This window comes from Acomys russatus, chromosome 2 (genome assembly GCF_903995435.1).
Source record: "Acomys russatus chromosome 2, mAcoRus1.1, whole genome shotgun sequence".
In the NCBI taxonomy this organism is placed as follows: domain Eukaryota; kingdom Metazoa; phylum Chordata; class Mammalia; order Rodentia; family Muridae; genus Acomys; species Acomys russatus.
In genome coordinates this window covers 49178465-49250553 of record NC_067138.1, presented here as the reverse complement: position 1 = coordinate 49250553, position 72089 = coordinate 49178465, and the positions used below count along the sequence as shown (strand labels likewise).

The 72089-nt window shown below is 35.2% G+C and overlaps 1 pseudogene; it reads right to left on the bottom strand.

The window, feature by feature from the left end:
* Nucleotides 1-30718: 30718 nt before the first annotated feature.
* On the bottom strand, nucleotides 30719-36463 carry LOC127198216 (60S ribosomal protein L6-like; annotated as a pseudogene).
* Between the last annotated feature and the right edge of the window lie 35626 nt (nucleotides 36464-72089).

Below are 72089 nucleotides of genomic sequence, written 5' to 3'. Positions count from 1 at the left end.
ACAGGAATACTTCATTAGGCCTCTTCCTTGGCCTATATTTGATCTGACGCATTTCTTTCATTAAATGTTGGAGTTTTTCACTCTTAAAAATGACAAATTCATCTCTTAGTGGTTTGATCTGTTGTTTAGAAAGAATACAAGGAAGTATAAATTTATGACTTGGCACAACAAGTTACTCAGAAAATGTACGTGTTTGTATCGAAGGAAAGCCACTGTGACAGATTATGCAGTGAAGCAAGAAAGCAGTATTGCAGATGTCATTATATTTATTCAGAAAACATTCCATTGCTTAAACATTGACTTTAAATTAAATCAGCATTTAAAAGTCTCTTTAAATTAAGATATATAACAACTAATTTGTGAATAGAATGGCTGAGAATGTTAAGTATGAAACAAAAGTGATAAATGATTACATAATTTGGAAGTTTTCAAGATTAGCAATATCTAGAGTCAAAATAACAAATAGGACAGGGAAGTATTTGGAAAATTTAGTTCCCTCTTTAAGATCACAACACAACTTTCCGAGACCATGGCATACTTGTCTTACACAACAACTGTATTACTTGTAATAATAAAACAATAGAACACTCTTTTAAGAATCAAATTGATAAATACAGATAAAATACTCTAATACTATAATAAAGTTTGCAATTGATTAGTTAAAAATGAGTGGAAAGCTACTAGAAATATATCAATTTCTTCTTTCATGGAAAGACATTGATTTTATTTACCTAGAGTGAGTGACTTTACAATCATTATACAATTGTAGTTCAGTTGCTACTAGGCTAACCATCACAACCCTTCCACATATACAATGCTCAGCTAGTAGTTGGTTCAGCTAGTAGTCCAATCATTTTCTTGATATGATACTTGCCAAGAATACAAGGTTGCTTGCTAACTTACCTGGAATCATCTCCTTAATTATTCTCCTGCTTTTTATTTTGAATCTCATTTTATAACAACAGAAGACTATTCAACATGACTGTCTTCCTTGCTCTAGTTTAGGGAGCATGGATGAGCAGCAAACACTGAACACAGCTTGATAGTCACTGTGAAACAAATGGACATTCAAGAAAGGCATTGGCCTGATAATTCAGTTTTATTTCTATAACCATGAAAAGTGTCCATATATAGTATTATATGTATTTTGAAAACTTTAATTAAAGAATTTTGCATTAGGAACATAGTGTTAACTGAAAGGTAAGGGGAGAAATAGCAGTGGGACTTAGAAGATAACAAGATAAAGAGATGAGATAATATTACAGGTATTAAATAGGGCCTTTTAGAATGACACAAAGCTAAAATCTAAATAACTATTCAGAATATTTTTATTTACTTTTCTGAATACAAAAAGGAAAAGAAATAGAAATATATAGATGAATATCAGTAGGGCAATAACTTACTATTTAAATTTTATTTTTTCCTTAAGAGTAGAATATGTGGAATAATGTCATCATCTAGTCAGCTCCTTTCTCTCCCTGTCTACACACATACACAAATACCAGCTATCATTAAAATTGCCTGCTATGCTGCTGACAGCTTATTCTCAGCTGAATTTCTTTGCATTCTGACATGTGCCAATCAGTCCCAGTTTTTTCAAGTGAATAAAAATAATAGCTTCTTCCCTTAGTGTTAGTTCAAATTATAGACAAATTATAGACATGTTTTGATTTTTTTTCCCTAAATGAGCTATGGTGAAAATTTATAATGATGAAAATGCATAAATTTATTAAATTATATATATATATATATATATATATATATATATATATATATATATATAACACAAGTACATCATTACTACATATTTGATTCTTGTGTGTGTGTGTATGTGTGTGTGTGTGTATACAGAGAAATATAAAAGATATATATTTTAGTATTTACAATTAAAACTTTTGTTTTAAATACCCTACTCAGTCTTATTATTTATTTATTTATTGCTATGCTAAAACATCATGACCAAAGTAAGTTGTAACAGAGTGATTTATCTAGAAATTATGGTTTTTAGATGGGTGAGCCTCCATCACCATCAAGAGCGGAACATGACAACATGGGATGAGTGAGGCTCAGGGAGGCATGACATGGATGCAACTGAAAGCTCACATCTAAAGTCAAAAATAGGAAGAACAGAAAGTACATATAAAATGAAACACGTCTTGTGAAAACAAAAAGCTCTTTTAACCTGTTTAGCTACTTATTCTAGGAAATGCACACCTCCTAATCCTCTCCAAACAGCCAACAGCTGAGACCCAAGACTATACATAATACATTTACAAAAGTGATTCTGGAAGAGTTATCAGTGGTGCAGATGTTACAAAAAACAAGGAGTAATCTGAAAATCTTACAACTGCTACCATATGGGGAGATGATCAATTTTGGACAGGAAATGAAATTTCCTACTAAATTATGACTTCACACTGGGAAGCTGATTACAACAAAGTTCCATGTGATAAATTTTGTTGGCTTTGTTGCTCATGACTTCACCGTTCTAGAGGAACTCCATCTCCACCTAAAACAAAACAAAACAAAACAAGACAAAAAATAGCAAGGAAAGAACCACATTTGCCTGATCCAAAGAAATAAGAATACATTTGTAATGAAGTTAAAAGAAGAAGTTACACTTTAAAGAATATAATTTGTACTTATACTTTTAAACTTTATTAAAAGCCTTTAATATCTGTAGTAATATCAAGTATATTTGTTTTTCCAAGTATTGACCAAAATAAATTGTGACAAAATCTTAAACAAAGTGACATGATCTCTGAGTAAGAAGCTATCTGTGTGCATATATTATAAATGAATATCCACTCCATCCAGGGAAGCAGGCAGGCTAACTGCAGATATTTATTAACCCCTCCACTCCTGAAGGTTCAGTCCTCTCCTCATTCCGGACTGTGATGCAGACAACACACTTTAGCCTCTTTTACCTCTCCCTGGCCTATCTCCATTGAATCACACATATCTCCCCCTTCTCCATGCTCATTATTTTATCTCAGCACCTACCTCCAGCAGGATTCACAGATCACTCCAAGTAGAGAAGCAGGTAGGCAAACTTCAGACCCCCCTTTCTCCTACCCCTTCTTTTAACTTCTTTTAAGTCTCATTTCATTATCCTAACTTCTTTTTTTTTATTATTAATTTATTCTTGTTACATCTCAATGTTTATCCCATCCCTTGTATCCTCCCATTCCTCCCCCCCCCCCATTTTCCCATTATTCCCCTCCCCTATGACTGTTCCTGAGGGGGATTACGTCCCCCTATATATTCTCATAGGGTATCAAGTCTCTTCTTGGCTACTTGCTGTCCTTCCTCTGAGTGCCACCAGGTCTCCCCCTCCAGGGGACATGGTCAAATGTGAGGCACCAGAGTATGTGAGAAAGTCGTATCACACTCTCCACTCAACTGTGGAGAATATTCTGACCATTGGCTAGATCTGGGAAGGGGTTTAAAGTTTACCTCCTGTATTGTCCTTGGCTGGTGCCTTAGTTTGAGCGGGACCCCTGGGCCCAAATCTGCCTATCATATTGTTCTACTTGTAGATTTCTAGGACCCTCTGGATCCTTTTATTTTGCTGTTCTCCCATGCGTCTCTCATTTAGAGTCCCAATAGGATGCCTTCCCCTCTGTCCCAGTTTCCTGGTAAGTGAAGGCTTTTGTGGGACATGCCCCTTGGGCTAGTATGCAGATATAAGTGAGTATATACCATTTGATTCTTTCTGCTTCTGGGTTAACTCACTCATTATGATCATTTCTAGCTCAATCCATTTATCCACAAATTTCGGGAATTCCTTGTTTTTAATAGCTGAGTAGTATTCCATAGTGTATATGTACCACAGTTTCTTTATCCACTCTTCTACTGAGGGACACTTAGGCTGTTTCCATGTTCTGGCTATTATGAATAAGGCTGCTATGAACATGGTTGAGCAAATTTTCTTGTTGTGTGCTGGAGCATCTTCTGGGTATATTCCAAGGAGTGGAATAGCTGGGTCTTGAGGAAGCCCTATTCCCATTTTTCTGAGATAGCACCAGATAGATTTCCAAAGTGGCTGTACTAGTTTGCATTCCCACCAGCAATGAAGGAGTGTTCCTCTCTCCCCACATCCTCGCCAGCTTGTGGTGTCGCTTGAATTTTTGATCTTAGCCATTCTGATGGGTGTAAGATGGAATCTCAGAGTTGTTTTGATTTGCATTTCCCTGATGACTAAGGAGGTTGAGCATTTCTTTAAGTGTTTCTCAGCCATTTGATACTCCTCTGTTGAGAATTCTCTGTTTAGTTCCAAGCCCCATTTCTCAATTGGGTTATTCGGTTTGGTGGTGTTTAATTTCTTGAGTTCTTTATATATTTTGGATATTAGACCTTTGTCAGATGTAGGGTTGGTGAAGATTTTTTCCCAGTCTGTAGGCTGTCGCTTTGTTCTCTTGACAGTGTCTCCTGCCTTACAGAAGCTTCTCAGCCTCATGAGGTCCCATTTATTAATGGTTGACATTAAGGCCTGGGCCGTTGGTGTTCTGTTCAGGAAGTTGTCTCCTGTGCCAATATGTTCCAGGCTCTTTCCCACTTTTCCTTCTAAGTGGCTTAGTGTCTCTGGTTTTATGTTGAGGTCTTTAATCCACTTGGATTTGAGTTTTGTGCAAGGTGACAAATATGGGTCCAGTTGCATTTTTTTACACATAGACCTCCAGTTAGACCAGCACCATTTGTTGAAGATGCTATCCTTTTTCCATTGAATGGATTTGGCTTCTTTGTCAAAAATCAAGTGACCATATGTGTGTGGATTCATATCTGGGTCTTCGATTCGATTCCACTGATCAACCAGCCTGTTTCTGTGCCAGTACCATGCTGTTTTAAGTACTATTGCTTTATAGTACAGTTTGAGATCAGGTATGGAGATTCCTCCGGAGCACCTTTTGTTGTACAAGATTGTTTTAGCTATTCTGGGTTTTTTGTTTTTCCATATGAAGTTCAGAATTGAACTTTCAATGTCTTTAAAAAATTGTGTAGTTATTTTGATAGGGATTGCATTGAATCTGTAGATTGCTTTTGGTAGGATGGCCATTTTTACTATGTTAATTCTCCCGATCCATGAGCAAGGAAGATCACGCCATCTTCTCAGGTCATCTTCAATCTCTTTCTTCAGAGTTTTGAAATTTTTTTCATACAAGTCCTTCACTTGCTTAGTTAGGGTAACTCCTAGATATTTTATATTGCTTGTGGCTAATGTGAAGGGTGTGGTTTTCCTAATTTCTTTCTCTGCAAGCTTGTCATTTGTGTATAGGAAGGCTACAGACTTTTTTGAGTTAATTTTGTATCCAGCCAATTTGCTGAAGGTGTTTATCAGCTTTAGGAGTTCTCTGGTGGAGTTTTGAGGGTCACTTATGTACACTATCATATCATCTGCAAAGAGGGATAATTTGACCTCCTCCTTTCCCATTTGGATACCCTTGATCTCCTTTTGTTGTCTTATTGCTCTGGCTAGAACTTCGAGTACTATATTGAAGAGATATGGAGAGAGTGGGCAGCCTTGCCTTGTTCCCGATTTGAGAGGAATTTCCTTGAGTATCTCACCATTTCCTTTGATTTTGGCTATTGGCTTGCTGTATATAGCCTTTATTATGTTGAGGAAAGTGCCTTGTATCCCCGATCTCTCTAAAACTTTAAACATGAATGGGTGTTGAATTTTATCAAATGCTTTCTCTGCATCGAAGGAGATGATCATGTGGTTTTTTATTTTCAGTTTGTTTATATGGTGGATTACATTGATGGATTTCCGTATATTAAACCATCCCTGCATGCCTAGAATGAAGCCTACTTCATTATCCTAACTTCTAACAACTGCAGGAATTCCCTGGGAACCCAGTCCAGTTCTACCAGGGAAGCATGTAACCTAAAGATATTCACTTCTTCCTCCTTTTTCCCAAATCTAAGCTCAAAATCTTACCACCTGCTACAGTCTTATTCTACTCTTTGTCCCTATATCCATCAGATCACACAGATCTCCTCCTCCAATCTGCCTCCTGCCTCATCCTGTTATCCCAGTCCCCAAAGCCAGCAGGTCTTCTCTAGGAACTCACCAGCCAAGCCTTCCAGAGAAGCAAGTATGACAGAGAGGCAAGTAGGCAAGCTTCTCCTCCATATGTGTTTACCAGTCTCATCCCCAGATCTGTAAAAGGTTAACTTGTGTGACTCTATTTCCACTCAGCCCCTATTCCCCAACAACTAGATGATTCTGGCAGAAAATCTTGCTCTCTGTAGACCCCCTTAGGGCCTTTCTGGAATTCTAGCCCATCTCCATCCCTAAGTATCAGCTCCTCATAGCTAGAAATGCATTTTACCTTGTACTTGCATTGGCCACACCTATTAGGATTCCAGAAGGTTTTTCTATGAAGTAACATATCCTCCATTCTTTTCTGAGAATGAAAATGTACAAAAGAAATTAAGAAACAAAATACCCACACAACAAGGACAAGACCAAATATCAGACCCTAGAATTGCAATCATCCCAATCACACACTAGTAGTCATGGTCAGAAAAATGCAATGAACAACAGCAAAAACAATACGTCCAAACTACAGGACAGCAACCTTCCCACAACAGTCTCTGGATATTTCAACATAGCCAAAGTAAAAGCAAAAGACCCTAAAATAGTTTTCACAAATATTATAGAGGTCCTTACAGAGAAAATGAATAAATCCTTTAAAGAAATCTGCGAAAACAAACAAATCATGAAAATAAATTAATAGAAGAGTTCAAGACCTGAAAGTGGAAATAGGATCCATAATGAAAATTCAAACTGAGGGAAACCTGGAAGTAAAAATAACGGAACTTGAAAAGGACCTCAAAGGCAAGTCTCACTAACAGAATATGAGATGGGAAATCAAACCTCAGACATTGAAGACATGACAGAAGAAATAAATATTTCAGTCAAAGAAAATGGTAAATCTAAAAAAAATAAAGAATGAAAAAGAAAAAGCTTGACACAATACCTTCAGAAAATCTGGAACATTATGAAAAAAAAAACATGTATAAGAAAAATAGAAATAGAGAAAGGAGAAGAACCACAGATCAAAGGCATAGAAAACGTTTTCAATAACAACAACAAAATCATAGGAGAAAATTTACTTTAGTTAAAGAAGGAGATTACTATCAACATTCAAGATATGTACAGAACATCAAGTGTACTTGACAGGAAAAAGAAGGAAAAAATCCACAAAGAAGACATTGTGATTCTTAACATATATGCACAGAAGTTCACAAAACAAACATTACTGCAGTTTAAATTATATATAGATTCCCATACACTGATAGTGGGAGACTTCAATATCCGATTCTTGCCAACATACAAGTCATTAAGAGCAGAAAAACAGAGAAATGGTGGAGGTAACTGACATCATAAACCTAATGAACCTACCAACTACAAGGAGAACATTTCTTTTAAACACAAAACAATATTTTTTCCTTGTAGCTGGGATCCAGGCCCAGGACTTTTGGGGGCAGGGATGAGCTGGTGCAGAGTCAGCCATACAGACTCTGGGAGTCAGGCTAGTGGCAAAAGCAGACTCTTTTATTGAGGAAATAGGGAATGCATTTATATTCCCTCCAGGTGTCCCATTTGGTTGACAAATTGCAAGCTGCAGCTGTGTCTCCTCCTTCTTGGTTCTCATCATGAGCAGTCTCTGGGCATGCCCAGGCAAGTCCAGGCAGGTCTCAGGCCACCTCTACTTGAAGGCTCCCTTCTGCACATGCATTTTGCCAAGCAAGCCTTGTTCTTCCTCAAAGCCTACTCAGATCTTGCAAATGGACAGGAAATTCTCCATAGTTGAGTGGAGAGTGGGGATTGACTTTCACACGAAATCTGGTGCCCCATATTTGACCATGTCCCTTGGATGAGGAGGCCTGGTGGCACTCAGAGGAAGGATAACAGGCTACCAAGAAGAGACTTGATACCCTATGAGAATATAGAGGGGGAGCAGGACCTCCTTAGTCACAGTCATGGGGGAGGGGAGTAAGGGGATAATGGGAGGGAGGGAGGAATGGGAGGATACAAGGGATGGGATAACAATTGAGATGTAATATGAATACATTAATAAAATATATATTTTTTAAAAAGCCAGTCTCCTTCTTTCTACATTTCCTGTCAGCACTTCATGAAACTTTCTCCAACACTCACCACATACTCAAACCCAAAGCAACCCTCAACAGATTAAAAACAAAATTAAAGTCACAGCCCAAATCCTGACAGGCCAGCATGGATTAAAGCAGGATGCCAACAACAACAGTAACAACAGAAAGCTTAAAAACTCATGAAAGCTGAACAAATCACTGCTTAATGAAAATATGTCAAGAAAGAAATTAAGAAAGGAAGGGCCGAGTGTGGTGGTACACAGCTTAATCCCGGCACTTGGGAGGCAGAGGCAGGAGGATCGCTGTGAGTTCAAAGCCTGGTCTACAAAGTGAGTTCAGGACAGCCAAGGCTACACAAAGAAACTCTGTCTCAAAAAGAAAAAAAAAAAAAAGAAAATTTCTGGAATTGAATGAAAATGAATATATAATATATACAGATTTATGTGATACAATGAAAGCATAATACTAAAAACTAATATTTTAAAAAATGGAGAAATTTAACAGTTCACCTGGAAACTCTAGAGCAGTGGCTATCAACATTTTTACTGTTGCCACCCCATAATACAGGTCATAGTGATCCACAACTATAAAGTTATTTTTGTTGCTACTTCAGAATTTAATTTTTAACTGTTATAAGTTGCAACATGAATTTAGGTGCCTTTGGTGGTCTTAGGTTACCCTTGTGAAATAAACAGTAGACCACAAAAGGAGTCATGTCCCACAGGCTGAGAAGCACTGCTTTAGAACAAAAAACAAACAAACAAACAAACAATTCACACCCAGACTAAAGACTAAAATCAATAGCATAATAATAAGCAATACAAAGAATCAATGAAGCAAAGAGTTGGTTCTTTGAGAAAATCAGTAAGATTGACAAATAATGAAATGTTCTACAGATAATAATCAGATTAACAAAACTAAAAATGATAAAAGGCAACATAACAATAGACACTGAAGAAGTCCAGAGAATCATACTGACAAAATTTAAAAACTTATACTTTACCAAATTTGAAACTGTAGAAAAATAAAAATAAAATAAAATAAAAATAAACAAATAACAATAATTTCTTGCTATACACTACTTACTAAAGTTAAATCAAGATCAGATAAGCAATTTAAATATATGTATAAACCCAACTGAAATAGAAGCAGTAATTAAAACTCTCTCAACCAATAAAATCCAAGGAACAATGGGCTTTTGCAGAGAATTCTACCAGGTTTTCAAAGACGACTTAATGCCAATACTCTTCACTTATGACACAAAACAGAAACAGAAACAGCAGTGCCCAATTCATTTTACACAATTATCCTCATATCAAAATCACATTAAAAACCAACAAAAAATAAGAGAATTACAGACCATTTTTAACGAACATAGATGAAAAACAACTCTCAAATAATCCTTCCTCTCTAATGCAAGAACACTTAAAAACCGTAATCGAATATAATCAATTAGTTTTTATCTAAGAGATTCAAGGAAGATTCAACATATGTAAATCAAACATATAAACAAACTGAAAGACAAAAAACACATGGTGCTCTTATTAACTGCAGTAAAGGCATTTGAAAACTCTAATATCCCTTCATGGTAAAAGTCCTGGAGCTATCACCTTGCCAGGACAACACAGTGGAGATGTCCCTGATGAGTAAGGCATGATGAGCCTGCCCCCAGGGTCTGAGTGCAGTCCAGCTAACCCTGCCTCATGCATATGATGAATTGGGTAGCCTCACTGGAGCACTGCTAGAGATTTCTCCCTGCATGTGTAGATGAGGAATGCCAGAAGAGTGAGTAGCTCAACTATTATCCAAGGCCCCAATTCAGGACTATGACTTGTCCCACCCCAAAATCTACATCATCTATGAATTGTTAGAGCAAATGAAAAGTTAGGTTCCTACTGACAGAGAGCTGTAGAAGCCACATGACACAGGTCAACAACAGGAAAACAGGGAGGAATCCCAGTGAGTATCCAGTATTGGTGGTATGACAGAAGCCATAGACTTTGAACCAGAACAGTAACTCATTGCAAAGAGTAATTGCAAGTGAAGATGTGTGGACAAAGGGGTACATTGTGGGGCACACTGTGTCACACTATAAGTTCCACAATAAGAAGTTTTCTATACTTTGTTTGGTTTCTTTGTTTATTGTTTTGTAAGGAAGTTGAAGAAAAGGAGGCATATACAAGGTGACAGGAGATGAGTGAAACTAAAGTACATGATATGAAACTCACAAAAATCAATAAAAATGTTAAATAAAAACAAAACAAAAAAGTCTGAGAGAGATTAGATATACAATAGAAATATGTTAGCCTAAAACAGGAAGATTATATCAAGCTCATGGCCAACATTATCTTAAATAAGTTTAACTTCTTAAACTCATAAGAAAACCAATACGAACAAGAACAAGTCTATATTGTCTACCCTCTCAATAAATTCAGTATTGTAATTGAAATGCTAGCTAGAACATTAAAACAACTGAAGCCGATCAAGAGTATATTAATTTGAAAAAAAGAAGTAAATGTATCTTTGTTTGCAAATAATATGATATAATATATAAGTTATTCTAAAAATTCCACTGAAGAGAACTCTTATAGATAATAAACACTTTCAGCAAAGTAGCAGGATATAAAATTAACTCACAAAAATCAGTAGCCTTCTCTTATATAATGAACAAAGAGCCTGAGAGAGAACTTAAGGGACTAACAACATTTATAATAGGATTAGATAGCATAAAATAACTAAGGGTAACTCTCAATAAGTAAATGAAAGACTTTTCTGATAAAATCGTTAAGACTTTGAAGAAATAAATTGAAGAAGAAGGAACAATCTTCTACCTTCATGGATCAGTAAGACTAACATAGTAAAAGTGGTCATCCTTCCAGTATCTACAGATGCAATAAAATCTCCATCAAAATTACAACACAAATCTTGACAGATCTTGGATTTTCAGCTTCATTTTCAAAAAGTCCAGGTTAACAATTTCCATCCTAAATAACACAAGAATTTCAAGAGATATCACTATCCCTGACTTCAAGTTGTATTAAAGAGAGACATAGCAGTAAAGACAGCATGGTATTGACACAACAACAGACACATTAATAAATAAAATAAATTGAAATCCAAGACATATGTCCTCACACCTATAGATGAGCTGATTTTGTCATGAAGCCATAGAGAAACACACCTTGGGAAAAAAAAAGACAGCATTGTCAACAAATACAGTATTTCCAATAAATGGTTCAAGTCAAAGTGGACAGCTTCACGTATAAGAATCCAAACAGATCCATACTATTACTTTTCACAAAAATCAAATGCAATTGCATCAAGGTGCTACATAAAACTAGATACACTGAACCATATGGGCACATTTCATCCTAACACAAAAACTCTTCTAGGCCTGGTTCATTTCTCTTGAGGTTTCCCTGTCCTCTCCTCCTAGCTTAATACTCTCCTTCCTCTTCTTTCTCCTCCCCATCTTACTCTCCATTGTTGCTTAGCATTGGCTAGTTTGTTTTATTAATAAAGTAGAGGACAAATGGTGACATGTTTAAACAAACTTGAAACTGGAGGTACTTAGGATAAACATCACAATGCAATGTCAGATTGATCCAAAGAGTGGGTTAGAGAAGTCAAGATTTGAATGAAGAAGGGGAAACTGTACACAGTCCACAAGAAAATTATACCAACAAGATTGTCAACAGAAAGATGAACTCCTGTGGGTTTTGTGAAGTTGAAAAGGCCATAGAGAACTGGACCTGCTCTCCACCTGTCAGCTCCCAGGCTTTAGGTTTTAGTCTCTTTCTAACCTTCTCACTGACATCTTGGTCTTGAACCACATCCATAGAACACCACAAAGTCAAAACATGTAAACGTGTGATAAAAAGATGTGTAACAAAAAGCTTTACAAATATTTTGATTGATGATAAATGATAATTAAATTTCTTCTTAAAGATTTTATTCTTAATTTATATATTGACTTTACATGCCAATCATAGCCCCCTTCCTCTGCTCCTCCCTCTCCTTCACTCTCATTCTCTTACTCCTGTTCGCCCGCCCTTGTCCTCAGAAAAGGGGAGCTCCTCTCACCAACACACTTCATCACATCAAGTCATGTCAGGACTGAGCTCCTCATCCACTGAGGCTAGACAAGGCGAAGTCATCAAAAGCAGTCATCAGAGTCCATGTCATAGACAGCATTGCCCAACTTAGTAGTTGACCCACATGAAGATTAAACTTCTCATTGGTTAGGAGGGGTCTCATTTACGTAGGGGGTCTAGTTGCAGTCTGTGCATGCTTTTTGGTTGGTGCTTCCATCTGTAAGCCTGCACTGTCTGTGTTAGTTGACTCTGTTGGTCTTCTTGCAATGTTCTTGTCCCCTCTGGGTTCTTCCATCTTTCCCTCTCACTCTTCCACGGGACTCCTTGAGCTCTGCCTAATGCTTGGCTGTGATTCTCAGCATCTAATTCAATCAGCTGCTCAGTAGGGCCTATCTGTAATCATAGCAGAGTATTAATGGTGTCATGCATTGTCTCTATCACATTGAGTAGGTCTCCATTTCGCCCAGGCATTGGTTGGATATTCCCTCAGTCTCTATATTAACTCTGCACATCTAATAGGCAGGGTAAAATATAGTTGAAGATTTTGTAGGTGCACTTCTGAGATCAGTTTGCCAGAACTTTGTTACAACATGCATTTTTGTTCATAAATATATTCCTTCCACTGTCCTACTTTTTAAAAATATTTCTAGAATGTGCTTATATTTATAGAAAACAATTAAAATACCAACAGAAATGTAAAATAGGACTATCATCTGAGTGTTATATATATGCAATAAATATATATATGAAATAAATTCACAAACTTGTGTAAACTTCCAGACTTCTCAGTTCATTTAGTCCCTCAATTGAAACTGTTACTGTCAATAAAGTTTTGCTTCTTTTTGTTTCATTATCAGATTTTAATTAAGAAAGTATTTTAGGAATAGAACATACATTACTATACATATTATAATATTTATAATACCACCACCAATTATGTATATTGGGTATAATTTGATGAATATTCATTGTATAGCCTGTTATGGTAGTTCTGAGGCATGGTTCTCTTATTCTATTATTGAAATAGATGTCTTTCTTTAAAATAGGTTTTTAGGTGTTAAATTATACATATATTTTAAAATTACTAAACAAGTTCAAGTTTTTAACTATTATGCTTAAGGCTTAGACTCCCCATGCATTACACACACACACACACACACACACACACACACACACACACACACACACACGATCAAATTTTCCATTGTCTATAAATAGTCTTTATAATAGTTTTATTTATGTCTGAAAAATAAAGTGGATGTTTTTATCAACTTTAGAATTTCATGTCACATTATTGTTTTTTTCAATATGTATATAAATAGAAGTAATTTAGATTTAAGAGAATATACTAAAAATCTCTTCTATTGATTCAAATGAGTTGTTGAACACTTGCCTGGTAGAAATTTTTCACACACCATAGAATAATAATTTATGTAAAACATTACTTTAAAATTTTTAAATTATTCAGATTACATACAGATTGTTATCCCCTCTCTTGTATCTTTTCATACCCCACTCCCTCCCTCTTTAACTCTGTTCCTTTCCCCTAGACCTGTGGCAAAAGGGAGCCTTATCTCCTACCATATGATCACAGCCTATCAGGTCACTTCCAGATAGCCTAATTCCTCTTCCTCTGAGTGCCACCAGGCCTCCCCACCAAGGGGAAGTGGTCAAAGAAGGGGCACCAGAGTTCATGTCAGAGTCAGTCCCAGTTCTCCACACATAAAGAATCTGTGGTTTATTTACACTATGTAATACTACTTAGCTATTAAAAACAAGAAAATCTTGAAATTTTCAGGCAAATAGATTGGACTAGAAATGGTCATCCTGAGTGAGATAACCCAGACCCAGAAAGATGTGCACAGTATATACGCAGTTATAATTGGACACTAGCGCAACGTGCATGTCCTCTGAGAGTTTTCACTCAGTGGGGCATGGGGACATATGCTGAGACTTGTTATTGGGGCTCCAGGTGAGAGTGCTATGAGAGAATGGGGAGATAGAAGGATCAAGGGAATTCAGGAACCATACAAGAAGACCACCCAGGCTGTTGGATCTGGACCCAGGGAGGCTTGCAGAAACTGCTGTTCTAACCAAAGACAATGCATGTAGTAAACCTAAACCCCTTTTGAGGTCTAGCCAATGGACAGTGAATTCTACTAAAACTTTCTTTAAAAAAGATTTTAAGAGATAACATATATACAAACATTTATTTGAAAATGTATCCTTTGCTATTACCCTATAAAATATAACTATGAAACTTTAGATGTAATATTATTTTTGAAAATATATTTCAAAGTATTGTTATTCACTTTAATGATGGGTAGCAGATATTGTAGTTATGTTATTAATTTTGGTAGGCATTTGTCCTGCTTAAAAAGGCACAGTAATTTGATTACTGTTAGTTTACAGATTGCTTTATATTTCTCTCTACCTGCAACTCTTAACCTAGTCTTTTAAGAGTTCACTGCTTGATTTTATTTTAAATATATTTTATTAATTTATTCATATTATATATAAATTTTTATCCCATCCCTTGTATCCTCCCATTCCTCTCTCCCTCTCATTTCTCCATTTCTCTCCTCCCTTATGACTGTGACTGAAGGGGACCTTCTCCCCCTGTATATGCTCACAGGGTATCAAGTTTCTTCTTGGTAGCTTGCTATCCTTCCTCTGAGAGACACTAAATTAGAAGAAAAAGTGGAGAAGAGCCTGGAACACATTGGCACAGGAGACAACTTCCTGAACAGAACACCAACAGCCAAGGCCTTAAGGTCAACAATTAATAAATAGGACCTCATGAGGCTGAGAAGCTTCTGTAAGGCAGGAGACACTGTCAACAGAACAAAGCGACAGCCTACAGACTGGGAAAAGATCTTCACCAACCCTACATCTGACAAAGGTCTAATATCCAAAATATATAAAGATCTCAAGAAATTAAACACTGCTTGACTTTTAAATCATTATTTTGGGCCGAGCATGGTGGTGCACAGTTTAATTCCAGCACTCGGGAAGCAGAGGCAGGAAGATAGCCATGAGTTCAAGGCCAGCCTGGTCTACTAAGTGAGTCCAGGACAGCCATGGCAACAAAGAGAAATCCTATTTTGAAAAAATAAACAAACAAACAAACAAACAAAAGAATCATCATTTTGACCTATGTAATATAGTGTCCCTTGGCATGTTTATAAAATCTGAGTACTTTTTTTTTATAGTTTTATCTGTATTTTTAAATTTAAAAATCCAATAATTTATTTAGTTCTTGAACAATCAGGTTGATATTAACAATGGAAAGTAATTCCAAATTTTCTCTTTTGAGGGAAAGACATGCTTTCCAAACAAAGTACATCTAGCAAAACAGATGTCAACTGGACCTAACTTCTAGGTTAAGGACAGAAGCCCGAGTCCAGTTCCTCCCCTCAGAGATGGAGCTTTGTCTAACTGTTGTTTGTATAAACAGTATTATAAAACATTTTTTCAAAGAGGAATGTTTCACTTCTTGATATTCTGGGGCTGAAAATAAATAGATAAAGCACTGTTAGCATGACAGCCTGTTATGTAGAGTATATATAATCACACAAGCGTACTGTCTCTCAGCTGTCCTACACAGTGACCTGGAGAGCAACCCTTTGGCTACTATGTTTTATGGTCTAGATTACCACATACAATATAATTCTAACTGGGCATGGTGACACATGGAGCCACATGGTGGCACCCCAGATAAGCTACTTATTTATGACTCATTCTCTGACCTTCTGTGTACATATTTTGTCAGGTTTTTTCCTCTAGCAATCCTACATTGTCAGCATTTAAACATTCCAGATACTTTCTTTAATATTTATTTTATTACTAAGTATGTGTTTACATATTTATATTTATTATATCTGCATGTTATGACTTCGTTTAATCACTCCAGGCACTTCACATTTCTTGCCTAAGAAATCCTATCCGAACCACTCATTTGCTTCTCAGTATTCAGTGAAACAATCTCACTTGTTGGCTCCTTTTTATCTTACCTGGGTGCCATCATCACTTTTTTGTTGCTATGTTAAAAAATGTTACAAAATTTCCAGAACTAAGAGTTCATTTTGGCTCATATTTCCCATTGCAGGCCCTTATGGATGGGATGTCAAGGAGGCAGGAGTTTGGAGCTGCTTGTCACTTTGCACCTGCAGTTTCCAGACAGCAGACATCTGTTTGGATCCGCTGCTGGGTGTAGCCTCTCAGCGGACAGCTACAATTCACAGACCCAAAGCTCATAAGTACCCAAAAGGAACCAAGGGAGAATGAGGAAGTCTCACTCAGAAGGGGAAATAGAATAGACAGCAGAAGTGGTTGATGAGAGGGAACAAGGTAGGAGAGGGAAAGAGAGAAATGAAGGTGGAGATCAGACCTGGGGAAGTGAGGCAGGAGGAGAAAGGGCCTAAAGAGAGAAAAGAAACTGTGGGTAGAGGCATCTCTGGGAGAAGGTGGAGACCTAGCACAGGGTATGCTTTTGGGAGGATATGGGGTGACTCTAGGTGACACTGCTAGTAGCAGGGGTCATGGAAACTGAAGAGAACACCCTATAAATAGACAAGACTCCTAATGGCATTCTATCTTATAATGAAACTTCTATAATTATATAATTCAATGTTAATACATATAAATATCAGCATAAACCAGTGGTTCCAAAGATAATTTCAAAATGAAATGACATCAATGTTAATTTTCAACTTGAGAATCACCTGGAATATGTATGTGCCTTTGGGCATGCCTCTGGGGAGTATCTTTCTTACATTAAAGTAGCAGATCCCTCATCCCAGGAGTGGAACCATTCTTAGACAGCTATTAGGGACTGTAGTGAGAAAGAGGGCATGCTCAGCCCTGATGTAATTTGATGTGCTAGGGGGCGTGGATAGGTGGGGTTCCCCTTTTCTGAGGAATGAGGGGGTAAGAGTGCGGGAGGGTTGAGCTAGGAGGAGAGGAGCGATGGGGCTACCATCGAGATGTAAAATGAAAAAATATGTAAATTGCTTTTTCAAAGTCTTACTAATATGTATTTGTAGAAGAGCTCTGAAAGTGTAAGCATAATCTTCAGTTGTTGAGTGTTAGTGTCTGTTTAGTGTAATTTCTTAATAATCATTTTACTTCGCTAAAAGGTTTTGTGGACCAAAGTAAACCAAGAGGAAATGGAAGCCCAGTAGTGACTATGAATTTAGCATTTTTACTATCCCAGAACTACACAATAGGCTGTCTGTACTACTCCCTTAATATTAATGGAGAATACTACTACATATCAGAAGTGGAAAGCCTAGTTTCCTTAAAATTCTGACTCAGGTACACTGAATTTCAGGCACTGTAGAACATAATATCTCCTTTGAACCAACTCAGATGTTCTAACTTGAAATATACTATGCATAACATATAAAGGATTAAGAATGCTGCTTGTTAATGAACTATGAAAAAAGACAATGGAAAAAGTGACGAACCATAAATCAACTTCTGTCACCCTGATAAATAACATAAGATTAAATAGTATAAGCAAATTTCCTAAAAACAACTCTATAAAAATAATTTCTGCTATCTTGGCTCAATTTAGAATATTCTTATGAATTGTTTAAGAAAAGATGAAAGTTGTCGCATAACTTTTATCTTCCAAATTGTGCAAAAAAGTATTTCATATCTCTAAAGGGACATGTGGTGACCAATATAAGTTAGGGCAAAGAATAATCCAGAATATGTTAAGCTCATGGGCACAATGTTTTTTTTTTTCTATAACAAAGCTTTAAAAGATGAAAAAAACTTCAATTCCACCTTCCCTATCAAGAAAAAAAATCTGAAAAATTAATTTCTGTAGTATAAGTATAAGAATAAAATCTGTAGTATATACATCTTAGTTTGTAAATTTCAGCAACATTATGTGTTTATGCTAGAATTAAGAAATATACTTGTTATATTTGCAAAACATATTTTCTCTTCTTTATGCATTCTTATAAAAACTCACATAATAAAAATAATCTGTTCAGGAAGTTGTCTCCTGTGTCAATATGTTCCAGGCTATTCCCCACTTTTTCTTCTAAGTGATGTAATGTCTCTGGTTTTATGTTGAGGTCTTTAATCCACTTGGATTAGAGTTTTGTGCAAGGTGACAAATATAGGTCCAGTTGCATTTTTTTTACGCATAGACCTCCAGTTAGACCAGCACCATTTGTTAAAGATGCTATCCTTTTTCCATTGAATGGATTTGGCTTCTTTGTCAAAAATCAAGTGACCATATGTGTGTGGATTCATATCTGGGTCTTCGATTCGATTCCACTGATCAACCAGCCTGTTGCTGTGCCAGTACCATGCTGTTTTAATTACTATTGCTTTATAGTACAGTTTGAGATCAGGTATGGAGATTCCCCCGGAGCACCTTTTGTTGTACAAGATTGTTTTAGCTATTCTGGGTTTTTTGTTTTTCCATATGAAGTTCAGAATTGAACTTTCAATGTCTTTAAAAAATTGTGTAGGTATTTTGATAGGGATTGTGTTGAATCTGTAGATTGCTTTTGGTAGGATGGCCATTTTTACTATGTTAATTCTCCCGATCCATGAGCAAGGAAGATCATCCCATCTTCTCATGTCATCTTCAATCTCTTTCTTCAGAGTTTTGAAATTTTTTTCAAACAAGTCCTTCACTTGCTTAGTTAGAGTAACTCCTAAATATTTTATATTGCTTGTGGCTAATGTGAATGGTGTGGTTTTCCTAATTTCTTCCTCTGCAAGCTAGTAGAACATTATGATAGGCAGATTTGGGCCCAGGGGTCCCGCACAAACTAAGGCACCAACCAAGGACAATACAGGCGGTAAACTTTAAACCCCTACCCAGATCTAGCCAATGGTCAGAACATTCTCCACAGTTGAGTGGAGTGTGGGATATTACTTTCTCACGTATGCTGGTGCCTCACATTTGACCATGTCCCCTGGGGGGGGGGGGACCCGGTGGCACTCAGAGGAAAGACAGCAGGTTACCAAGAAGAGACTTGATATCCTATAAGCATATACAGGGGGAGGTAATCCCCCTCAGGAACAGTCATAGGGGAGGGGAATAAGGGGAAAATGGGAGGGAAGGAAGAATGGTAGGATACAAGGGATGGGATAACCATTGAGATGTAACAAGAATAAATTAATAAAAAAAAAAAACAAGAAAAACCACACATAATGCTAGATATTAAAATGGCTACACCAGCTTGCAAAAAAAAAAATCTGGCAGGTTATAGCAATACATGCTTTTAATTCTAGGACTCTGAAACGAGAGGCAGGTATATCTCTACCAGTTTGAGCATATCGCAAGTTCCAGGCCATCCAGGACAATATATTGTAACCCTGTTTCTATACAAACAAAGAATCAAACAAACTCAACCCACTATTGAGTATTTTTGATGTAAGAATATTATTACATGAGATAAGAAGTTCACTAATAGTATTTTTTCCAAGTAACCAAGGAAAACCTTAATAAAATACTAGTAATTCTTACTATATAGAATGTCTCATAAATTCAGGTAGATTAAATTTACTTATTTTATGATATGTTATGCTAACTAAGGATTACCCTGGGGTTCTTTATTTTTTTCTCCCATTTGAATGGACAAATTTTGTTTTATTCATTTCCTCACATAGTTTCTAGGATGCCATAAATTATTTCTTTTGTAAAAAGTTATTACTTGGTATTGAGTCAATCTAGATATCCATCAGGGGATTTTAAAAATTAGTAGTGTGTGTGTGTGTGTGTGTGTGTGTGTGTGTGTGTGTGTGTGTGTGTGTGTGGGTGGGTACAGGTGTGTGTAGCAGTGTATTACCAAGCAATGGGAAGACTAAAAGATGTCATTGTGGGGAAGATATAGAAAATCATCATATTAAATGAACTAGTCCTGACTTAGAAAAAATCAAGAACTTTTTCTATCACATGTGGAATTTAGAACACAAAGTAACAAAAATAAATATGCCTTTTAGGAAGGAGATGTGGGAAAGGTGAAGGGGTGAATATGATCAAAGTATGTTTTACATATATATGTATATATATGAAATGCAATGTGGTACAACAGACACTGATGAAAACATTTGTTAAATAACATACAAATTTACTTTTTATGCCATCTTATACCAACAGATAACTGTAGTCTTTATACCTCCACTTTTCTTTGTAACAGACAGAACCACTACAGAAAACCACAACCAATCAAATTGAGTTTTGGTGCATCGTCTCAATGGATACATACATCTTCAAAACAATCCCACAATTAAGGGTCAGAGAACATTGCAGAAGATGAGGCAAAAATAACGTAAAGCATAGAAGGTCAGAGAATTTCCTGAGATTGTGTGTCTTAGATACACCAAAAGCTGTGCCCATAAAGTTTGAACAGCATGGCTTCCCAAATCTAAGCTTAACAAGGAGAGCACCAATGAACATGCTAAACTAGTTGAAGAAAAGTCCATGAGGCCTCAAGCCTATACAGAGAGTTATATGTACCTGAGGAAAGTAGGGAAAGGAAGAGGCAGCCTTACTCAGGGAAGAGCATACAAATTACTAAGTGTCTGAATACTGCAAACATACATACAGGTAGCATTATATGGAGTGAACGAGTTATGTTTAGGAACACAGCTATATATGCATAGGCACATATGCATACAATAACTATTCGTGAAAAAAATAGGCCATGAATTTGAATAAAAGATGGGAGACGTATATAGGAGGCTTTGGAAGAATAAAGGGGAAGGAAGAATTGGTATAATGAAATTATAATCTCCAAAATTATATATATATATATATATAGTTTTAGTGGGTTAGAAGAATTTATTTATCATCAATGTTGTTGTGTTTATTGTTCTTGAGCACAGAAGGATGCTGTTGAGCTCTCTCTTTGGATGATCTTCTCCTTTGCTATTAAAATTTTCATGGCTTGATGCTCCATGAGCCTCTAGTGGTTACCCCTATGCTCTTGTTGTCCTGTACCCTCTTCCTAAAGCTACATTTGAGTTTTCTTAAAAATATTTATATATTTTAAGTATCTCTGCCTCTTTATTTTTTGCTTTTTTTTTTGCATTTTTATTTTTCTTGAGATTGACATAAGGAAGCATTTATTTCCAAAATGATTTTAGCGGACAGAATAAAAGTATTCATTCAGCTTGCAGGTGACAATCTATCATCAAGGGACCAAAGCACAGGGGACCAAGGCAAGAACCTGAAGGTAGAAACCATAGATGGAACACTGCTTACTGTTTGTTTTCACTGACCTCCTGCCTTATTCATAAATTGCTTTCTAATTTGAATTTTCTCTGCTTCCTTTTTACAATAATAGCCGTATTCTATCCACATATCGACAAAATTAGATTTGTAATTATAAATACAGATATAAGTATAGATAGCCATGGGATATTTAGAGAACTGTTTAGTATAGGCCTAAGAATAATAATTTATGACTAGTGTGCAACTCCAGGCATTATATTTTAGTATTTAATAACCAGTGTTTTTAAATATAGTTCTAGGAAACTCAATGCTTTCATCAAGCTCAAGTTTTACCTGCTTTGCATTGCAGAATGTTAAAATATCTGGTCTTTTTCTTAGTTTGAAATGTTATTCAACATTTAGGAACATTTTATAGTCTAAAATATAATTTATTTAATGTTTATATTTGTCTTGTAAAAACTGAGTATTGGTTTACCTGAAATTCTCCAAATAGCAAACCATGTTTTGTCATAGTTATGAGCAATTCTGATATCACAAGACAATGAATGGCTATCCTCTCAAAGAATAAAAATTGATTTCTCACAAAATAGTAATGAAACTACCACAGCACAAGAATTTTCCTTATTGCACAATGTATGTTGCTTAACTTCTATGTGTTTCCCACTTATCTTTTACTTGTAGTTTTTAGCATCACTTCTTTTACTTTGTTGACTTTTGCTATTTACTTCACTTATTTTGTGAAGTTTTTCTTTAATTTTATTAGTTATTGAAGAATTTCATACAATGTACTTGATCATATTTACCCAATACCTCAGAAACCCACCCCATTCCCTACCCACTCCAATTCTGTGTCTTCTTTTTAAATTTCAGCTCATCAAATATAATTTTCTTTGCCTATATAATCTTAGATGTATGGTCTCCCACTGGAGCCAGAAAATCTGCCAGCACCCATACCTTTAAAGAAAATGGACTGTCCCTATCCCAACAACTATCAGATTCCTGTTGCTAATTGGCCAGAGATGTCCCATCTCCATGCTGAGAATTTGTCTGGCTTTAGTTTATGCAGGTATATTCATGCTGTCAAAACTGCTGTGAATCCATATGGGCAACCACCTTGTTATTCCCAATGAATGCTGTTTCCTTATATTCATCCAACACCTTTGGTTGTGTCAATGCTTTGTACTAACTTCCACAGTGATCTCTGAATCTTATGAGGATGTTCCAGTTGTGGGTCTCTGTGTTAGGTGCTATCAAAAATAAAAAGAAGCTTTTCTAATCAGGGTTGAGAGACTCAATAATCTAAGAATACGAGGTTAAGATTAGACATAGTTTTAACACTTTATGCCCTCAGCAAAGTATTAGCAGGTTCTCATTTAGGGTCTTTGAATTGAGCAGACACAAATTCTTGGCACCTACTGAAGTGCCAGACATGTTTTTCTACGTGTAGAGCAGGCTTTAAACACAAACACAGAGTTACGGGTTATTACTATGATACTTGTGCCACTATTGATCAATGGACCCTCATCTGGATTTCTCTGGTGATTACTCTTCTCCTCTGGTGTCATACACAGCATCTTTCAGCATTATTAAAACTAGCTTGTGTGGATGAAACTTCTCAATTATTATCAGCTTGATTCTCCATGTTCTGTGACTCAAGTATAAGATATCAGTAGTAGAGTCTTTCAAGTTTTGGAGGGTAGCTAAGAGTGCTTGTAAGTAGCTTGCAATGTCTTCTGGTTGGGTTCCATATAAACCTAACTGAAATTTAACCCTAGACATTCTTTTTTTGTTTGTTTCATTGGTCCATTTGCTTAGAATATCTTTTTTTTTTATTAATTAAACTTTTTAAAAATTTTTAACATATACATTTATATTATTATACATATATACAATAGACTACCTATAGAAAGAAGGATCATGACACAATCAGGAATTATATAAATGTTACATTCTTAGTGTTTTGGTTATTTGTATTTGACAGCCTTGAAGGAAACATCTTTCCTATCTTCTTGCATCTAAAATTCTGAAGTAAGTCAATCTCCATCATATCTTGTCATTATCAGTTTAGAACATCTATCTAGACATAAAAACTTCTTAACTTCTTAACAACTAGGTTTCATTGTAAAACTAAGCTACCTGGTCTTTAACTCTATCAGAGACTCGAGGAGGAATAAACTTGATTACGTGAGTATGCCTGGTGTGCAGGTTAGTAGCTTTCCAAATGAAAAGATGGCAGACACAGTTTGCTACTTGAACAGTCACCCAAAACTCTGTATAATGTTGAAGCATTTTCTTCAGCCTTCTGACTAAATATGTCTGACACATATTTGTGAGGCAGAAACTATTGAAGACTTGCTTACACTGTCTAGGCAGAGATTGGCTGTCTACTCTGCCTGCATGCAAGCTTGCCCTTTATTAGGCAGAATTTTGTCTATGGTAGAAATGAGGACATTTTGTCCAGTGGCTTCTTTGCCACATTTGAAGCCATCTCCATAAAGAGGTTGTTTGATGCTCATCATCCTCTGTGAGGTAGGCTGGGTGTTGCCAGGAGTTAACCTGTCTCATTGTCAGTGAATCTTTAAGATAATAAAAGCATTTTAAAATGCCTGATTCTGCATGTCTCTGAGGTTTTTGAACACCTTATCTAACTATTCTACCTTTTCTTCTCATAGAATCATATCTATCTGCTACACCTAAGATGTATATTCTTGTCATAAAAATGATTAGTAATTGACATGACCATGATTTGATCAGCTAACAATTAACTTGTATAACTTATTTATCCTAAACAGCCTTCAATAGCACTTTCCAAGTATTGAAAGTAAACCTTGTATTATAATTGAGTTCTATGGGTACAATACCTCATATTAGAATATATATATATATATGTATATATACATATATATATATATATATAGTGTGTGTGTGATGAATAATCTTACATTTGAATTATATACTGCTGTAACTAGAATTAAGCTGATTTTGCATATATACAAAAATCTATACCAGTGATTAAAAAATAACCTTGTGAGTGACAATTGAGGCATTAAGTTGAGGAGTAGATTTCCTAATCTACTTTTTATTCTATCATCCCTATATATTTCTATATTCCCCCTTCTTTCTTTTCAACCCCTATCTCCAAACCTAAGAATAGAAGATAAAGAAAAAGGGACATCCCTGAGTCCAACCTTGTTTTCTCTCTAAATAAGATCAATAATAACTTGTAAATAACTCTCATTGAAAATAACCCTCTATAGACCAAGAAAGCAACCAAAAACCTACCCAACCCCGCCCCTTAAAGGAAATGAGGCATCATTCTCTTAAGGTTTCTTCTGGCTGATTTTGGATGAATAATATCTTAGTAGGGGCCCAAATAAAATTGGGGGAATGGTTAATCAAGCTAGGAATAGTATTTGTGGTCTAGTTTCTAAATGATGAGGAATTCCAGGCTGAATTGGAGACCTGTGTGGGACAGTCTGAAATGCTGGACCAATTGGGATTCGAAGCTTTCTTCGAAAGTGTCATGGGAGCTGTCTTGTTCCAAATTGAAGCACTTGATGCTGGAACATGAAGGATACAGGATGTCAGTGTCCAGCCTGCTAAGAAGAATGAATGCTGTCAGGTCTGGTCCAAAGTCAGTGTTCAGTTCTTTTGATCTGATAGCATATAATTTCCTACAAGCTTTATACAGTTCTAAAACTATAATTGTATAAGGTGTGCATTCTTAGCTGAGAGCACAAAGAACTATTTTCATCTTCTTGTGTAGAAATTACAACTCCTCCTTAAGGGAAACACTGCAAATATTAATAAGTTATTAAACACAACAATGGAAATGTTTTGTTCTTTTAAATAATTACTAAAATAATTACCTTTTTGAGTACTTTTAACAATGTACAGTCGAGTGAAACTTGAAAACAAATTTTAAAACTATATTTTTGTCCATAATCCTTTATTCACTATTATAAATACATATTTAATTATGAAGAAGAGTGTTAAAGAGGTCATAATATATTGATATATAGACAAAAATCAAAAAAATTACAAACACAGTGAAAGAGGTGCAAAGAGAAGAATTTAAAAGAAAATAATGAAATATCAGAGATGCCATAAAAGAAAAAAAATTCTGAAATCGTTTCTAGCCTTAAATATTTGCTCATATTTTTGTCCAACTACAAAAGATATTTATTCTGGAAATAATTTTCATAATTCAATGACTAAAACAATAACTGTCTAAACAACACAGTTCTTGCTAAGTATCTGTGAAAGTGAATCTTTACTGTTAGGTTGACTAGCTTTTATATGAACTAGGAGATGTTTTACTGGGTGTATCTTTTTTGTTTGTTTGTTTTTCAGGACATGGTTTTTCTGTGTAGCTGTGGTGTCCTGGAACAAGCTTTGTAGGGGGATTCCAAGACTGAAAATGAAATGAGAGAGATCTCATACTGGCAAGTTAACAGCAAATATGAAAACTCTAGAACAAAAAGAAGCTAACACACCCAGGAGGAGTAGAGGACAGGAAATAATCAAATTGAGGGCTGAATTCAATAAAATAGAAACAAAGAACAACACAAAGAATCAATGAAACAGGATTGGTACTTTGAGAAAATCAACAAGATAGACAAAACTTATCTAAATTAACTGAAAGACATAGAGATAACTTCCAAATTTACAAAATTAGAAATGAAACTTGGTAGGTCCAGAAAGACAATCATGATATGTACTCATAAGTGGGCATTGGCTGTTAACTCAGTGATAATCAGGCTACCATCCAGAGACCTGGAAAGGCTAAGTAACAAGGAAAGGTCTAAGGGAGATGCCTGGATCTCCCTTGGAAGGGGATGAAGAATAGAATTTGTGATTGGAATGGGGGTCATTGTGGATGGAAATAGGGTCAGGCATAGAGGGGATGAAGGGTGAGTTCTGGGAGAAACACCTGGAATTGGAAGGCGTTTCGTAGGCCATGTGGAAATCTAGTCCAGTAGACATTTTCAGAACTCTGTGAGAGTGAGCCTAGTAATGGAAGATTGTCAGCCTGAACTGGACATCCTCTGTAGCCAGGCAAGTTTTCCAGAGGTGAAACTAGGACACAAACCCAGGCATGAAACCTTTGACCTATAATCTATCTGCCTGCAATATGCACTTGTACAATGGAGTGCAGAACATGTAGGAATGGCTAATCAATGATGGGTCTAATTTGAGGCCCAAGTCAAAAGAGGGAGCCCATGCCTGACACTGCTTTGATGACCAGCAACTGGAAGCTGAATAGCATGGAGACCTATAATAGATAAAAATCAATAAAATGATTCCTAATGATATCTTTATATACATGTACTTCAGTGCCTAACCCAATCATCAACAAAGAGGCTACCTGTGGCAGCTGATAGGAACAGATGCAGCACCCACAGCCAAATACTAGGGGAAAGAACCCAAATTGAAGATCTGCATTAGCTCCCTCCCCTAGAGCTCAGGGAGCCCCATGGAAGAGGGGAAGAAAGTCATATCAGAGTCAGAGGGTTCAAGGAATCCAGGAGAACACAGCTCACAGACTTCAGCTAACTAAGGCTCATAGGGTTGAGAGAGACTGAGGTGGCAATCATGGAGACTTCATGAGACTACAGTATCCTCTGTATATGTAATGGTTGTTAGCTTGATGTTTTTGTGGGACAATCAGAATGGGGGTGTCTGACTCTTTTGTCTGCTTTTGGGATCCGTTCCCTTCTACAGGGTTGTCTCACCCAGTCTTGATATGAGGGTTTGTGCCTAGTCTTATTGCATCTTGTTCTGCTGAGTTTGTTGTCTATTCCTGGAAGTCTTGCTCTTTTCTGAAGGGAAACAGAGAAGGAGTGGGTCTGAGAACATCGGTAGGTGAGAGGAGTGGAGGAACAGGAAACTCTGGATGTATCGAAAACAAACAAACAAAAAGTAAGTGTGTGGTTGAGGAGAAGATGGCTGAGTGAGTAAAATGCTTTCTGGATAAGCTATGTCCTAATGTTTGATTCTCACTATTCATGTAAAAAACATTTTCACATACCAATGTCACTGTAAAGTGTACTTACTGGTCACTTTGCATGTCTTTAATCTTGCATGTCTTTAATTCTGCAAGCTTTTGCATGACATAATTTTTATTACAAAGCTAAACACATTGCGAGTCACCAATATGATATATAGTGCATTAAGTATACTAAAATCACATTAAAATATTTCCTTGAAAAGTATTCATATAAAAGACAACACAAGTCATTACAAAATAAAGTTTGAGTTTCATAATATTTAAAAATTGTTTTTATCATATTTACCTTCTCCCCCACTCTTGTCCTTTTTCCCCTCTACCTCTTCTTACTTTTCCCTCCTTTCCCTCTCTCTCTGCCTCTCTCTAACTCTGCATCTGTCTCTCTTACGTGTGTGTGTTTGCGGGTGTGTCTTTGGACTCAGACACATGCATGTGTCCACGAATGGTGTATATGTGTGTTGTACTGAACATGTGGAGCTAAGAGACAACTTTCAGGAATTAATTCTCCTCTTCCAGCACATGAGGCCTCATGGATTGAACTCAGGTCTGCACATTGAAAGCAAGTATTCCTATCAACTGAGCTTTGTCTCTGGCCCATCAAGATAATTTTCTAAATACTGAGAAGTATAAAATTTTAAACTAAGCATACAATGTTTTCTTTTAACACAGCTAACTAAGAACAAAAATACCTTTTTATACATAAAATTGCTTAGGTTTATATTAGTGTCTATATTAAAACATTATTACTAGAAGAAATTTTATTTCCAAATAGAATAATCTTATTTAATTAGTTCAAAATTTTTAATTTTTCTACAACTGGACTATATATAAATTACTAATTTCTTTTCTATTCTTCACAGCCCTGGTCTAAAAAAAGACAACAAATTCTCCCCTCCACGAGGAAAGTACACGTGGACAAAGAAGCTCAGAGTAAGACAACTTCGTGACCTAAAGCTAAAAGGTGAAAAATATCCTCAGAGTGCTGATAAAGCAATGGAAAGAACTCACTGTGGTAGAAGTAGAAAGAAGCCAACAGCACAGGGGCAGCCTAGTTCCAATGGTCACAGTGAGACACAATGACTGTTTCTGACACAATAGTCACTAATATGTCATTTTTTAAATTTTGTTACTGCTGCTATTTTTTTTGTTGTTGTTGTTCACAAATGCCCTGATCTTGCACTAGTCACATTTCTGTTGAGAAACAGACTACATTGAATATATTTGATATTTCAAAGGTGGATTTGTTAACCCACTTCCACAATTGACCTGAATAGTCCAATAGGGATTATCAGCCTGTTGCAGAATCAGAGACACCATCAGCTTTTGTCTAGGAAGCTGGAAGACTCAGAACAAGGTAGGGGTCAATGGTACTAGGAGAATCTCATGTCCATGGAAGAAGTTAACAATAATGTGATATGCTCAGGAGAAGTTTGTTTGTGGCCTTAGCCTTCTTCTTACACCTTTGTTCCATTCGTTACCTGAGCCAACAGGATAATACCACCCACATCCAAAGTGAGTCTGTGCCCCGCCCCCATCTTCTAGTATGCATTTCTCAGAACCATCCACATTTTCACTTTCTGATGTGTGTCTTACTAATATTCTGAGCACTTTCAAGTATATTAATCAACAGTCAAGATTAGCAGCAAAAATTTCTCCCATAATGTCTCTGGCTTGAAGATCAAATCTACCTCCTGAACACTCAGTTTCTAACTAGCACCATTTCAGCATTGGATCTCAATACATGAATTTGAAAGAAGGGCCATTAAAACCACAACACCACTTAAAGTCTGTGTAATACTTGGCATGTGATACCTTTAAGGACTGTCATTTAGATAAATTTAAAATAAAATTAGGTAGATATATACACAACACAAACACACTTAAGATTTCTTTATCCTATTTAGAGAAATAGGAGACTGCTCTTTTTTCTCAGCCCAGTAGAAGCCTGGAAAGAATTTCATAAACGTCTAGTGTTGGGCACATGACACAGTGGCAAACAGATTTCAACAAGCTGAGCTCTGAAAGAGCTACTGTGAAGCTTGCAGCATCCTCTGAGAAAGCTAGCACTACAGCCAACCTTCTCCAGGCAGGATGCTGGAAGATTTGTCTGTCCAAATGAATGTCTCACTCACTACAAGCATGAACGACTTCTAGGCTTCTCTGCAGCTCCCATGAGGCAGGCTGTGCAGAGAAAGTGGGCTGATGCAGACTACACTCCTTTATTTCTATTCTTACCTACTCCTCAAATATTAATGGCTCCATAAAAGGAGGAAAATAGTTCCCAGTATGACAATTGTATACTAGATGAAAAAAAGGAACAGATTGGAACAGGTTGAGGAGAGATTTTTATCAAGGACATGAAATTGATATAATGTGTGAATACATTGAAGGGACTTTTACAATTATAGCCAAGAAGCAGTAGCTGTAAAAATAAATTGTAAGCGCATAGAAAACCAGGTAAAAATAATTGCAAAAAATTATTAATTCTGTAACAAAAATAACAGTAGGCAAGCTGTAAAAATAATGACAAACGGCATAGTTTTCTTAAGACACTTCATGCATATTGACAGTATAAATCTAATTAAAAACAAATTATGATACAAATGTGTAGGGTTATGTGAATGCAGGTACTTTGGTTATGTTTGAAATCATTCATTGTGAATAAATGAATAGATAATGATTCCTGCTGAACAATAGGTTCTGCAAAGCACATGCTTCTTACTTAGAGAAATAAAGCGAGAGAGGGGAAAAAAAAACAGAAAAAGCAAACCAGCTGGAAAAGCTATTTTTGGATATCAGCTATAGGTGGGAAAATGAAACATTTCTTGCAGAGCTCTTGATTCCCATTAACATAGAATATACACATAGATTGCTTAGAGTACAAAATATAATTGAAAACATAGCAAAATGTTCTCTTCTCAAATCAATGTATTTGGAAACATTAAGTTAGTATAAATCTTTAATCCAAGTAGGCATTGTTAGTAGGCTGTGTGAATATGTCCAAACATTCTATACTGCACTATTATTCTTATTTGATTTAAGCTAAAAATTAAAAAGCAACATTATTAGTCATATGCAAAAAAATGCTGTTGTCACACTGCAATTAGAAGATCACAAATCTGATTATTTTAACCAGGTAATCCGATTCTAAATAATATTTGAAAATGACAGTCATAAGGAACATAGAAACCAAGTACATTATTGCCTAATGAAATGCAAACATAGGATTGAATAGTAACTTTGTTTTTTAAAGGTACTAAGCCATTTAATTAGGTTGTTAGCAATTTAGAATACCAGGGTGTGAGGATATGTGCTGTTTGTCAGGGAGAACTGAGATCTCAGTAGCCCTGGAGCTGAGGAACAGCTTTGATCTTTGGCAAAATCTGCTAGTCCACAGTTTTCTCATCAGCCTTGCGCGGCTCTGTAATCTCTTATTTCTCCTTCCCAAAGACCTCGCCCTCCCGGTGCCTGGGCTGTGAGCAGCTGCTTCTTCTTGAAATAAGCGTCAGTCAGGTGTTCAGGGATTTTAACTTCGCTGATATCAACTTTTGTAGATGTGGCAATAACAAACTTCTGGTGCATTCTGCTCAGAGGAACTCTCTTGAGGGCAGGAGGTCCAGTCACAAGCAGCAAGCCTCTTCCCAGTTGCTTCCTGCCACTGCGGCACCCAATGATGATGATCAGGAACGTCTCAGGAATGAAGCTGGCACTCAGCTTTCTCACATGCTGACTGAGGGACTTTTGACCATGGATAAGCAATTTCCGAGTCATAGCTTCAGTAGGATAATACTAAGGCATTTTTCGAAGCTTCACCACCTGGGTACCACCGTTCTTTTTTTTTTTTTTTTTTTTTTTTTTTTTTTTTTTTTTTTTCATTAATTTATTCAAATTACATCTCAGTTGTTAGCCCATCCCTTGTATTCTCCCATTCCTTCCTCCCTCCCGCTTCCTCCCCATTCCCCTCCCCTATGTCTGTGACTGAGGAAGACCTCAATCCCCTGTATATTCTCATAGGGTATCTAGTCTCTTCTTGATGACCTATTATCCTTCCTGTGAGTGCCACCAGGCGTCTCCATCCAAGGGACATGGTCAAATATGGGGCACCAGAGTTTGTGTGAAAGTCAGATCTCCTTCTCCACTTAATGGTGGAGAATGTCCTGTCCATCGGCTAATCTGGGTAGGGGTTCGAAGTTTACTGCCTATATTTTCCTTGACTGGTGTCATAGTTTGAGGAGGACCCCAGGGCCCAGACCTGCCTGTAGTTTTCCAGGGCCCTCTGGATCCTTCTATTTCCTCATTCTCTCAGGCTTTTCACACCTAAAGTCTCAATAGGATGTCCTCCCCTCTGACCCACTTTCCTGGTAGGTAAAGTTTTCCATGGGGACGTACCCCTTAACCCTTCGTCTGACAAAGGTCTAATATCCAAAATATATAAAGAACTCAAGAAATTAGGCACCACCAAACCAAATAACTCTATAGAGAAATGGGGCTTGGAACTAAACAGAGAATTCTCAACAGAGGAATATCAAATGGCTGAAAAACACTTAAAGAAATGCTCGACCTCATTAGTCATCAGAGAAATGCAAATCAAAACGACACTGAGATTCCATCTTACACCCATCACAATGGCTAAGATCAATAACTCAACTGACACCACATGCTGCCGAGGATGTGGAGAAAGAGGAACACTCCTTCATTGATGGTGGGAATGCAAACTAGTACAACCACTTTGGAAATCTATCCGGCGCTTTCTCTGAAAAATAGGAATAGGGCTTCCTCAAGACCCAGCTATTCCACTCCTTGGAATATACCCAGAAGATGCACTACCACACAACAGGGACATATGCTCAACCATGTTCATAGCTGCCTTATTCATAATAGCCAGAACATGGAAACAGCCTAAGTGTCCCTCAGTAGAAGAATGGATAAACTGTGGTACATTTACACTATGGAATACTACTCAGCTATTAAAAACAAGGAATTCCCGAAATTTGTGGACAAATGGATTGAACTAGAAATTATCATAATGAGTGAGTTCACCCAGAAGCAAAAAGAGTTAAATGGGATATACTCACTTATATCGAGACACTGGTACCACTGTTCCTATCACCACAGATTACTTTTGTGACCGTAGCAAGCATCTTCTCTTTTTTCTTCTTCTCAACCTTGGATTTTGTTTTCCTTTTGTCCAATGCCTTTCTGAAGTACATTGCAGATTGGTAGTACCTGCCAATCCCTCTACCCAGAACAAAGTTCTCGCTGCATTGGGGCTTTCCCTCCTTTGTATTCTTAACCTTAGTGTCACCCTTCTTGGCTGCATCAGTGGCCGGGGCAGCAGCAGCATCACCAGCCTTTTTGGCAGCAGGCTTCTAGGCGGCTTTTTCACCTGCTGTTTTGCAAGATGGGAAAGATCTGAATAGTAACTTTAAGAGTAACTTGATTGCATTGCTAGTCTAAGAACGTTGGGTTTTACAAAATTTGTTATAGGAAAGTAAAATTACTTTAATAAATATAATATTGATTGATAAACTCCATGACAAAAGTTTATTTATCAATTCTAAGCTTATCATACCTTTAAGTAACTGATACACAGAATCAATAACATCTCTGCTTGAATTACTATGGGCTATCCAAATAATACAATGTAAAAATGAAGAATTTATTTTTTTGATATATATTCCTTTAGTGTAAGGTGAGGCATAATTATTGTTTTAGGTAGAAGTAATATGAAAACTGTTCCTCCTACTCAGTGTTCTGCACAAATCATGTATATCAGAAGTGAAATAAATATTGGATTTGTCACTTTACTCACTGCTGTTACAAAATACCAGAAAAAAAAAAAAAAACAACTTTAAAGAAAAGTTTATTTGAGGTCATGGACTATGATAGTGGAAAGGCATGGTGATAGGGCACGCTGTTAGTATATATTTACTAGTCACTATTCAAGTATCATTTCCTGGTCATCAGTGCCAACAACAGAAGATTTTTTTCACTTTCATCTATATTTAAAGTACTTTCTGGGTACTGGGATACGTCTCAGTGGGTAATATCATTTGATTTACCAGCATAACATCCCAGGCTCAAATCTCCGAAACCCACATAAAAAGACTGGCATGGCTATACCTGCCAGTAGCCCCAGCATGGGAGGGGCATGCAAAGATGAAGCCAGAGAGCTCTGTGGCAGGCATCCAAGCCAAAATGGCGAGCTTCTGTTTATTGAGAAATAGTGTCTCAAAGGAATGAGGCAGAAAAAAACAAAAAACAAAACAAAACAAAACAAAAAAACAGGAAGATACACAATGTCTTGTTTGAGTTTCTTCATCTATGTATACAGGAGCATATACTCACACATTCGCATGCATGTTCCATACACTGCACATACATACACACACAGACATGTATGCGCATGCACGCGCATGCGCACACACACACACACACATACACATATATATATACTCATGCACACATACACAAACACCCCTACATAAACACACTCATACACAAATACACACAAACCCACACATACGCATGTGCAAAATAACACACACATTCTTCTCAGTATAACAATATAGCAGAGTATAAGTACCTGAAGATATTATTCTATATAGTCATCCTGAATGCTGTTAAAATGCATAATTTTATTTTCCTTCACCAGAAATATAACAGATAAAAGTGCTTGATACTTTTGCTGAGAAATTAAGACATCCAATTGATTCATTTCAAATCCATTCAAACCCAAGAAGTATTCTATTATTTAGGGGAATTAGCCAACTAAACAAAGCACAGGCCAGAACTGCTGTTTATAAAGATGTTTATGAGGTTGAAGGTAAAATAATAAAAAGCTGCAATAATATGTATTAATCTGACAAACATACTTAATATTTTGTTACAAAGTTAAAATACCAGAACAGGGCTTTATGATACTACAATTTTATTTTCATTTTTTGAAATCAGAAACAAACAAGATGCTCTGATATTAAAATTAGATTATTTTACATGTACCACAGTCAATTGATAGACACTAGATTTCAGCAGTCAACATTGAGGATCTTCATAAGCTTTATAATGCTTGAAAAATTAAAGACCACATCCATGGTTGTCCCTAAATTATATTTATGTAATTGTGGGAATATGTTTATGTCTATGTGGGAGTGATGAACATGTGAGTAGGGACACCTACAGAACTCAAAAGTGGGCATCCAAGCCACTGAAACTGGAGTTACAGGTAGTTGTGAACTAGCCAATATGAGTGCTGAAAACTGAACTCTAGTCATCTGCAAGAGGTGAAAGAGATGTTTAACTATTAAGCTGGGCCATCTCTCCAGCTCCCTGACTCTTCTATTTTGTGATGTGACATACATCATTAAATTATAAACGGAAAACATATCTACAAATGGCTCTGAGCAAGTCTATACTACTCTGATTTTATATAGAGAAATATATAAGAACACAAGCTACGACTCAGAATGTAAAGAATATGTTGAATTCATTGTGATCTGATTTCAGGATATGATGAACACAATATTGGAGTACAATTTCAGGATAAACTTTATGTCACTTCTGTGATACATTTTATAGTTAAAAAAAGACTCTGTGGTTACAATGTTACAATTTTATGTTGCCATAAATATATGAAAAATAAGCCATCCTGAATACTTTCAGGTGTTAAAATCACCTAAAACTTTAAATGTTGGTAATTTAGTCATTTTCACAGTGTGTGTGGTTTATATTCCATCTAATGAGTATGTCTTTCCTATCACAGAACTAATCATCTTATCTACTATTTCTTTAGCACATCTTGAATTTTAATAAAATGGTGAAAAAGCTCCAATGAATTTCACCCAGAGTAACAGTATTCCTTTTTATCCACTGAAATAAACTCTGTGTTGTTTTGAAATCCAGGACATCAAACACTTGCTGCCAAGCAGCCAGAGGGCTAGTTCATAGCTTTTATACAAATCATCTACAGTACTTTCATGTGATTGATAGATCAAACATCTAGTTGTAAATAAAAATGTATTAATACTTCTTTCAAATGGCTAATGTGGAAGTGTGCCCCACTGCCTGAAAACATACACAATAAAAATAAAATTTTTCCATGCTAAAGTGCAAATGCCTTCCACCAGTACTAGATATTATGTAGTCAAGTTTTGCCCATTTGGGAAAATTGTAGTGGTCAGTACATTTGGAATAAAATGTATCAAATTTTCCATAAGTAAAACCTCTTCATGACTACAGTACCTCCCCCTTGCTGGGTATTGTTATGTAATTTTTAAAAATAAAAATTATTTTATTCTTTACGGTTTCTTTTTGGATTGACATTATTTCACTGAGGACCATACTCTGGCTATTCCTCCAAACTGCTCTGTTTTGAGTCCATCTTTGTTTTGGAAAACGGTGTTTCACAGTAAGGGGTGAGACATTTGTTATACTGTTGAAAAACTTGGTGAATATCCATTTCCATATTGTACAGGTCATTTTTATCCCCCCTTTTTTTTCAACATTTACTGAACAGAACACCATTTTTCCTTTTACACAGCAAAGTTGTTATTGTCATATTAGATGAGCCATTACGACTGTCTATTGCCATGAAATTAAAAGTGATTCTATATGTCAAACTCAAATGCAATATACAAGTCACTGCTAAGCCTCGGTGCAGTCAGCAAGGTTACTATGCTTATTAAGGTCACATAAAAGGCTTGACAAGAGTTCCTAATAGAACAACATTGCTGGCTCATAGTAAACCACAGTGAATTACTAGACTACAACACGTAGCTCCTCTGCAACAAGGACTGCAGGATGGGGTGAGCATTACAAAAGACATGGTCTTGTCAATGGGCATTTTTAAAAAGACGAATATTATTATCCAATTTAAATACAGCATGTATTTTAATCCATCAGTTTATGTTCACTTCACCAATTCTCCATCTTGGCAAGTTGGGTAGCTATAAATTAAATATGGCAATTGAGGAATTTTTCTTTTATGCTGGTCCTGGGGTATGAGCTTACCGTATCAAGTTGTATGTCCATTTTTATTTGAAGTAAACCTGATATTCTTCTCCAAGATGCCTATATATTCTACATAATCTTGAGTCCCTTGCCTCAATAATATGTAGCATTTTTGTTTTAACTACTTCCTAGTAGACATTCTAACTGAAATAAGATGATCTCTCACTGTGCTTTGAATTTTCATTTCCCTTATACTTTCATGGTAAACAAATTTTCATGTACCTGGTGTTAATTTCAGGCTATAAAAAAGTTAAAGAATTATCTATTAGGATGGTTTGCCAGTTTGCATCTGCTTATTTGGGAGTTTTGCTGCTGAGGTAGAACTGTGCGTACAGAGGTCCACATTGTCAGCTGAATCATTTTCTTCCATTTTGCAAGTCATGCTTTTATTCCTGTTTCCATTTCCTTTACTGGACAGAAAATTTTGGTTTAGTGTAATTACATTATTTTCATGATCTTAGGGCCTTTAAAATATAAATATTAATTTAATGGAATTACCATTTATCCATGTTCTTTATATCAAACCTAAGACTTCATTGTTCTTCATCTTACATTTCCCATATTTTGTCCTATTTGTTCAACAGATATCTTAACTTTTGCATTCTGTAGTTGATCTCATACATATTTTCAGAGACAGTATGTAAGTCAAAGGGTTATAAAATTTCTATGCTTTTAAACTAGTGTAATATTTCTTTTTGAGAGTCCTTATGCTTTAGTTCACTTTTGAATCTTTGTCAGTCAAGTCTATTTGTATATCTCATAAGTCATCACACCATTTATCAGTGTTTGTTACTTTGACAGTATCACCTGCTAAGTAATTGAGGTCATTGTGAAGCAGCTTATCTAGATTCTGAAATGATATTCCCTGCCCTTTTAACTTTATCTGCTTATATGTAAAAATTTACAGAAATTGTATGTACCAAATTTAGTTAATTAATTTAATGTCAGGAAATGTTGCATGTCTACTAGGTTAAATGTCCCTCCTCTACACACCCACACACATAGAACGGCTTCTCATTTACTTAGATTCTTCTTTTTTTGGTTAGCTGTTTTGGACATTTTTCAGAATATAGCTCCTATGTATGATTTTTTTTGAAAAATTAACTTATATAAACTATTTTCTTTCAAATTATACATATGCTTTATTCAGTTCTAATGTTTTACGTTTTCCCCTTTTATAGAAAATAGATTTTGTTTTCTTTTTTTTGTTTTGTTTTACACTTTTTTTAATTAATTTATTCTTGTTACATCTCAATGGTTATCCCATCCCTTGTATCCTCCCATTCTTCTCTCCCTCCCATTTTCCCATTATTCCCCTCCCCTATGATGTTCCTGAGGGGGATTACCTCCCCCTGCATATGCTCATAGGGTATCAAGTCTCTTCTTGGCAACCTGCTGTCTTTCTTCTGAGTGCCACCAGGTCTCCCCCTCCAGGGGACATGGTCAAATGTGAGGCACCAGAGTACATGAGAAAGTCATATCCCACTCTCCACTCAACTGTGGAGAATGTTCTGACCATTGGCTAGATCTGGGTAGGGATTTAAAGTTTACCATCGGTATTGTCCTTGGCTGCTGCCTTAGTTTGAGTGGGACCCCTGGGCCCAAATCTGTCTATCATAATGTTCTACTTGTAGGTTTCTAGGACCCTCTGGATCCTTCTACTTTGCTATCCTCCAATGCTTCTCTCATCTAGAGTCCCAATAGGATGTCCTCCCCTCTTTCCCAGTCTCCTGGTAAGTGATAGATTTTGTTTTCTTATACTAAAATTTCTGATTACTATTTCCTCTTCCTCCACTCCTTCCAGGTTCTTTCAATCTCACCTTCCATCTGGATCAATTTCCATTTTATCTCTCATTAGAAACAGAACAGACAAAGGTCTTCACCAACTCTACATCCAAAAGAGGGCTAATAAAAAAAATATATTTAAAAAAACTCAAGAAATAAAACACCAACGAAGTAAATAATCCAATTAAATAATTAAAATAATCCAATTAAAAATTGGGTACAGAGATAAGGCAAGAGAATTTTCAGCAGAGAAATCACTAGTGGTTGAGAAGCAATTACATGTTCAATGTCGTTAGCCATCAGATCAAACTACTCTGGGCGTCAGTCTTACACCAGTCAGAATGGTTAAGATAAAAAAATTCAAGTGATGGTGCATGCTGGCAAGGATGTGGAACAAGGGAAATAAACACTCATCCATTGCTGGTGGGAGTGCAAATTTGGACAACTACTTGGGAAATAAATCTGGAACTTTCTCAGAAAATTGGCAATAGTTTTACATCCACACCCAGCTATACCACTCCTGGGCGTATACTCAAAAGATGCTCCACAATTCCACAACGATACTCACCAACAATGTTCATAACAGCTTAATTTTTAATAGCCAGAACCTAGAAACATCTTTGATATTCACCAACCAAAGAGTGGATAAAGAAAATGTGGTATATTTACACAATGGAATATTACTCTGCTATTAGAAACAATGAAATTATGAAGTTTGCAGGTAAATGGATGGAACTAGAAAAGATCATCCTAAGTGAGGTAGCCCAGACCCAGAAAACCATACATAGTATGTACCCACCTATTAGTGAATATTATCCATATAGTACAAGATAATCATTCTACAATCCTCAAACCTAAAGAAACTAAGTAACAAGGAGGGTCCAAAGAAGATGCTTGAATCTCTCACAGAAGGGGAAATATAATAGAGAGCAAAGTGTGTTGAAGAAAGAGAACTGAGTGGGGGAGGATGTTGGGAGGGGAACGACAGTGGGGATCAGGTAGGGGGTGAGCAGGGTGGGATATTAGAATGGTAGGAGAGAGAAGGAAAGCTAATGGGAGGCACTGTGGGGACAAGCTGGTGACCCAGGATAGGGTAGGCTTCTTTGGGGGATACAAAGATGACTATAGTTGTAGGGGACATGGAGACTGAAGTGGCAAAAGACAACCTCTTGTACCAGGCAGGACTTCCACTGGAGGGAGGGGACATCAATGAACCCTTAACACTTTTGACATAAAATTTACCCTGCCAACAAGGTATACAGAGGAAAAGATGGAGAAGATAGTGAGGGAAGGACCAAACCATAACTGGCCCAACTTGAAACCCATGTCAGGAGAGAAAACAACTGTAACACTACTAATGATACTTTGGCATGAGACTAGCATAACTGTCCTTTGAGAGGCTCCATCTGGCAGCTGAGGAAATAGATACTGAGACCCACAGCCAAACATTAGGCAGAGTTCAGGGTTTCTTGTGGAAGATTTGGTGTAAGGATAGTGGAACACGGAGGGGACAGTAACTCCACAAGAAGACCTACAGAGCCAACTAACTGAGGTCCATGGCCCTCACAAACAAACAAGGAGCATTCCCTCTACACATATGTAACTGATGGGCTCCTTCGTCATTATGAGCAATTGGAGAGGGGCTGTCTCCCACATGGACTCTGTTTCCTGCAGTTAGATCACGTTCCGTTAGTGGGGCTACCTTGTCAGGCTTCAGGGTAAAAGGGTGAGCTTAGTCCTGATAGACTTGATATTATGAACTGGGGGAAGGGGAAAGAATGTGGGAGGGTGGGATCAGGAGGTGAGGAGGGAGGAGCTGCGATAGGAATGTAAAGCAAATGTTTTTAAAATTAATTAAAAATTAAAATATGTAAATTTAAAACTCCATTAGCAAAAATACCATTCTAATGTATATAGAAAAATAAAAACAAAAAGTGTTGAAGACTAGAAAAGAAACTGAACAGGCTTCTAAAAGATAACAACAAAACACAATGAAATAAAATATAAATAAAATAACACAAAACCCATCATATTGAAGTTGGACAAGGCAAACCAACAGGAAAAGAACCCCAAGAGCAGCCATAAAAGACCATTCATTTACCACCTTAAGAGTCCCATGAAAAAACTGAAGTGTAAACTATATGTAAGCAAAGGACCTGGTACAGAGTGCTATAGGTCCTGTGCTTGTCTCTTCAGGCTCTGTGGGTTTATATGAGCTGCTCAGTTGCTTTTCAGGGCCTTGTTCTCCTGGCATTCTTTATTCTCTCTGTCTCTTACACTGTTTCTGCTTTCTCTTACACAGGTGCCCTGAGTTCGGGGGGGGGGGGGGGGGGGGTTCTGAGTAGGTTGGAGATTTCCAAGTATAACATTTGAAATTTAATTACATTTTAAATAATTTGCTACCTGTCTATTCCAATAATCCCAGTAATAAAAGTGTGTAGACAACTAAATTGAAAGGTAGAAATTCCCAGGTAGAAATTCCCAAGTATATAACAGATGTTTGTTTTATTTCGATTTTTAGTTTAGGCTGGCCTTTACATTGCAAAATAGGTTTCTCTGTTTAACACAAGAAATATCTTGCTTCAAAGTAGGCACTCCCTCAATTTGGCACAAATATGAGCATCACATGTTCCTTCACATATTCCTCTTGATTAGAACATTATCTCCAGAAATAAGAAGGGAAATCCACAAGGCTCCGGAAGTGGATAAATCTCACTAGTCTCAGAAAGAGGAAGCACATGATCTACAATGCCTCTTCTGAAAGTGAACTAAGGGAAAAAGGACTGCTGGAAAGAGGACAATCTCTAGTCTGACTTTTTTTCCCCTTTCTGAGCATTTACACAGGCAGGGGAGGCTCTGTTGCTGATATAACTGCCTTTAAGTTATCCAGGCTTCTAAAGGAAACCTTTCAATATTGTGCAAGATGCCAAGAGGGGTGATCAAACATTCCTGTCCACTAGTTAAGCCTGTGAACAACATGCTCTGCTCGCGAAAGTATCCTCAGTGAAATAGGGACAATTATGTCACAGGGTAAGAAACAACTATCTGCTCAGACTTAATATCTGCTCAGAATTCAGAGTGCACTCATGCTTGGTACTACAAACACGGCCAGGCCAAGACCCATAGCTAGAGAGATCATAGACCCTAGAAGAGAACATACTACTGCGAATTTCCTAAAGTAATCAAGCTTCAAATTGTATTCTGAACACAACTTTATACCGATAGATAATGCCAGCTGTCACCCTTCACTGAAGAAGATTTCTTTGTTTCAGATGGAGGCTACATCTGGTCAAATTATAGAGAACAAGTGGCCATGGGGTGTCCAGTCCAAGCAGGGACATCCACAATACATAACTTACAACAGAAGCTATGGGAAGAGGATGGAATTATGAAAGCCAGAGGAAGGAAGTTTCTGTCCTTCAACTCTGATGCAAGTGAGTAGCAAATGCGGAACAGAAGACTGCAAAAAGCTTTTTGATTCTTGCCCTTCTTCCTATCTCCTCAAGAGCAATCTGAATATAGATCTGAGTAATTCTTGAATCAATTGTATTTTTATACATTGATTAATACAAACTGCTTTATTATGTAATATATTCAGAACCCAGATATTAAAAGCACATGGACCACTTTAAGCAATGCCTAGAATTGGTTAGGATAAGCCCTAAATCTAAAGACCCAACTACACTATTCAATTGTTTTCAAGCATTAGTACACATGTAGATATTTGAAACATTTAGTGTAAGACAAAGTTTGATAATTATAAAAACAGTACATTAAAAGAGTTAACATTTACAGAAGACACATGAAGGAAAAAAAATAAAAGAAAAGAGTATAGATTGGGACAAAGAAGAACCAGCAACAAATCTGAGCAAAGCTTCTTCAACACCCAGAAAACAATGGAAGTCCGATATTAAGAGCCAAGCTAGGCTTTGATTAGGAAAGGAGTGATACTTTGGTTCTGTAACATTGTTGGTGAAATGTAGATAACACAGTATGTTATATAATAATTTGAATGCCCAGAACTAATGGCAGTGATAGTATTGTTGATTTTGGTATTCTTCTTTTGTTCGTTTGTTTTATTTTTTAATCTTCTGCAAAAGTGCTAAATGAGAAATTGAATCTTTTTAGTTTAAAAAGTAGTTTTTGATTATGGGTAGTTTAAGAATATATGCATATTGACAGGTCAATTCAATAGTTTTTACAGTTTTTCATTTACTCCTTTTATTTCACATGACATCCTTAAATTATTAATCTTGGGTCTGTTATATGTTTTCCTCAATGTTTCCTGGAAGCACTAGTGTCAAGCCCAGGCCTTCACCTGTGTTATACAGGCTCCCTACCTTCTACCCCTGTAATCACACTTTACAAATTGTTTTTCATTCTGCATCATGTCAAACATTCGAAAGAACTGGCTGTGCCTCCTTGCAAAACATGTGCAAATATTTATATTACACAAAGATTTTGAGTTAAATTTCAAATATGTATGTGGGAAATCTGTATGATTTTATTTTATTTTATTTTATTTTTTTTTTTTTATTTTATTTTTTTTTTTTTATTAATTTATTCTTGTTACATCTCAATGTTTATCCCATCCCTTGTATCCTCCCATTCCTCCCCCCCCCATTTTCCCATTATTCCCCTCCCCTATGACTGTTCCTGAGGGGGATTACGTCCCCCTATATATTCTCATAGGGTATCAAGTCTCTTCTTGGCTACTTGCTGTCCTTCCTCTGAGTGCCACCAGGTCTCCCCCTCCAGGGGACATGGTCAAATGTGAGGCACCAGAGTATGTGAGAAAGTCGTATCACACTCTCCACTCAACTGTGGAGAATATTCTGACCATTGGCTAGATCTGGGAAGGGGTTTAAAGTTTACCTCCTGTATTGTCCTTGGCTGGTGCCTTAGTTTGAGCGGGACCCCTGGGCCCAAATCTGCCTATCATATTGTTCTACTTGTAGATTTCTAGGACCCTCTGGATCCTTTTATTTTGCTGTTCTCCCATGCGTCTCTCATTTAGAGTCCCAGTATGATTTTAAATCATCAGTTTTTTGATCCAGATCAAATAATTCTAAATTCTGTGTATTTTTCCACATACCAAGAAATAAAGATTGTTTACATAATAAACATCTAGCTAAAGATTCTGGTTTTATTTCCTTATCTCTTATTTCTCACTTTGACTATATCTTCAATGTTAATATTGATTTTATTCCTATATGCTTCTATTATACCTTCTACAAAAGCAAACACCTACATGCTATGTCTACAAATGCTTTATAATGTATAATTAGTACAAACAATTTAAAAATTCTGTGTAGCATGATTTATCAACACTGACACTAGATTTACTTTTGTAGATATCATCTGCACAAGGGAATATACTCAGAATTCACACTTAATTTTTGTAATAAAATTTAATAATAGTATAGTAACTTAATATATGTTTTAGTTTCTGTTAACCTAGTCTCTCTTTTGCATATTTAAAGGTATCTTAATTGATGCATAGGACATTAAAATGTATATATATACATATACATATATATGTTATTTAGACATGAAGAAGAGTGGAATCATGATATTTGCAGGACAATAAATTTAACTGGAGATCAGAATAGTAAGTAAAATAAAACAGACTTTTATCAATGACAGTAACAAGCTTGTGTTTTACTGAGAATGTATTCCTTTCCTCGTGTTTTTGATTTTGTATAAATTGATTCAACTATACATATTTTTCAATAATTTGTCCCAGGTGTCTTACATGCTATCACTGACTTTCAGTTGTAGTATTCATACTTCCCACTTTTTCATCTATACTAATACACAATTTTCCATACCTCATAATTTATTCATACAGTCTACTGTTGATAGAGAACTTATAATTTTCCCTTGGGCTGTGATGGTGCTGCCAGTATTACTCCAGTTCATATCTTCACATGTGCATTTTTTCTCTAGGGTGAAGAAAAGGAACATGCTTCCATGGTGCCAACACATCCAACTATTTCTTTATAACACTATGCCATCTTTTAAGAAGATGTTTTATTAATGTAAGCCAACAATGCCACCACATTTAAAGTACTTCATTTCATATTTACTTCATAGTTACAAAGTATTAATTTAAATTGAGGAATTACATGGTTTCAGCCATAAATATTATTTATCTATTTGTTGTGTTGGAATGCCTCCATGTGAATAGATCATTTTCTTATGCTTATGTAGAGGTTTAGACCATTTCTTTCATGACTAGTCCTAATTTTATCTATAAGTATTTTCAACTGTATGCTTCAAATGTATTTTCTGTTTCTTATCTATATTTATTTTTGCATGAACTTGTTTTTAATATCATTGTAAAATTGATGCTATACAGTCTTTTCATTTGATACTAAAATTAGTTTGTTTATAAAGTCTTTGTTATATTAATTTGTGTATGTGTGTATTTGAGGTGTGTGGGAGTGTGTGTGTGTGTGGGAGTGTGTGTGTGCATGCTATACACATGTAGTAGTCAGAGGACAACTTGTGGTAATTATTTCTTCCTTATTAACATATAGATTCACTAATATTTATATAAATATTTTGCTTTTGTTTTCTTTATGTGAATAACTATGCCACCATGCCACAAATAGCCATACTTGCAAAGTTTTCTTTCCATATAAATGAAAGGTCAAATGGAAAACTAAAGCTGTCTCATTTTGAGCACTGGACTTGGCCATGTGTCCTACAACTGTTCTCTTAAAGCAGAAGCATAAAAATTATACAGTCCATATTTAAGACAGAAATTTTGAAGATACAAAACTTCAGGGTCTAAATGATATCATTAGTTCTGAGTAATACCTCTCATGGCAAATGTGGCTTACAAAAAACTTCTTTTGCCAATTTATTATTGAAATATTTTAGAATAGTTATTTATGCTTTATTTTATATTTCAGTATCTTGCAAAGTTCTCATATTAAAATTAAAAAATTAAAAACTAGAAAAAAACTTAAATTTTTGCAATGCATTCTGATTTTTCATATGACCTTTGGTTTGAAATATGACTATGCCAACCTTCACAATAAAGCTGAGTTTAGATATTATCTTGAATTGAAAAAAAAACAGTGATTTATTTTAAAAATAACAATAGGAATGCTGAAGCTTATATTTATTACTTGCAGACGTATGTATTGTCTTACCAGTTAAATTATAACAGTGCTTTTAATACAAAACCAATGACATGGTTAGACATGTATCCACCGAAGCAGAAAGTTGTTTCTGTTATACTTCAACTCATATTTTCTACCAATATCACAGACATAAAGTTGTAAATATTTTTAAATAAATAAATTATATTTGTTATGTTTAGCTGTTAATTAGTCAAGTGAAATGAATAAAATTTCCAAAAATATTTATACATATACATGTATATGTATATATATATTATACGCCACCATCCATTATAGGCAACAGATGTTCTCACCAGGTATTTTGATTAATTAAACAAATCTTTTTTTTGTTTACACCTTACAAGTGTTCACCACTGGTGCCCAATTTTTGGGCAGCAGATATAAGTAAATGTTGCCCATTCACATTTTTTCTCTAATTCTTTCTACAAATACTGATAATGAGAAACCTCAGTATGTATGTAGAAAACTAATCCTAAATGATTCAAAAGGAATACAATCGTATTAGCTCATATTTTAAGATATATTTATTTTAACATTCCTGCCAAGATAACCATTGTTGCTTAGTTACTTTCATTTGACTACTTGTCCAACCCGCATACTATTTCCTACACAATATCATCTTGTAAGTGCTATTGTAAATCCCCAAGCCTGAATGCTGCATGTGGTAGCAACTCCACCAACTCTGACACACAGAGGGAGAAGGGAATTAAGATATTGCATTTAGACGTGTGTATTAACTCACCATCTAACATGGAAAAAGTAATGAGTGTAATCCGCACAATGGTGGAGTATAGGGAGCTTTTAAATAGGGAGTTTAATCTCCTTTAGAGCAAAGCCACACTTTCGGTTTCCCTAGGCTTTTGGCAAGGTTCCCAGAAGCCGCAGTCATTCATGAACCACGCACTCTGTTCTTAGGAAAACTGCACTGGGAATGTCACACAGTGAAACCGATGCTCTCGTTTTGGATGCTTCACCTGTAAAATGTCCACTTACACGTGGTATATACATGTGCATGGTACTTAACTCAGCCACCACCAAAGAATGGGGTCACTGCTGGGATTTGAACCCATAGTTGCAGAAAGCCCAAGGTTTTTAAACCTTATGTGTGGATTATAAAACCAGTCCCTCTGGAAGATTATTCTGCAATTAAAATGAAATTTATGTTAAGCAAGCTTGAAAAATTCCCAAATCAAATCAGATTGTTTACAACAGCTTGCGCTTCTTTCTCTGGAAGTGCTGAAGCTACAGTTTTACTCCTCCTTGCTCTCAGACTTTTCTAATACACCCTACGTTCTCATCCATGCACTCTTTAATTAGACTAAGAATCTTCTGTGAGATAAGCTACAACGGACCACAAAATATAGTGCATGAAAAAAATAAGTTGTTTGTTCCATTATGGAGGCCAGAGAAAAAGCTCTCAGCCCTTGCTGTTTGTTTAACAACAGTAGCTTGAGATGTTGTCTTGCTGGGTAAACTGAAATGGATAGGTAAGTATATGTGTATATGAAATATGTGTATATTTTCTAGCACTACTGACAACATTGGACGCAGGAACAAAGCCTGTTCTGTCTTTGGTCATAATATAAGTGAGAACACACAGGCTGATTTTAAGCACAAACAACACATGCAGTAATGAAACCGTTTTAGTGATTGAGCTTGTATAAAGCCCAAGGTAGCACTGCCTCTCAGTCATGAAGGGGCATGCAGGGCTGCAATGCCGGACGCATAATGCTAGATATGCAACTCGCTTTTCGCGGCACACACAGGGCTGCTCCGGCTTACCTCTCTCATACTTGCAGTTTCTCCTTTAGAAAGATATTTTCTTTTATGTCATCCCACTGTGCTTCCACAGAACATTTTCTCCCCTAGTGCAGAATATGCTTTTGCAAAAGTAATTACATTAATTCCTATGTATTTCTGTGATTTACGAGTAGGAGAGGAACAAAATGTGTATAAGTGGGGCAGCTGACGGAAGAGAGGAAATCCTCCTAACTCAGGCTGGGAGATTTGCACCTGAGGGACTTCTCAGCAGGACCAGGACCAGGGTGGGGCCTAGACACTTGCCTGCTCCATCAGCGTTTGATCTGTTCCCTTACACAGTAATAATCAAAGCCAAAGAAACATAATGTAAGTAAAATAAAAGTAAAAACGGGCAAGCCTGCATCCCTCGGTTTCATTCAATTTAGTTTGGGACATGTTCAGACAAATGTGCTTTAAAAAAAATTTTTTTTTTTTTAGGTTTCTTTCTTTCATTGCATTTTTTCTGACTTAAACCAGAGACTTCTTGCTCTCTCCACATTTAGCATACACAAATTTTTCTTACAAAATGGATACCAGAAACAGTAAAAAGTAAAGAAAATCATGTGTTTCCTGACACATATCCATTGCAGAGTCATTTTAGATTTTCTGTGAATTTCATGATTAGCTATCAAGAATTAAATTAGAATAAACGTGGAGATATAGACAGTTTCTATTAAGACATCCCACTTTTTCTTTACTTTGATAAATTGATATATTGATTCCAAGCATACTGAGTTATATAAAAAATACCTTATTCGCTTAAATATTTGCAAGGAAATAATCATAAACAAGTAAATGGAAAATATATGTGTATGTGCCAAAACGTGTTCCTATTGTCAGATAAAATACTAACATCATTTAAGATCACATATATTGTAATATAATAAATGTAAGTTATATTTAATCATTTACAATTACTCCATCATTGATTTTTTTGTGTTTAATATGATTAGGAAAATTTAAGTAAATTACTAATACTTTTGATCTGATAATTCATCATTTGATACTGTTAAAATATTAAAATTGTACTATATAAGTAAGTATAACTACATGTGAAAATATTTGTATTTTATTTAAAACTAAAGCTAAGAAATAACTATCACCACAGAATATCATTTTTAATTTTTCTTACTGAAATTGTTATAGTTTAAGAATTCCTTATGTCAACTTAAGATAATTAAATAATATTTGATTCTAAATTTTATTTTTTAACTTGTCTCATAAATTTACTTTGTTTTTCATAAATTAGTTTACCATTTTCCTTAAATATCATGAGATGAGCATTTGAAAATATATACTGATTTCATGCATTTTAATGTTTTTATAAATTCAAATGTTTACTTTAAAAACATTAAAGTAAACTGTTAACTTAAATGTAAAATATTACATTATTATTCTATTTTTCTAAATGATGTGATAAAGACATTTAAATTCAGTTTGAACATTGTTTTAAAATAGCATTTATTATCTATAATTATAAATACAACATTTGTTGCTCACAATTTGATAGAAATATTATTACAGGCTGATAGCATAAGAGATATATTTAACAGTTAGTTATTTAAATATACAACATTTCCATAAAACATTACATTTTTGCCATTCCTTTTTTAAAATAATAATATTTAATTTGGGAAAAATATGAAAGCTGGCATAGAATTTATTCTTGTAAAAATATAATTGAATGGTAATAGTCTTCTGATTGTGAAATTAGGAAACAGTGGTCAAAGGGTCCAATAGTGGAAAGGTAGACTGAGATTAAATTTTTGAAAACTTTCTCAAGCATATTATTAGGAGAAACTTTAGAGAATAAATTTATATATAAACCATATGTAATAATTAGAAATAAATAAAGTGAAATATTATGAAATCAAATCTGACTCATATGAGCACTAAACAGCAGTAAATAGAAGGTTTCAGGAATAGAAGCAATGTTCTAAAAGCTGAGATTTCTGCAGACAATGTAGCCTTTGCCTTATACTGATGACCTCATTGTCTCTGTGCTAGGGGCAATAGGGGTAATAAGAGGAATAAAAAAATGAGCATGACTCACTTTAAAATTTAAAGTTACAGTGATGTATTTTTCTTTTTTTCTTGAGAAACAAATACTGTAGTTTAGGACAAACATTTTGTTTACTCATTGCTTCCTTACTACAGAATATTCTGAGCTTTAGATGTGTTTACTAAGATGAAAGAGTCATGCATTTTCCTTTTTTTTTTTTACTTTCTATAACTATTTTTACCTTTGTTCTTGATTTAGACACAGGCTAACAACAACAACAAAATCATTAACAGCTTGAAATGTGGTAATTAGAACCAATTATAACTTAATTGACCTGCCAGGACTCACTGCCACAGCTCACCCAGTTAAAAACGTTCACTTTGTTTTATACCTGTGTTTGATTGGAGATGCTCGTTACTCAACACATGTGCATGAACTGTTCAATTAGCCATCAACCTTAGGACAGCCGGAGCTTATCAGATTCCTCTCCTTTAGGTCTAGTTTATGTCATTATATTTAAAACACAGCTGCATTTCAAAATGGACAGCTTAAGTCATCAAAATTCTAGTTACTTAACTATTATCTAAAGTTGACTCTGTGTCAATAAAAACATCAAAAAATGTTGTGGGTTTTGTGTGTGTGTGTGTGTGTGTGTGTGTGTGTGTGTGTGTGTGTGTGTATGTGTGGTTTGCTCATCATGAAATCATATAGATGACAATCTAGTCCTGTCTGGTGAGGAAACTGTTTTCAGATCAGTTCAGTTCTTGACATAAACAACTCAATCTCAATGTAACCTCCAATAGTTAACAAAGGATCCTCTTTGAGCTTTGGTTAGAAATGTGATACAGTAACCTAGAATTACCTTACATCTAAGTCTAGGGAAGTCAGTATCAAACTGTGAGTTGCTTGGAAGGTTTTCTACTCCCATCTAGTGGTCACATTAAAACATATTCTTTCAAAAGTGAGCCTAGTGAATGGTCTGTCTGTATTAAGGCAAATGCAACTGCTGTTTTATTGCCGGAATTAAATAATTAATGCAGTTAACAACATCTGCATAGATTAAGTAATTCAGGCTCATGGGTTTTGTTGATAGCAGTAATTTTAGAAAGTAGCATAAAATGGTTTTAGTGTGATTTATGGAGCGTAGCCCATGCTGCCAGAGCCACATGGAGCTCATTGACTGAAAAACTCCCAGGATCACTCAAGAGAATTGCCACAATTCTACAGTCAACAATTTCTTATGAATATTTTATAAAAATGTCTATGTATAAAGAGAAAAAAGTTCAAGCAATGAAGTCCTGTGTGTACAGCTGAACTCCAGAATATAAAATAGATGACTGATCTTAGGAAATCCTTGCCAAAAAAAAGTGAGATTATTAGCATTCAATATAAGATACACTTAAATTTTTATAATACCACCTTTTATCTTTCACCAAAACAAAGACTACAAAATACTTGTTATATTGGTGATATCTTCTTTACAAAAACAAAAAAACAAAATATGAACAAGAGATTATGATGGCAGTATGCATTCCAATTAATGTAAGTCTGTGTTTGTACTTGGGAATGTGTGTATGTCTAATACCATGCTAACAGAGTAAGATGCACTGTAATAGATGTCATGCATTCAAACATATCAGGTTAAGTAGGACTCAGTACCATTCAGCTACCTGAAAATTTTGAGACATCAAAAGACAAAGAGACAACCTTGGCAGAAAAATCAGGCTAGGTGACATTCTGGAATGGGGAAATGCTCCATTTTCAATCAAACAGACAGAATCAAACTTCCATTGGATGTTCACAATTTCATCTCAGTAACTACACACACTGTTATTCATGGTGTACAGGGGTAATGACTGTTAACTAACTACGCCCGAGGAGATCTTGTCCTGTTAAACACAGCAAACAACACCTTTATATCACTGCCACATTTGGTTTTTGAAAAAGTGAAAGACACACACACACACACACACACACACACACACACACACACACAGAGAGAAAGAGAGAGAGAGAGAGAGAGGTCTCATATGGAGAGTTTTCTCTCCAAGAGCAGTAGAGATTAAGTCAGAATATATGGCCTGAATTCTGAGCATGGCAGGAAGCCTCAATGACCAGGAAATAGTTCAGAACTTTGAAGGTTTTAATCTTAGTTTTTCAAAGTGAAAATGATTGTGTAAAGGGCTATATTGTGTAATGTATAGAGAAATGAATATGCTAAATTCAGAGAAAATTGTGTGTGTTTGACAAATAGATAGATGATTTTTCTCTGAGATATAGAGACTGATCATACAGCAAAAACATGGGGAAAATGGCAAATTGATGTGTCACACAAGTAAAGGTTATCCTTAAAAAAAAAACAGCAACAACAACAACAACAACAACAAAACAATTCAATTCAATCTGAGACTGAACAAATGTGGTTTTGAAAAACACAGAACTGAAAAAAATCTTGGAAACACTAAAAGGAAAAAATGTCTGAAAACTGTTTACTTACATTAAATCTGTGAGAATTTCAAGCCAATTTTGAATCTATCAGGATTAGTAGAAAAAATATGAGCTTTTAATTCACCAATATTAGAAACAATTATATGTTATAGTCTATGCTGGACATATGAATATCTACGTAAAATTCACAAGTAAAAGCAAATGTGAAAAAAAAGTCATGTGTTAAAAAAATAAATACTAGGTGAAATGTGCAAAGATATTTGAGTTTTGAAACTACCTTGTGTATTGTGGAGCAAATATTTAAATAAGTGTTTTATGCCTTCAGGTTGTGTAGGCAACCTAAATACTTGATTTATATTTTTTTCATTAACCTAAATTGTGTTGTTTATCTTTCATTAGAGCTGCCAAACACAGCAAAGCTGGGGCAAACATTAAAAATTGAGATAATCAAAAGCTCAATGAGTGCAATTCATTTTCAGGACAACTAAATTTGCCTAAATAGTTTCATCACTAACAGCACTAATACATAGAAACACAGCTAAAATGAGCGTGCAATACACTTTTCAACTATGAACAAATATATTCATAACTTTTTCTGTTTCAGAATGCCCTGCTGGTTCATGTAATATTTTCAATGCTGTGTGAATGTCATCTATACATAAAAATTTGCATAGCATATTGATAACAGATAGTTTATAGAGTCATATAGATAAATGACTTAGCTATAGAAAACAGATACATATTAGTGAGCTACATATAATAATAATAATGTTTGTGTATGATATATTTTATACATATTCTATTTAATTCACAATAACACTTTCAGTTACTAAGAATAAAATAAAAGAGCACATAATTTTATCCTGAGCACAGAAATATATACATATTGGTATTGAAATATATTTTGCTGCTATTAAGACAAGTAAATGTTTACATGAATAAACATTTTCACTAGAACTATGGAAACTATTTTTGAAGTCAGGATATGGGCAATATCTTTATTCACATATAATACATTCATGTGTATTTATGTGTGTGCTTGTTATATTTCACATCTCAAAATAATTATTAACTTAGGCAAATATTAAAAATAAGAAGAAATACCATAGAATTTGAAATTAATCACTTTCACAAGCATCTTTTATAATATGAAATACTAAGTGTGTCTCATGAGTGTAACACTTTAATTTTTTTGGCTGAATGATCTTACTAAGCTTGCCAAAAGGCATATTTTCTTTTACTGATCATTCAAAGGATATAAGATGATTCAGTTTCTTTGATGTACTTTTTATCAAGTGACATCAAGCCTAATATTAACTCCAATTATTAAAAATATATTTTATTTTCTTAAGCTAAAAATTATATTAAATTAGATTAAGAAAGGAACAAATCCAAATTAATCCCTGAAACTCTGCCCAGGAAACACTGTAGAGCCAGAGACACTGGGTCCTCCAAGCGGATATTTGAGAGTGGCAATTTATTTAGCTGTTTGATTTTAAGCTTCATGCTTCCCTCCCACCGACCCCCCTTTTAATATCGTAGCAAAGAACAAAGGCGATCAAGAGAAAAAGCAATATAGTCATTAAGTAGTAATTGGTAGGAGAGGCTTTGGGGTTAAAATTAATAAAACCAGCATGATGTACATTAAGACTGTATAAATATTTAAGGAACTGAAGCCAGCTTGGAGATGTAAACCGATTAGCAAACCTACTTACTCCGGAGATGCAAATATTTCAGGTAGATAAAATAAACAGAGCCTTCTCTTTGGAAATCTGATCAGTTTTTATTCTGGAAGTGCTTTGTTTCTTTTATTTTAATTATCAGAATAAAGCACTTTTGATGTTTTATGTAAAAGATTTATATTGCATTTAATGCAAGGCAGGAAATGGAATCACAAATAAAACCATTACAGATGTTATCTGCTCTTGTCAGGTCATGTATAATAAATACAGTTCTGGTCATTCAGGATAAAATTAAAGGGAGACTATGAAACAAGAAAGAGAAAACTCATTCTTCAGGATTTTCTCTGTTGGTTATACTGATATATTAATAACTTGTCTGCAGAAAGAGAAATATTTAAAGGTAAAGTGTGTATTATTTAGAAGATTTTAAACAATAGAAAGTACATTTAATTTGTAATAATTAATAAGAGTTGTTCTGTATGTCTACCCTTTTAAAAATTGTCATGCTAGGAATTTTCATTGAGTCAAGATTTCCATACTTAATATCAAATATCTAGCTATAATTCTGAAAACTACTACCTCAGTGTTTATAAGTATATACATTCTTATGTTTTCATAGGCAAATAACTTAATAGCTTAATAGCTTCCATTCCATAATCTATCTGAATCTTTTTATATCACAGATTTGCATTTGACAATATTTAGATTTGACAGTACCATAATCACATGACATCTGCAGATCCACAAGAATAGGAGCTAATTGATCCAAACTTTGGGGGCAAAACTATTGCTCAAAAGGGGAACCATGAGAGACATTATGACATTATGACATTATGTGCTGGATTATTAAAAAATCAGTCTTGTAGTAGTTTACATTTAAACACACGCAGACTCATATCAAACCCATTCTATTCATATACCTGCTTCTAGTTTTAAATTTGTATTTAAGTGCTATTTATAAGTAAAAAGAAATAAATAAGCTGGTCAGTAATCTGCAATGACTAAGTCAATGCTTCCCCTGCTATTAACAGGCTACTGAGAAGAAAGACTTATGTATGATGACTTACTCAGAAAATTTTATCTCTGATTGATATTAGGTGCCATGTGGGTCATAAAACAAGCTAAGACAATGATCTGTCAAAAATACTTTGTCCCCAACATGTCAAATATTAAGTACTTCTTTCTTGCTCATGGTTTTTGTGTATGTGTCTGTTTTTTCTGTGGCCTACTTTTCTTACTTGAAAATATATTATTATATAACATTAATGTTTAGTTCTTGGCACCACGCAGCATTGCACTATTTTCTGTACTCTCGGTTTTTTAATACTACATTTAAAATACATGTTGTTAAAATATTTCAAGGATTTTGCATTTCTGTTTTCAATAAATCATCATGCTGTTTTTAAACTTCCATAGAGAATTAATAAAATATCTTAGCATCTTTGAGTACAAAATCCTGTTTCAAAGGATTATTATAGGATATATACCCTGATGATGGAGATATAGATACATAAAGATACTGCTTTTGTTTATATTTCAGTTAAGCATTGTATCAATTTATTTATTTTTGATATTTTTTATTTTTTACATATGCATTGTATCAATTTAAAAATAATCACTTTTTTCTTTCGCCTTTTTTCTTATAGTTAAAACATATGTTATGATCATAAAACATCTATTCATTTGCTTTTTATTTTTATGGAAAACACTCATCAGTTCATACAAAGAATCTATATGAACTGTGTGAACAAATGATAAAAAAGAATATTTGTTAATTTAAACTGATTATAAGAAAACAAACCATCTATATTAACAAGTAATAAATTTCAGAGAAAACCACTTAATTATTTATTTTACATGAAAGAAAACATTTAAAAAATTGTGACCCTATTTAGCTAGCTTCCTGGTTAAAAGATGGCCCAATAAGTTCATGAAATGGATCGTGAATCATTCTTTAGTGCAGTGACCTATAAAATTGTTGTGGGGGTTGAAGTTCACTCCCCATTTACTCCATTTAAAACACTAGCAATAGAAACTTATGTGCAGGAAGTAGAAATAGAACATGTCTGCAACACTTTAATGACACAATTACTGCTCTTATTTAGTAGTTTGCATCTGCTTGGTTTCCCTATGTATCTAAAAGGACCTGAAAGGTAAATGGCAGAGTGATAAGAGTTGAAATTTATAACTTGATATGCAGGATTAATTAAAAATGCAACCAGCAAGGACAGGTGATTATTTAGATTTTTCATTTGTGTAAAGTATATTATTTCCTTGGTCCCTTTTCAATATTGTGAATAATCTGTTACCCTTTGGTATATAAGAATATTAAAATATAATTCAGTTATCATTAGATAATTATCATTTGTGTGGCATGTCTTCCTTTTATTTAACTTTGTTGGCCATTATTCTTATTGTAATGATAAAAATAAGAGCTCAACTTAATTGAACATTCACTATGTGGCAGTCTAAAGCTGAGACAAGTTCTCTTAGCCACTGGTTTTTATTCTTGGACAGCAATGATGATACCTTCCATTCTACTTGATTCGTTTAATGATTTCAATTATGAATCACAAGACAAGGGTATTACCACTGTGTAATTTGCCCAAATTAGCATTTCATAAGTAGTTTGTGCCAACAACATAATGCTAATTATTGTCTCTCTGCTTAAGAATCTCTTGCTTTATTCTTCTGGAAGTAAGATTTTCACTGATAAGTTAACATTATAAAATACTACGATAATCGACCCCTTACAGTTTTTACCAAATATTTGAGTCTTCAGAGATAACAAGAAATATAAACAAATTTACCAAATGGAATTTTTAACTTTCTTTGGTTACATAAACTAGAGCAAAAGTACTAAAGGGAAGTGACAATTTTATTGTGAGGACTAGACATGTACACAACTGGGCAGATATAACAGATGTAAGGGTTCATCAAATATGAGCACTTTGTCCAATAGAAACTTACCTATTGCAGAATACTATAGTGGCACAAAACAAACAGCTACCAAACAAAAGAGGGAAGTAAAACTGGAGCTGCTTGGTAAGTGAATTAATTGCCCTTTATGGCAATCTATGTTAGTTTGGTTCTCTAGATTTTCTGTAAATATTTGATAAATATTTCAAATCAGTACAAAGTTTCAGAGTATCACATCTAATACAATTTAATTTTGTGTAGAATGTTAGCTAACATAAGAAAAACATAAAATGATCATTAACTTAAAACTACAGATAAAATGAAAAAGGGGAAAATTCCTTTGTTTCATTTTCAATATCATGCCACAAAGTCATCTTATGTTAAAGAAATTTGTCAAACTAAGAAATCAAATTTAATGTATTATGTTATTTATATAAGCAGCAAAATCCAAATAAATCTAAAATTAATAACTTCCTAAAATGTGCAGTTAAAGTATTTCCATTAAGTAATAATGTATTTTTAATTAATTAAACGAGAAAATGGAAATAGAACCCTAAACAGTGGACTAGACAGTTCAGCATTTCTGACATATGCATGACAGTCATCTAGTAGACAATATGACAGCAGAGAAGGCTCAAGTGGTAAAAGGTTTAGAATTCAGGTCAAGGTAGAAATGACAGAGAATATTCAAAATGCCACATATCTCTTTTTTCATTTTATCTGAAAATTTTATAAGTCAGTTTTACAGAATATTTTCCAGTTTAACGATAAGATTATTGAATGATGAATGAATGAATGAGTGTGTGTGTGTGTGTGTGTGTGTGTGTGTGTGTGTGTGTGTGTGTGTGCATGGTTTGGCTTTTAGTGAGATATGACCTCTGCATTAATGACAAGGTGGCAGAAATCTTCTGCAGAACCCTGGAGGGCATTGGAGTAGGAAAAAATAATAAGCCTCCAAGAGTCGATATCCCCTTAGCAATATTTGGATCTAATATAATAGAGAAGGAAATAGGTGACACTGTGCAGAGTGAGGGGATGAGACTTACAAATCTATTTCTCCTGTCATAAATTCTGGGAATGATATTAGTAATGAAATTATTAGGCACAAGATTATGCATTTGCATGTGTGTGCCTGTGTCTGTTTTGGGGGCATGTACACGCAATGCAAATGTATGAGTGCAGTGTATGTATGTATGTATGTATGTATGTATGTATGTATGTATCAAGCCATTTGAGGTGCATGCATATTTGAGGTGTGTGTGTGTATTCTTGAGCACTATAGGTGTACAATCATATGTGTATGGTATGATGAATTCATATGAATGTGAAGTTAAATGTACCTGGGTATATGAATATATGCATCATTCAGAATCAGAAGAGGATGTAGGGTGTCTTGCTCTGTTACTACCCAGGTTATTTCCTTGAGGCAAGGTCTACCATTGAGTCCATAGTGTGCTTTATCAGATAGCTGGTCTTAATGGTAGGATTGTTGTCTTGATTTTTTTTTTTTAATCCTTAAACTTGATAATAATGTGGTTGTCTGGATCTGCCACTGTTTATCCCTAAACTCATTGAAGGCACACACAGCCATTCCTGTTTCTTTCTGTGGATGCTGGAGATTCAAACTCAGATCCTTGTGCTTACATGGCATTCTTCTAACCATTGATCGATATCAACAGCCCAAGCATAAGCCCTATTAAAAGTATTGTAATTGCTCCCAGTTTCATATACACCTTACATGTGGCACAGTATCTTATGAATGAATGAATAAATCTGGTTCCAAAGTTGTGCTTCCAGTGTATGCCATGTAAGAACAGAAGTCAGTAAGCACTCTGTCTGCCTTTCACTGACATACCAGCAATTCTGTCAAGCTGTACATGCACACAGGTTTGTATAAAACTTGACACTGCCTCTTAATAAGCACAGCAGGTCCTAGTTCTGCGGTTCAGTTTCTTCTTCTGTAAGCAGGAAATGTCTGACATCATTTCCCTTAGTATGTGGAACAATCAATGTAGTGAGACAGCTTTATACTCTGTGTGAAATATAGTAAGCAATTATTGTGCCACATAAATAAGCTCTAAATACTAAATACTAACACCAAATAATACTAAAGACACCAAGAATTGCATAACAAGGAGGAAAGAAGATGTTAATATTCATAAAATTAGTAACTGCATACACTCGTTATGATTTAAGTTTATATTACCGAAAACCATTTTTTTATATGTAATAAATCTTTGATCCTCTTTCACCTGTTTGGTTTGAATATCTGGCCTACTTTGTCAAAGTTAGTGTCTTTGTTATTCAAGGGAATTTGGAAGTAGCACCTATTCCTTAAACTAGTTGTCTTACTAAACAAAGAAAATGCTCTTAAAGCAAGGCCTGGAATGCAGACGCAGCACAAATTGTAATGCTTTAGTATAATTGGTAGTGATTTCTTCTCACACACCAATGATTTAAAACTAGAAGTTACCCCTGTAAGACAGGAAAAAAAAATGAAGAATTTCAGATTCGAACCTAAACAGACAAATGGAACAAATGAGATTTCCAGAGTAGTTGTCTTATTATAAAATGTAGGGTTTGCTTTTTAAGTTTTGGGCCTATTTCAGTTGTTCTTACCAGTATGATTTAAATAAAAACTAATAATTATAAAAACACTTACGCTTGAGCTTTTACTCAAGTCATAGGGTTTGCTACTACCCACCATGTAACAGACAGTAGCAGAGGAGGAAAGCACAGCTTGGCATTAAGTAATTCGTTGAAGTGAGCAGAACTAGGAAGTGAGCAGGATTAAATCCAAATGTTATTTATACCAGTATTCCTCAGTTGAAAAACAGTCTGTTATATTCAAGGCACATTTCCAAGATTTTCAGCTCATGAGTGATGGATGACCAAATGTCCATTAAGTTTGCTAAACTTAGAAATTTTGTGGACTGATTTATAAACCTGTTTAGCATGCTTGTTTTTGTACTCTCCTAAATTGTCTTTAGGCTGGGTTGTTAGAGCCTAAAAGATCTTAAGCTATATAGCTTGTTAGAATTCTACTATAAGGGTTTTACTTCTTCTAGTGAACTGGACTAATCCCTTAATAAACATATCAATCTAACAAAATTTATTAAAACCGCAGCATCACATGTGCTTAGGATGTATCATATAGCACTCAGATGACATACTTCGGGTGAGTTCTAAGTAGCTGAGTGCAGCATAAGTGCTGCTTCCCTATGCTGTCACCCAAAGGGAAACTATGTATGTCTGATTGTAAATTAGTACTACCCTAAATGGATTATTCAGAGAAATTCATTGCTTGTATAAGCAAGGTTGATTCTTCCTTACTGGGCAAAAGAAAATCTCTACCACACTCCTGCAGCTAAGGAGAGAAAGTGCTTAGTGGCCTTAAATTTCTGTGTTTTTCTTAAAAATTCACACCCACTTTCCTTAAGCTGCTGTTACACTGTACAGTTCTCATTGGTTCTAAGGCCTCAAGGATTGTCCAGCCTATAGGATGCACTTCCAATAGGATCCTTTCTTGTAATATTATGCCTTGGCATGCTCTATTAGAATGTTATCCATGTGTGAGTGATCTAAGTGACAATAATGATGAAAGCTGTTATCTATTCAGTGAGTGCTGGATGTCAGATGCTTCCAGTTCTTTTAAATGAGGTTTATTTTGTTAAAAGTTTCCAAGGGTAATATTTGCATCTTTTGACATATACAGAATAATGAGCTTTGTCAAATTACCACTATTAAGAAACAATATTTTCAGCACCTGCCAAAGTCTTATTTCACTCCTTGGGCAATTTTTCCCACAATCCCAACTCCTATGAAAACATTAACCAAATGTTTATCTTTATGGATATGCTTTATTCTTTTTAAAAAATGAGAATGTTCAGCTTAGAAAGTAACAATCTAGTAAACTAAAGTGGAAGAGATAGCTCATCCATCCTTCAATAGTGCCTACTACCCTTTTAGAGGAACCATCTTCAGCTCCTTGCACCCACATGGGAGTCTACAAGAACCTGTGACTCAAGTGCCAGAGGATCTAATGGCCAATTAGGCTTCCAATGTGCACCATCTTTACTTGTGCTCAGTTTGAAAGGATACATATATGCACATTTAATTTAAACAATAAAAAATTTAAAAGGTAAGTAGTGTCAAAACTTGCATTACATTCCTAACCTGCTTCTGTCCACTATTCTTGATTAATGTCACTTCTTTAATAATTTAAAAATTTTGTAAAATATTCAATTGACTCAGCTTATTTTATTTTAAAATTCATTTTAAGTTTATTGTTATTATCATTGTGTCTCTGTGTGAGAGAGTAGGCAAGTATGCCGTGATACCCTTGTGACATACTTTATATAAGAAAGTCAGAGAGCTGAGCTCTCAGTTTTGCCTTTTGTCTTTAAATGGGTTATGGGGAATGAATTACTGTCTTCAGATTTGTGCTACAAATGCCTTTACATGTTGAAACTTCTCACCAACCATTTTATTTACATTTTAATGTAATCATTATTTGAATGTTATCTCACAATAGTATGACTTGTATTCAAGCATGTCAATCGCTAAAACAAGAAACAGATTAAAACTAATAAACAGTGCATTGACACAATCATTTGGGATATGCAAATTTGTGTATTTATTTGTATTTTCCATTAATAACTGTTAGCAATGAAGACATTATGGAAAGAATTGGAGGAGGAATCTTAGACAGCTGGAAACCTTAACAATTGAAGACTTAACAAAAGAAGACACTGTTTTGAAATCCTGTGTTCTGGGTATAAAGTAACAAAAAGGAACCAACCTAAGAGGTAGATTTGTGTTACAGGTAGCAAGTCTAGACAGGCAGAGCCACCTAATTGGTTTTTGTTACGGGTCACAGAGCTACATTTAGCTTTGTCCCACTGAGCATCCCTTTTGCTTTGGTTCAGTGTTTCATCACTATGCCTCCACTCTTCCCTTTAGGAACAGTAATGTTTATTCTATATCATTATATGTTGGAAGTGTGTGATTTGCTTTTGATTACACAGAGTGTTAAAATTAAGAGATAGCTTTTGAGTTTTTAGAAAAGGTTTGGATTGTTTATAAACAGTGTTGAAATTGTGAAAGACTTTGGGACTTTTAAAATTAGACTAAATCTATCTTGCATTAATATACGGCTGTGAGAACTATGGGGGCCAAGATGTTGTATATTATGGTATAAATTAGAAATATCTCTCATATGTTCCAGTATTGGAATAATTATCTCCTCGATGATAAGATTAGGAGGCACAACCTTGCTGGAGAAAATATGCAAGAGAGGATGGACTTTGAGAGCTTAAAATCTTTTTCTACTTTCAGATTGATCTCTTCTTCATGCTTTTCAGAAAAGAAAAGAAAAGAAAAGAAAAAAAGAAAAGTCCTTTATCTCTCAACTTTCTGATCTTGCTGCCAGGCGTATGCTTGCTGCCCTCCCTCTGGAACCATAAACCAAAATAACTCTGTCTTCCATAATTAACATTTGGAAGACTGAGTCATTGCGGGAGAACAACAGAAAAGTAATTAACACACACACACACACACACACACACACACACACAGATTGAAATTAAGTTTAGGGAAGAAACACAAGATCCTCAGAATCTTACATACAGATCTATCTGAGGGGGAAAAAAGTATACTACCTTCCTGGGATTGATGTCACCAAATTGATTGCTATCCTGAGAAATGGACAAAACAAGCCACTACTGGAAACAATGTCAGATGCAGCAGTAAAAATGAAGGAAATGGTCTCACTCTGGCAGCCATAGAAAACTACCTTCTCCTCCATGTAACCAAATGTATTAGTTATTTTTCTCATTTCCCTTACCAGATATTTTTACAAATAGCCAATTAAGGGAAAAGCGGTCTGATTTTGTTAAACATTTAAAGGGATTCAGTTAGATCTACTGTGGTGGGAAAACACAATGAGACTGAGGCTACGAGAGTATAGGCAGAGCTCAGTTTAATTGAGAAAGGAATCACTCCAAGCTATGAAAATCATTCCAATGAGCCCCAATCTCCTAGAGGCTCCACTGTTTCCAGATATTGCTTGGAATCAAATGTTCAAACACCTAAGACCAAGAGGAACCTTTTTCATTTAGGCACACCAAAGATTCTATTTTGGGAGTCCTATGATGTCCGCTTTACTATTATTTTTATTTCCCATAATTTCCAATTTTCTTTAAATAGCAGGTGATATCTCTGACCAATATGTTGCATGCAAATAAGAATTCAAGACAGTAACCTTTCCTTTCAGCTAAGGGATATGTTTTTCTAGTCCTAACAATGCTGCTGATTCAAGAGTGGCCTTTTGGTTAGAAAGGTTGAAGTAGAAGGAGAAGCATACCTATACCTGGGGTAGTTGTTTTCAGTAAGAAGAGAATATAACAACTCCATTAAGAGAACTAAGAGTTGAAAAGAGAGTTAGAAATGAGAAAGCCATTAGTCATCAAATTATGAGACATTCTAGGCTTTTATAAGTAACAGATGCACCTTTGACCTTTAGGCTTTCAGAAGTTATGACACTCTAAATATAATTTCTGCCTAATTTTTAGGTTAAGAAAGCAAGGAAATGCTTCAAGCACTACTTAATGGGAGGTACTAGGAGGAATTTGCAAGACAATGGTGATGAGTGTAATTTGAATGGTGAGGTGGAAGAAATTCTAGAGGACAATTTTAGTATGTTGCCTACAGGTCATTCTGGTGATATTTGGTGAAGAATGTAGCTGCTTTATGCCTTGGTCCAAGAAGTCTGCTGCGGCTAACGAAAAAGATTTGGATTATTCATTTTTGGAAAATCTTTTTTGGATTAATCTTTTGGAAAAATATCTCAAAACGGCCTAGTATAGACTCTGTGGTGTGCTTATTAGTGTTCACTTTTATGCAGATCTATATAAATGAAATGAAGTTGAGCATTGGAAAATAGAAAAATGTACAGTTTAGGGAGAAAAGGGGCACTGGAAATAAAGCCTCTATTCAAGGTGATATAGATTTTTAAATGCCTTCGTTAAATGGAATAAAGGAAATGGTGATCTCAGGACAAGATCCACCCAGCTGACCTTCCAACTAGTAAAAATGAATTAAAGAAAATTTGAGGCCAGGTATGGTGGTATGTGCTTTAAATCTCAGCACTCCCGAGGCAAAGACAGGAGAATCTCTAAGTTCATGGCAAGTATGTTCTCCAGAACAAGTTGCAGGGCAGCCAAGCTTAGGCGGAGAAGGAAAACATCGAGAACAGGGGGCCATTTTTCAGCCCCAGCAAGCAGCAAAACTTGGCAATTTCACCTAAGTAGTTTTCGTTTTAGAGTCAGGGATAGAAGAAAGGAGTTATAGAATTTTCTTCTGCCACTAAGAAAAGATGCCGAGTCCAGGCGTGTGGCAGGGGCGTTCCTGTGTGGAGGGCCAGAGATGCCATTGTGTGAAATGTGAAGGTGAAGACTGGATTGCCGTGAATATTCCAAAATGTTGGAGATGTCAGAGTGGTGGAATACCTGCCAATAACAGCTAACAGGAAATGGACCTGGCCCAAGAGAAAGAAGTGTGCTGTAGTCAACAAAGCATAATGGAGTTGAAGAACTGAAGAACATTTTAATATCAGCCATGGAAAATAGAGTTTGGAGTTTGCCCAGAAGGCTTTCAATCTTGCTTTGATCCAGTTTTTCTTCACTAGTCATCTTTTTGAAACAGTAATGTGGAATGTGGTGGTTTGAAAAGGTATGTCCCCATAGACTCATATGTTTGAGTACTTGGCCCATAGGCATTTGCACTATTAGGAGTTGTGGCCTTGTTGAAATAGGTGTGGCCTTGTTTGACAGTTTGTCACTATACTGGCAGCCTTTGAGCTCTTATCCACTCACTTTATCCCCAGTGAGGTTCACAACCTGCGTCTGTTGCCAGCTGACCAAGATTTAGGGCCTAAGCTCATTCTTGATTTCTGTGTCAGCCTGCATCCTGTCATGTTTTCTGCCAGCTGATAGTGGAGTTAACCTCTGAAACTATAAGCCACTTCTAATTGAATGTTTTCCTTTATAAGGGTTGCCGTGGTCATAGTGTCTCTTTATAACAATAAATGCCCAACTATGACACACTCCATTTCAGGGAGTTGTAGAGTATCACTTGAACTGTGGAACACTTGTTGACTTTAACAAAACATAATTGTAGAAAGGTAACCTTAACAATAAAGTCTAAGGAATGAAAAAAAGGCACAGATAAAAACTGGTTTTATTAAGAAAAATAGCTTATTTAGATGTACTAGGAAATATTTGTTTCCTGATCTCAAAAAAAAAATTGTAAACCTATTTTAAAGTTTAGACTGAGCACAATTTGTGTACTTTCTGACACTTGAAAAAGTCAGTAGGGTGTTTTTCTTTGAATGTTTGCAGGTGTGGATAATTAAAATATCACACTTGCTTGCATTTGATTGTGTGAGCATTCTCATGTCTACAAGTGATTTTAATCAACTTCACTGATCATAGGAGGAAACTCTGTAATTAACAAAACTATGAACAATCATTGGAGTTTAGAATTATAATTTGCATTGTGTGCTTAATTGTTATTTGAATCTTTTTAGAGTTTCACTTTTTAAGGTAGCAATGATTTTCTTTCTTTTTAAATGAAACAATATATATATATGAATAAAATGAAGTATTTTATATATTCATATATGCTAAATATATTTTATTAGATGAAATAACATTTCAAGTTTTGTATTTAAGCTCAGTTATTACACTTCTAAGATAATTTTAATATAAATATATATTCTTTTTAAAATTAATTTATTCTGATTATATCTCAATTGTTATCCCCTCACTTTTATCTTCTCATTCCTCCCCCACTCCATCTTTCACCGTTTTCCCCTCCCCTAGGTCTGTCACAGAAGGGGACCTTCTTCCCCACCATATGGTCATAGCCTATCAAGTCTCATCCTGGTAGCCTTTTATCCTTACTCTGAGTGCAACCAGGCCTTCCCACCAAGGGGAAGTGGATAAATACGGGGCAGTAGAGTTCATGTCAGAGTCAGTCCTTGCTCTTAAGCAAGTGTGGAGAATGTCCTGTCTATTGGCTAGATCTTAATAGATGTTCAATGTTTACTGCATATATTGTCCTTGGTTGGTGGATGTCCACTAAATATATATTTTTTACCTTTCAATTAATATGTTTTATTGGGAGTCACTATGTGCTGTAGTTTACTTTCTATTGCTTTTATAAACACCATAACCTAAAGCAATTTTTAAAAAAAGTTTATTTCATTATAAAGCTTATAGTCCTTCACTGAGGACAGTCAAAGCATGAACTTTGAGGTGATAAACCAGACACAGGAACTGAAGCAGAGATTGTGGATAAAGGCTGCGGACTGGCTTGCTCTATTTGCTCACTTTTCTTTTTTATATTCCAAGCCCACCTGCCCAGGAATGATCTCATCACAGTCGGCTGTGCCCTTCCACATTAATCATAAATAAATATTTTGTAGACTTGCCCACAGGTCAATATGATGGAAGCACTTTTCCCAATTAGACATTTTTAGATAGCTCTAACTTGTATCAATTTGACAACAAATAAACAAACAAAAAACAAAACAAAACCAGAACCCCAAAGCAAAACAACAATAACAAACTAAGCAGGATTATAGGTAATACCATTTGGCTGCAACAGCGTACCATGTGTGTCATACCTGTGTACTACCCCAACATGTAAGGCATGTATAAAATGTCTCATGTAGTTCTGAAGAAGTGAGAGAAGAATTGGGATAAGAAAAAATAAGGGGAAAATTTTATCGTGAAAGCAAATTTTAAAAATCAATAAATTTTAATCATGCCTCTCAGAATTTTAACTATCTTTATCAACTCTCTGCTTAAAAAAGAAATAAATGACATAATGACTCAGAAGGATGTTTACTTTAGGAGATAATATACCACATTAACTGAGCATATATAACTATTTTGATAATGGATACATCAGAACAAATAACATCAAAGTATAATAATAGTTAAGTAATATGGAGAAATCTTTCATTCAATGAATGCCCCAAATAGTTTCTGGCACAAATCATTCTTGGTCATAGTACAGCTGTCTGAAGACAAACGCCAAGCCTGCTCATCACTGCACACTTGGTGCCTGACTCCTTGTCTAATTTGCAATAAGTACTCAATAAATACTGATGAAATGATATAATTGCTGATTAGCATACTGAAGCAAAACCAATTGATATGGTTACTATTTGTTTAATTATTGCTTGTGAGAGTTGTACATGATTTTCATTTTCATTCAGATTTTTGAGTGGACAATTACATTCAAATTAATTATTGTGATTGGGTAAAGAGAGAAACCAGCAAATTTATTTCATTTAAAATATGAAAAGATAAATGTGTTATTTATTTATTTATGATATTTCTCAGATTTATTCCAAAACATTTGAAGCACTGAACCCTGAAATTATACACTATCCGGGACCAATGTAGGAGTCTAAATTTATTTTTTCCTTAAATGAATTTGCCTTTCAAATGCAAAGAAAACAGAGTACTAGCATCTCACATTTTATTGGTTAATAAGATGTTAACAGAAGCAGAATCACAAGTACTTACATCTGAATCACAACAAAGTCAAGGAAAGAAGTCTTCATAAGGAAATTCTTACTGGGAATTAATTAATTGGAATGCTGGTAAAAGCAATACATCTTCAGTGTAACCAACAAGTAGACAATGAATGAAGCCTGAATACATCCATTGTCATTGTAAGCCAATAATTAATGTCAGTGTGTTTCACAGTGGCTGATATTATAATAGCCAGAAAGATAAAGTTTTGATTCTCAAGTACTTCCTTTTTAAGTTGAATATAACTACATAATTTCTACCCTTCCTTTCCTTTAATCCCTCCAATATCCCTTACTTGTTCTATCTTAAAGATTGTGGCCTCTTTCATGATGATGACGATGATGATGACGATGATGACGACGACGATGATTATTACAATTATACATGTTCATAAGTATAATTGCAAACTTGCTGAGTCCATTTAGCATTCTTCTGTGTATATATTTTAGAGCTGGCTACTTGGTAGTGGATAACAGATTTTCTCTGGGAAAAACTGTTCTCCCTCTCTCATAAGTCATTAGTTGCATATCATTATCTACCTACCCATGGGGTCAGGTGAGTGATAATTCTTTACCATATTATCATGTTTATTGTTATTGTTGTTTAGGTCTTGTTTAGAAAGCCATATTATTTACATATTATGTCATAGATTCTATGTCATTATGAAGACATAAAATCTTATGTCAGTTTTCCTGAGTTTCTGGGCCTTATAATTGCTCTGCTCTATCTTCTCCAATGTTCTCTGAGCCTTAAAAGTAGGAGTTGTATTGTAGATGTATCTACCTTGTTATGTTTTTCTACAATGAAATCTCTCTGTTGTAAAGAGAAATTTGGTGACGAGAGCTGTATTTAGTGGCTAGTATAAAAACAAATATTTGAAATTCAGTTAGGAATTGCATTGATTTACTAAAGTGTGGGTAGCAGAGTTTCCTCCAAAATCCATGACCTCACTCTATCTGGATGCTTGGTTGGTTTTCCACTATCAGGTGGACTGTTAAGCAGTCTTATGTCCAATTAAGCAGTTGTTTGTTACGGCCATTTTATGAGTAGCAATATGGCACATTTAGTAGTATTTTCATGAGGTGGTTATGTGTTATAGCTGAGTAGGACTATTGATTGCTTTATTCCTTTGACTACTCCGTAGCACCTTCTGGTACTATGGAGCCTAATCTCCTGGGAAAGACATCAGAGAAGAACTAGATTGACTCATCTGAATCCTGTGTCTATATTACATGGTATTTTCAACAATAGGAGCTTAGCTCCAATGTTTCAGAAGCAACCAAGTACAATAGTATTAGCTATAAGTCTTTGGGTGAGCATTGCCAGACAAAGGAATATTCTCTCTCTCTCTCTCTCTCTCTCTCTCTCTCTCTCTCTCTCTCTCTCTCTCTCTCTCTCTCTCTGTGTGTGTGTGTGTGTACATGTGTGTGTATGTGTGTGTGTTTTGTGAGTATATGTGTTTATGTAATGTTTTAAATGTTACTTTAGATATATAAACTAATAGGAATCTGCTGTTGGTTTCCCTCCTATTCATCTTATTCTATATTTATTTCCTTATCCCTTGGTCAATTAACCCCCACTTCATATATTCCCTCTTTCTCCTTTCTAGAAGACTTCTAGAACAATATAGGCTATTGCTCCTGCCCTTGGCTTCCTCCCAAATATTGGGGCACATTCCTATAGCAGAACACATCACACCATTCCAACACAGGGCCTAGCAATTCTGAGCTAGGTTCGACTTCAAACCTTCCTTTTAGTTGTCTAGCTTTCATAGTGCCAGAAGGTACAACTGTGTCCACTTAACTGTGCCTCCATTAAAGCCACTATCACAGGTTTTTCTATCAATAAGTTTAATGACTGACTGATCATTTGTGATCTTCTTTTGGGAAGCAGTCAATACTCCAATGGAACTGTGACACCTGTGAACCATAATAATAACCAATAACAACCAAACACAAAATAATAACCAATAGTGACACTGATATCTCAAAGGTAACAAACAGGCATATAATAGAACATAAAGCTTGATCAAAAGATGGAAATTATGGCAGCTGACAGAAGTCTATTCAGCTACCAGAACCTTTTATTGTCATTTTATTAGACAGTAGAATTTTTAACCATATGTAAATTTATCCTTGTAGCCACATAAATATAGCTCCATCCCTCATCAGAAGTTTTCTTTACAACAGACAGAGACAATTACTGAAAACCAAATGAGGTTATAATATACTGATCAGCTGATCTTCTAACATTATATATAATAACTTTTTCACCAAATGTTTAAGGAACTTTGATTAAGTGAGTCAGAATTACTGTAATATCCAGAGGGCTTAGAAGACTGTTGTGAGACTGTATCTGCTTGAAATGACAGAAAAGCTACACCCTCAATTAATACAACAATATGGATACCTATACCAGAATTGAACAATAACAACACCAATAAATATGTAAGATGAAAGGGAAAATATCAAGAGATCTCAAGCCTAGGCAAAGAATACATGCAGCTAATGACTTTTGAGAGGATGAGAATTAGTCTTACCAAGGGATTAGTCCCTAAATGGTTACCCAATACAAAGTGGTCATCCCTGAAATCATATACACACAAGCAACACTAAATGGACTTAGAATGTTTCTTATGTAACCATTGTAATAAAAGAACAAGGGACTGTTAATTTACAGGGAGTGATTTTGGGTTTTGGGATTTTTGGAGGAAAGAAATGGTAGGATGTACAGGAAGGGTAAATAAGGTAATAAGAGTTTAATTAAAATAAAATAATGAAAAAATAAATTGTTCATCCAGTGGAAGACCAGAGGGTAGGAATAATTACAGAGAAAAATAAACTCATAGTAATTAGCAAAATATAACAATAATATATATGATATACAGTTATGTAATGTATAGTCCACAAAATCAATATATAGGAAAAATAACTAGAATATGTTGAGAATTTCTTGAATAATTTCTATTAGGTATACATTGAAACTGAAAGTCATGCTATTAAGAAAAAACAGTCTTCAGAAAATAGTCATAGACATATCCTGAGACATTATAAAAATTTCTTGCCTTTATAGGGCCTTGTCACCTGAAATATAGGCATGTAATATACTTGTGCATGTAATTTATTATTTGAGCACCAAAATGAAACTATGCAGAGCATCACAATCAGGCTACTTGAACCATAAGGGAATTGGTTGCTGGAAGAGATTATGGGCAGACAAAAAAGTAATATCATGTTCATCATTTGACTTCAAAAATTAGCTAAAACATTTTTAGAGAAAAATTTGATCACTTATTTGATGTTGATTGTGGTTAACATTGAATTTGGATTTCTTATGGTCCTTCTTCTAGGACAGTACTGTGGACTAAACCAAGGGGTTTAAAATCCCTAGATTACTGCCTTAAAATGAGCTACATCCCAAGCTCTGAACTCATTGTGTATATTTTTATGATGATTATTTGCTTCAAATGAGATTATAATTTTAATTGTTGTTTATCTACCAAATATAGGAAAAGACTAAACTTTCTCCAGAAAGCTACTGGGGAAATGCAGTAATTCAATCTTCTTACTATTATGGGACTGTGTTTCTCAAATTCTTTTTTATTATATTTCCAACTGTGAAATGGGCATTGTAAATGGATGATCAGCCTACCTAAAGACGCCTACAAATTATAATATTTAACTTTTGCCGTGTGGTGCTTCGTCTGTTCCACAGGTATAGGAGTTACCTATTCCACATGCACTACAGCCTCTCCCTTCATACCTTTAAAGCTGTATTTTAATCTCCTGTCTCCAGTCACTATCATCTTCAGTTAAAATTATCTGAATCCCTATCAGCTCATGTTTTCTTAAATTTGAAGAGACATTTATAAGAGGAATACATGAATTCATTGAAAGAAGGATTTAACTGTAGAAATTTCCCAGAGGCATACTGGCCATGACAGATGTAGGGCTCAGGAGAATTATGAATAAGAGTGAAGGAAAAGGTTAAGAAACTATGCAGTTACAAGCAATAAAGGCTCAAATGAAATTAAATGTTAATGACTATGGCATTAATTGTATTTTACTCCCACTGCTAAACTCTTTAGTAAAATATATTATCACATTATTTTCTCTATGGTGCATTAAAATTTGTAATGTATTAAAGTATTGGTTATTATGCCCCTTACAATATATGACATGCATCATTTTACATCATTGTTCATCAGCCCAGCACATTATCACAACATCACAGTGATTTGTTAGTAGTATTCAACAACCTGGGAAGTAGGAGTCAATGTCCTCATACTCACAGAAAATGTCTTCTGATTGTAAGATTTATTACATTTGAATATAAAACCCTTGGTGAAGTCGTTCTTAGGCACTAAATTTCCATTGACTTGGACGAGCACGTGTGTTCAGAGTCTATGGAGTTCTCTGAAATCTTCACATCTATTGTGGCGTAAGAATTACCTTGATGCTAATTTTCATATAACGATATGTCAAAGAGGGCAATGACCATCCCTCTTTGAATCTTATTGGACTCCGTACTAGACTAACTGTGTTTGCAAATACTTCAGGTTGAAGAAGCTTAAATGAAAAGATCCAAAGAGCAAAGATTAAACTGATATATTTCAGGGCTCAGTGACATAACAGATTCCTATTGGTTCACTGAAGTGGTATTTGGGCCACTGAGATTCTCTATAGGTTCCAAAGAATGCTATGACTTACATATTTATTCTAATTTGAAGCTTTAACTTACCCTCTGCTTTGTAACATGGAAGAGAGTTTTGGCACCACAGACCTGAAATCATATTATTCTGCTCAGATTCTTTGTGCTGCTGTTTGCCTGCCTTGGGACGTTGTCAAGACTCCTTAACACCTGGCTGCTCTGTGCCCTACATGTAGCTATGTAGTCAAGACTTCTAGAGTATCAGGGCTGTCGCGAAGTGACTGGAAGACAGAATTTGCAATATTTTTTAACACATTATATATACTTGAGGCAATAAACATGCTAATTAGCCTGATTTTATATATGTGTCTTTATATAAAAATATTCCTCAGTACCCCAAAAATTCCTTCATTTAGTATGTATAAACTTAAAATAAATGCATAAATGAATAAATATTCACAAATATATCAAATCCTTTTAAGTTGCACCTCTGTAGCTATAGATAGACAAGAGACTATATACATTGACATGTCTACTATCATAAAAAATAGCATGTATAAAAACTGTACAAAATAACATCAAGCATTATATGTAATGGAA